At 44.4% G+C, this 70,559-nt stretch overlaps 3 protein-coding genes across 7 annotated transcripts in view; 2 read left to right on the forward strand and 1 right to left on the reverse strand.

The window, feature by feature from the left end:
* SASH3 (SAM and SH3 domain containing 3) overlaps positions 1–3,753 on the forward strand; it is a 29,150-nt gene extending 25,397 nt beyond the window's left edge. The window contains exons 7-8 of one of the 2 annotated variants that reach the window (XM_070759845.1): positions 476–626; positions 2,580–3,753. In XM_070759845.1, the coding sequence (XP_070615946.1) occupies positions 476–626; positions 2,580–2,764 (336 nt within the window). In that variant the 3' untranslated portion in view covers positions 2,765–3,753. The remainder of the gene's footprint in view (positions 1–475; positions 627–2,579) is intronic. The other variant, XM_070759844.1, reaches the window with a different exon arrangement.
* A 3,611-nt stretch (positions 3,754–7,364) lies between these two features.
* ZDHHC9 (zinc finger DHHC-type palmitoyltransferase 9) lies at positions 7,365–30,084 on the reverse strand. Of its 4 annotated transcripts, none has more exons than XM_070759840.1 (10): positions 29,513–30,084; positions 26,983–27,248; positions 17,586–17,746; positions 17,290–17,448; positions 16,270–16,407; positions 16,066–16,114; positions 15,630–15,732; positions 14,480–14,583; positions 10,855–11,017; positions 7,365–8,398 (listed from the first exon to the last, which is right to left on the reverse strand). In XM_070759840.1, the coding sequence occupies exons 2-10, from the start codon at positions 27,147–27,149 to the stop codon at positions 8,279–8,281; spliced, it is 1,164 nt and encodes a 387-aa protein (XP_070615941.1). In that variant the 5' UTR covers positions 27,150–27,248; positions 29,513–30,084; the 3' UTR covers positions 7,365–8,278. The 4 variants fall into 4 exon arrangements, with proteins under 4 accessions (XP_070615941.1, XP_070615943.1, XP_070615944.1 ...); XM_070759842.1 differs by having other exon boundaries at positions 29,241–29,965; XM_070759843.1 differs by having other exon boundaries at positions 29,474–29,594.
* On the forward strand, positions 29,939–54,366 carry UTP14A (UTP14A small subunit processome component). The gene is made up of 14 exons (XM_070759834.1): positions 29,939–30,783; positions 33,590–33,663; positions 33,768–33,832; positions 35,433–35,575; positions 37,540–37,695; positions 38,534–38,653; positions 38,776–38,870; positions 39,463–39,586; positions 40,215–40,292; positions 42,145–42,496; positions 44,801–45,138; positions 49,101–49,291; positions 50,254–50,353; positions 53,963–54,366. The coding sequence occupies exons 1-14, from the start codon at positions 30,712–30,714 to the stop codon at positions 54,191–54,193; spliced, it is 2,139 nt and encodes a 712-aa protein (XP_070615935.1). The 5' UTR covers positions 29,939–30,711; the 3' UTR covers positions 54,194–54,366.
* The last annotated feature ends 16,193 nt before the right edge of the window (positions 54,367–70,559 follow it).

Raw genomic sequence — 70,559 nt, forward strand, 5'->3', positions numbered from 1 at the left:
AGATTGAGTTCATTCAGTCTTTCCTGATACGTTTTATACTTAAGACCTTCCACCATTCTTGTAGTGAAAGTCTGAACTAAGATTGGCATAATAGAGTTTGATGTTGTTTATACTGATGTAACGTAGGGGGGGTTTTTTGGTGTAAGGTGGGAAAAATATTGGGTTTTTTTTTCTTTTTTTGAGGTTTTCTCATTTGATAATATTATATAAGTTCTATATAATGATTTAAGGGAAGAAAGATAAGCCTCCATTGAATGATTAATAGAAAAAGAAAAATTTTATATATGTTTTATTTTAAGCATGGTTTTAGTGTTTGTAAAAAAAAATTATCCTATGTTGGAGAAAAATAAAATTTGTCCCTGTTGCTATTACAGGGACAGAAATAAAAACAAATCCCTTCCTCCCACCACCACCGTCAGGTGATCTATCCCAAGTATTACAAAGGGATCATCTCTCTTCCCTCTTTCCCATTCAGGAGCACATCTCTACGCTGTTACTAAATGGTTACCAGACCGTGGAGGACTTCAAAGAGCTGCAAGAGAACCACCTGAATGAATTGAACATCACTGACCCACAGCATCGCACGAAGCTGCTTACAGCGGCCGATCTACTGCTAGATTATGACAGTAAGTTCCCTTCGCCCTCCGAAAGAGCTTCCTTCCTTCCTTCCTTCTTTATTTCCTTCCTTCCTCTCTTCCTTCTTTCTTTCCTTCCTTGCTTCCTTCCGTCCTTCTTTGCTTGCTTGCTTCCTTCCTTCTTTCCTTGCTTGTTTCCTTCCTTCCTTCTTTCCTTCCTTCCATCCTTCCTTCCTTCTTTCTTTCCTTCCTTCTTTCCTTCCTCCCTTCTTTCTTTCCTTCCTTCTTTCCTTCCTTCCTTCCATCCTTCCTTCCTTCCATCATTCCTTCCTCCCTTCTTTCCTTCCTTCCATCCTTCCTTCCTCCCTTCTTTCCTTCCTTCCTTCTTTCCTTCCTTCCATCCATCCTTCCTCCCTTCTTTCCTTCCTTCCTTCCTTCCATCCTTCCTTCCTTCCTTTTTTCCTTCCTTCCTTCCTTCCATCCTTCCTTCCTTCCATCCATCCTTCCAGGCTTCTTTATTAAAGGGAGGCCAGTTTTGGGTGCAGAAACCCCCACCTTGAAATCCTACTACATTTGGTATGAAAGACGGTCTGTGACCAGAAATCGAATTGACGAGACCATTACAAATCTTGAAATAGTCATTTCCCATGACATGTAAACATGGCTCTCTTTCAAACATGGCAACTTTTAAGACCAGTGGACTTCAACTCCCAGAATTCTCCAGATGGAGAATCATGGGAGTTGAAGTCCACGGGTCTTAAAAGTTGCCAAGTTTGAAGACCTCTGCTCTAGAGGGAAGCCACACAATAGAATTGTTTGGTGGTCCTAATATTTATCATGAGCTCCTGCTCATCACAAACCAGGTTGCAGAAACTTCTGTTTCACACCCAATTAATCAATCAATTAATCAGAATCGAGCTGGAAGGGACCTTTTGGGGGGGTCTTCTAGTCCAAAGGGTAGGACAAGAACCGATGGGTGGAAACCAATCAAGGAGAGAAGCAAGTTAAAACTAAGGAGAAATTTCCTGACAGTGAGAACAATTAACCAGTGGAACAACTTGCCTCCAGAAATTGTGAATGTTGCAACTCCTGACTATCAAATAATGTATATCTAAAGTTTCACATTTGTACCATTACAGTAAGGTGAGAAAAAAATATATGGTGCATTTCTTTGTGGGCGACCCTCATATTTTAACCCACTGCTCAAGCAGGAGATTCGATCCCACTTCAGAATTGACTGTCCAGTCTCTTCTTAAAGAGTTATGACCTATAAAGCCCTACATGGCATAGGACCAGACTATCTCCAAAACCGTCTTCTGCCGCACAAATCCCAGTGACTGGGGAGGTCCCACAGAGTTGGTCTCCTTAGGGTCCCGTCGACCAAACAATGTCGGCAGGCAGAACCTAGGGGAAGAGCCTTCTCTGTGGGGGGCCCGGCCCTCTGGACTCCGCTCCCCCTGGAGATTCGCACTGCCCCCACCCTCCTCACCTTCCGAAAGAGTTTAAAAACTCATCTTTGCCACCAGGCCTGGGGTCATTAGATCTTCCCCCTGGCCAACGAATGTTCTTATTATGATTTTATTGAATGAATGTTAATGAAAGTTTTTAAAGTTAGAATTTTTAAAGGTTATTTTTATGTATATTAATTGGATTCACTGTACTATTGTGTCTTTGTATATGCTGTGAGCCGCCCCGAGTCCTCGGAGAGGGGTGGCATACAAATCCAAATCAATCAATAAAATAAAATAAAGTAAGTAAAGTAAAGTAAAGTAAAATAAATAAAATAAAATAAATAAAATAATAAAATAATAAAATAATAAAATAATAAAATAAAATAAAATAAAATAAAATAAATAAAATAAAATAACCTCCAGTGATGAAGCACCCATGACGACCCAGGGAACAATTGAGGCCAAGTCATCCTGCTTCCCTTTCCAGGACCATTTTGGGCACCGTCCAAGTCTTCTTCTTTATTTAACAGCTGGCTTCTCTCTTCCCACACAGCGAGTAGCGAGGCGGAGGAGGAAGGAGGCGCTGTGGAGGGTCAGCTACTTCCCGGAGAGCTCAAGGAAGACATTCCCCGGGATTCCGGCTGTTTTGAAGGGTCGGAGACCTTGGACAGTGGGCGGGAAGACGACGGGAAGCTTCAGGAAGGGCTGCCATCCCATTCGCTGACCAGTTCCGGCTGAGATTAATTCTCATTCTCTCTCTCTGCATCCTGAGCCCATTGTTGACTGGCACGCAAGCACAAACTGTTCTTCCAAAGAACACACCCCTGTCAATCACCCACCCCAAAAGTCAACTCTTCAGGCCGAGTAGGAATACAGCTGGTAAATCCCAGCTGGTAACTAAGGAGAAGGTTCAGAACCAGAATCCTCACCGATTCCTGCACCAAAGACTCTGCCGCCAAACCGTTGCATGGTCCAAAACTCCAATTTCAGGGTTTTGCTTGTGGTGGGTCCGTGAGCTCAACCCCAACAAGGCTGAGTGGCTGTGAGTCCTTCCTCCCAAGGACCATTTCACCTGTCCATCTTTGGCATTGTGGGGCGGAGGAAGAAATTTCCCCCCAAGATTGGGTTCACCACTTGAGTGTCCTCCCAGATTCTCAGCTGAGATTAAAGCAGTGTTTCTCAAATAGTGGGGCACACACCCCTTGTGGGGGTCATGGATAGATGCCAGGGAGGGGCACATGACCCCAGGGAATGTGTTTTTGCCAAAGGGAGTAGGGGTTTTTTGCATCGAACAATAGCACATATAACAGACTAGGACAGACTAGGGTATCTGCTGCCATACATAAGAACATAAGAAGAGCCCTGCTGAATCAGGCCAAAGCCCATCGAGTCCATCATTCTGTGTCGCACAGTGGCCCACCAATTGTCCATGGGGATCTTGAGCAGAAAGAGAAGGCAAAACCCTCCCTTTCCCCTGACCCCCAACAAATGTTACTCAAGGGAATCCTGCCTGCCTCAAACAACATAGAGGCGGCACATGGACATCCGTTTCAATAACCACTGATACACTCGGCATCCATGAATCTGTCTAATCCTGCCTTGAAGCTATCCAGGCTGACAGCTGTCACCACCTCTTCTGGAAGTGAATCCCATAAACCAACGACCCTCTGGGTGAAGAAATATTTCCCTTGATTTGTCCTCGCTTTCTTACCTATGAGCTTTAGGGAGTGCCCTCTCATACTAGTATTGTGTGATAGAGAAAATAATTTTTCTCTATCCACCTTTTCTATCCCATGCATGATTTTATACACTCGATCAAGTCACCTTTTAAATGCCGTCTTTCAAGACTGAAGAGACTAAGGCAACACTGAGCTGTTGCCCTAGCTCAGCTCCAATGTGCATGTGTGTGCCGGCCAGCTGATTTTTGGCTTGCACAGAGGCTCTGGGAGGGCATTTTTGGCTTCCAGAAAGCCCCCAGGGGGAAGGGTTTTTTTTACCCTCCCCTGGCTCCAGGGAAGCCTTTGGAGCCTGGGGAGGGCGAAACATGAGCCTACTGGGCCCACCAGAATTTGGGAAACAGGCCATTTCTGGTCTCCAGAGAGCATCGGGGGGGGGGGAGTTGTTTTCGCCCTCCCCAGGCATTGCATTCTGGCCATGAGTACCTACGCGTGTGATAGTGCGCACGCATGCTTTTTCAACACCTGAGGGGGAAAAGGTTCGCCATCACTGGAGTAGGTGATATGAAATGCATATAACAAACCTTAAGAGACACCATGGAAAAATATTTAACAGGGATGAAAAGAAAGGAGAGAGACGGAGATATTGAGACAAATAAAGTCTCCCGTAAGCTAAGACGAAGACATATGACAAAGCGTATGTAGCGCTTGGCCTCACTGTGACTAAGGTGGGAGGCGAGGGAAGAACAGTATGTTTACTGGGTCTAAAAATGTTGGCAGCGGACAGCATGAAGCCAAATGAATTAAGGTGTCACTTAAACACATTACACCCCAATTACACGGATAAGCCGCTTGAGGGTTCAGCAAAAATGCACTGAGTATTGCAATCCATCATCCCGGCAGAGTTGGAGGGGTACAAATTATTTACTTCTTCCTGGAGGGGGCGCGTAACAGAAAATAATTGAGAAACACTGTGTTAAAGCAACATCTCTCAGCTGTGGCTAGGGGGGCTTTTGCCCAAGTTAATCTTGTGCACCAGTTGCAACCCTACCTAAGCCAGGAGGCTCTTCACACTGTCATTCATGCCTTGAATATTGCAACGTGCTCTACGTGGGGCTACCCTTGAAGTGTGTTCGGAGACTTCAGCTGGTGCAAACTTCAGATGCGCAAGCGATAGCGAGTGTACCAAAATGCACCCATATTACTCCAACTCTACGCAAGCTGCATTGATTGCCAGTTGGTCTCTGGATGCAATTCAAAGTCAGAGCCAGACGATTTATGGGATTGCCTCCTGCCTCATACCTCTCAACGACCAATAAGGGCCCACAGAGTTGGCCTTCTCCAGGTCCCGTCTGCCAGTGTCGGCTGGTGGGGCCACGGGGAAGGGCCTTCTCTGTGGCGGCCCCAACCCTTTGGAATCAACTGCCTCCAGAGATGTCTTCCAGAAAGCCATTAAGAGATTAGGGATGAAAGCCATTAAGGGATTAGGAATGATTGTATGCATGGTTTTTAGATTTTTTTTACGTATTTTGTATTACTTGTTTTTATTGTCATACTTTTATATTGTTTTTAGCTGCTGTGATTATTGTTAAGTAGCCCACAGTCCTTGCTGGAGTGGGGCAGCATATAAATATCACCAAATAAATAAATGTGGTGGTGAGGAGGCGCCATATTGAGACTTCCTAAGAAGCAACCGAATTCGCCTCTGCTTCCATGTGTCCGAGGCTTCTCTTGGGCGCAAAAGGTGTTTGCTTGCCCCCGACAACTCTGCGCAATCCAAATACTGCCACGAAGGTAGACAACAGACTTCTGAATGGGGCTGGGGCTTCTTCCACCCTCCTGTCCCTGAGAAGAGGGCCCCAACTCTTTTAGCTGTTAGTTGGGAAGGGGGCTCAGCTCTATTTCTTTTCCAATAGATCCACTTTATTGTAAACAGCTAGGTTTTTGCAGCTTTAGGACAAGATCCTAATGAAGAACCCAGGTAGGTGCAATTTCTAAACTGGCTTAAAACGCCATGAAATGGCAAGCGCTGTTCGCTGGTACTGATCTTTCAAATAAAGAACTTTTTTTCCCTCTGGGTTGTAGATTTCACCTGTATGTGTCCGTACTGTTTTTAGAAAAAACTAAAAGTTAAAATAGTCATCTGCTAAGGAAGGGAAGAAACAGAAAAAGGGAAACGAAAAGAAGGGAAAGAAGAAAATGAATGGGAAAGGAAGAGAGGAAGAAAGGAAGGTAAAGGAAGAAAAAAGGGAGGGAGGGGAGGAAGGAAGATAAAGAAAGGAAAAAAAGAAAGAAGGGAGGGAGGGAGGGGAAGAGAGGGAGGAAGAGAGAAAGGAAGGTAGGTAAAGAAAAAGGAAGGAAAGGAAAGAAGGGAAGAGAGGCAGGAAGGAGGGATGGGAAGGGAGGAAGTAAGGTAAAGAAAGGAAAAAAAGAAAGAAGGGAGGGGAAGAGAGGGAGGAAGAGAGAAGGGAAGGTAGGTAAAGAAAAAGGAAGAAGGAAGGAAAGGAAAGAAGGGAAGAGAAGGAGGAAGGAGGGATGAGAAGGGAGGAAGGAAGGTAAAGAAAGAAAAAAAGAAAGAAGGGAGAAGAGATGAAGAGAGAATTTCTTTTTTTCAGCAGCAAGGAGAAAAAACAACCAGCAGCCTTTTCTGCTAGAGACAGATGGACAGACACTGGGGGGAAAAAAGTTGTGTTTTTTCACCACAGGTTGCGAAGAAAAGAGGAAGCCACGCAAACTGTTTCAAGCGGATCGTGGTCAATCATGGCAGCCATAATGGAAACTGCTTTTTTTCTGGGATGCACTGAGCCGGGTGGGGAAGGCAGGTGGTACATTCCAAAATATGGCATCAGGTGGGGAAGGCAGGTGGTACATTCCAAAATATCCATCTCTATTCCTGACAGTCCTGGGGCATAAGATGTACAGGAATGCGAGAGATATCATCGTTGCCATCCTCTTCCCAACCATTTTGCGAGATTTGGGGTTTTTTTTCTCCAGGATTCTCTACAGATCTGAACCAAGTTACTTTCTGGGAAACTATCCCCAAAGGGATAGATTTTTCCAAAGGCAACCGGACTTTTGTTTTCCCTTGAAGATGTTTCGCTTCTCATCCACGAGGCTTCTTCAGTTCTTCTGAAGACGTTTAGCAAAAGCAATAGCATTTAGACTTATGTACCACTCCAAAGTGCTTTTACTGGCCTCTCAAAGCAGTTTAGAGAATCAGCCTCTTGCCCCCAACAATCAGGGTCCTCATTTTTACCCACCTCGGAAGGCTAAGTCAACCTTCAGCCTGGTGAGATTCGAACTGGTGAACTACAGCCAGCAGAAGCAGCTTGCAGTACTGCACTCTAACCACTGGGCCACCAAGGTTCTTGCCCACCCTCCACCACCTCGCCCCTCCCACTCCTTCTCGGGCTCATGCACGCAGAGCCAACATGAAGAGGAGGCAAGAAGCAGCCAGGCGGAAGGCTAGACAACTTGGCCAAACTTTTCTGTTGGTTCTGTGGGCGTAGTTTGGCAGGGTGGTGCCATGAGTGACGTCAAGCTGGCTACGCCCACTCGGTCATATGACCCTCCCCTCCAAGCCACGCCCACAGAACCGCTAGGGGGAAATTTTGAACGCCGCCCCTGGGAGAGGACTGAATAACCACACACGAGGCTCTGGATTCGAGTCATAATTTAGTCAGGGTATTTCCCAAAGCAGCTTCCAGCACTGGGTCAAAAGAGCTTCAGAGCACAGACCTCATGGGCCGTACACAAGTCACAGACCGAGAGCCCACCTCGTCTCTCTGTACAGCCACAAACTTTCCACCCCACACAAACACCGGCTCTTCTCCTTCCAGAGCATTTTACGCTGCCCTTCGTGAGCGAGCCCCATTTCCCCGGCAGCCCTTCGGTAACTGCTAGTGAGAAGGAAGGTTCTGCCCTTTCCAGGATACGGGAAACGACCGGAACCGCTTCTAATCAAAAAGGGAGGGAGGAAAGGAGAGGTTGATACTGCACCACAGATTCCAATACCTGAACAGACGTTGGGGGTGGGGGTGTGGGGGGAGACAAATAGGACCCCGAGGTCCTCTGGCGGGCTGCAATTTAGGACTATTTGGGACTTCGAGCTGCCAATTGGCACCGTTTTTGTCAGGAACGTTTCAAGGAAGCCTACGATTTCTGAACTTGGCAGGCGTGGACCCAGCCCGACCAGTCAAAACACACAATACTGCAGTCGCAAGGAGAAAGAATGGCACAGATCACAATCGCCAGGTTCCGTCGTCTTCTTCTCCTTCCCAGCACGTTCCATGTCCCAGGGCCGGGGGCCAGAGTGGCACTCCCTTTAATTGGGCTAGAGAGAGGCTGCCGACGGACGGAGTGTCCGTCCAGCAGTAGCAGCAGCGAGTGCCCGGCTTCTGTGAGGAAAGGGAGCGTTGGCAACTTTTATCAGTTTGTGGGCACTGTTCACGACCGCTGGCGAACAAACCGCCTGAAGGAACAACATGCTGTCCAGCCAGCTGCTCCCGTTCCTTGCTCACGCTGCAGCGTCACCAGAGGCAGCCAAGTGAAAGCACTCTCGGGTGCAGCTCGGAGGCTAAGGTGTCATCTGCGCAGGATCGAGCTTCTGAACGGAGGATTCTTCTCCTTCTGCAGTAGCAGTGGTGGCAGGTGGCTTTGTGGCTTCCTGGGGAGCCGTGTCTGTTGGCCCCGGGAGCTACAGAGGGGGGGGGGGGGAAGAAGGGAAGAGGACAATTCACAGAAGAGTCCCGCAAACGGCTCCTCGAAAGGAAAACTGTCAATCTTACAGACATTCATTCATTTATTGGATTTATATGCCACACCTCTCTGAAGACTCGGGGCAGCTTACAACATATAAAAACATCAGTATACAGTAGCTAAATCTAACTGTAAATCTAAATCTAATTTCCGGTCACAATTCAAAGTGTTGGTTATGACCTTTAAAGCCCTTCATGGCATTGGACCAGAATATCTCCGAGACCGCCTTCTGCCGCACGAATCCCAGCGACCGATTAGGTCCCACAGAGTGGACCTTCTCCGGGTCCCGTCAACTAAACAATGTCGGTTGGCAGGCCCCAGGGGAAGAGCCTTCTCTGTGGCGGCCCCGACTCTCTGGAATCAACTCCCCCCAGAGATTAGAACTGCCCCTACTCTCCCTGCCTTTCGTAAGCTCCTTAAAACCCACCTTTGTCGTCAGGCATGGGGGAACTGAATCACCTCCCCCGGGCATGTACAATTTATGCATGGTATGTTTGTGTGTATGTTTGTTTAGAAATATGGGGGTTTTAAAATACTTTAAATTATATTTAGATTTGTCATGAATTGTTGTATCCTGCTGTGAGCCGCCCCGAGTCTGCGGAGACGGGCGGCATAAAAATCTAAATAATAAATAAATAAATAAATAAATAAATGAATAAGTAAGTAAGTAAGTAAGTAAGTAAGTAAATAAATAAATAAATAAATAACTGGTTAAAAACCAAATAAGACAATCTAAAATCCCCAGGTTATACTGAAAATCAGTCATACCCATTCAAACAACAACCATACAAACAACCTTACAAACAACCAAACATTAGTCGGCCAGGGGGCTGAGATCTAATGGCCCCAAGCCTGGCGGCATAAATGAGTCTTAAGACTCTTGCGAAAGGCGAGAAAGGTGGGGGCAGTGCGAATCTCCAGGAGGGAGCTGATTCCAGAGGGCCGGCGCCCCCACAGAGAAGGCTCTTCCCCTAGGTCCCGCCCAATGACATTGTCTCTAGTTGACAGGCCTGGAGAAGGCAGATTCTATGGGACCTAATCGGTCACTGGGATTCATACGGCAGAAGGTGGTCCTGCAAGTCATCTGGCCCGATGCCATGTAGGACTTTATAGGTCATTACCAACACTTTGAATTGTGTCTGGAAATCAATTGGCAACCAATGCAGTCCGCGGAGTGTTGGAGTGACATGGGCGTGTCCAGTGAAGGGCTACCAAAATTTTTACTACCACACTGTGGGCGTGTCTTATGCGGGACACCCTGCATTTTCTTTCAACATCTTTCAGTTCAAATTGGGTGCTCTGGGGTGGAGCTCCATTTTCGCTACCCCACTGCGTGTCCCTCCCTCCCGTCCGGGCAGCAGCCCACCCCTGGGCATATCTAGGGAGGCCCATGACTGGTCGCACGGCTGCCTTTTGGACGATTTGTAGTTTCCGAACAGTCTTCAAATGTAGCCCCATGTAGAGAGGATTGCAGTAGTCGAATCTGGAGGTGATAAGGGCATGAGCGACTGTTGAATAGAGACTCCCTATCCCAGTGGTCCCCAAACTTTTTACACAGGGGGCCAGTTCACTGTCCCTTGGATTGTTGGAGGGCCGGACTATAAAAAAACCTGTGAACAGATTCCTATGCACACTGCACATACCTTATTTCCTTCTCTCTCACTCACTCTTTCTCTCTCTCTCTCTTTCTTTCTCACTCTCTCTTGCTCTCTTTCTCTCTTGCTCTGTCTTTCTCACTCTCTCTCTTGCTCCCTCCCTCCCTTTCTCTCTCTTTCTCCCCCTATCTTCCTTCCCTCCCTCCCTTCCCTCCCTCCTTCCTTCCTCTCCACTTCTTTCCCTTGCTCTTTTTCCCTTTTCTTTCTTTTTCTCCACTTCTCTCTCTCTCTTTTCCCTCTTTCACCCTCCCTCTTCTCTCCCCGTGGAGGACTCACCCGACAAGCCTCCACCCTCCAACCCCAGACTCCTCCCATTCAATCCCCATTCAGAAAACGGGAGCTAGCAACTCAAAGAGGAGGAGGAGGCGGGTGTGTGCGTGCATGTGTGTGTCTTGTGCCCAGCTCGGCTTTCGGCAAGCCTTACTTTACCTCGGGTGAGATAAGATTGAGGGGGACGTTCTCACTGCTTTTCCAGTGCGGCCTTGGAAAAGACCCGCGGGCCAGATAAATGGCCTCAGCGGGCCGCATGTGGCCCCTGGGCCGTAGTTTGGGGACCGCTGCCTATCCAAACAGGAGCATGTTAAGAGATGTGGCTTTGTGTCTTGCCCATTAGAGAAATCCCTTTCTGGACATCCACCTACCCAGCAACTTCCCTATGGGCTGCTAGGAAAGAGTGCTGGTGCCAAGCCTGGGAGGAGGCACTTTTCACCCTAAGCGCATCTCTGCTTTCCACACTTACCAGGCTTTGCTCTGGGAAGGCATTGCCGCCCTCGGGGGCACCACCGGCTTCCTGGGCGCTGCATTCCTTGGCGCTCCTCTCGTCTTGCGTTCTGGGCTCAGGCGCAGCTCCGCTCCCTGAGATGGCAACCTCTTGAAGCAAGATGCCCCGTCTATCCAGCACACTGCAAATCAGAAGTGGAGGATCCGGAAGAAAATACTTTTGAGAACGGTGGGGGGGATGTTTAGACAGGGAGAACAGCTAAATTATCAATAAAGGAGAATATTGGTAGCTCAGGGGTTGGAATGAGGGGTCTTTGGTGCTCTCCCAGCTTGGTGGTTTTCTTGCACGTTTCATGACCCAAGCTACTGTATTTTTCGAAGTACGAGACGCACCTTAGTTTTAGGGGAGGAAAATAGAGGGGAAAATCTACCTACCAGGTATTCATCTGGATAGCATCCTTACTTATTTACCTATTTACCTATTTACCTATTTACCTATTTATTTATTTACTTACTTACTTACTTACTTACTTACTTACTTACTTACTTACTTACTTACTTACTTACTTACTTACTTACTTACTTACTTACTTACTTACTTACTTACTTAATTTTTTATCCCCTGGTTAGGGCTTTTAAAAAAAACCTTATTTGGAGCGAGTAAGCAATGAAAAAAAGCCTGCAAAGATTTAGGGCTGGAAAAAACCTTCGGAGCAAGTAGCAATGAAAAGGCTGGGAAGATCGTTAGAGCTTCATTAGGGCTGGAAATAAAAGCTTTGAAAAAGCTACAGAGTATAAGTTGCACCAAGTTTTCAGCCTCTTTTAGGGAGGAAAAAGGTGGGCCTTACACTCTGAAATATATGGTAGGTGGCATCATTGGTGCTAATCTACTGGTTGCTTGCATTGATGAATGTTACCTAGTTTGGGTAATGAAACATCATAACTCAGGCCCACAGCTACTCCTTTGTTGAGAGCATGTTGGCCTGTGGCTCGTCTGCTTTGACGAGGCCCAATAATAGTTTGGACCCAGGGAAACTAGAGTCCCATTACGTCACAAAGTAATCTTTCATCAAGTTCCTTTATCAATGAAATGTGTTGCCAGGCTCCACCAGCCTTCCATTCAATGAAACCCATTCAGCATAAATCAGTTTCAGAAAACACAACGACACAGTACATAGCATACATGAATAATAAAATGTGCAGATTTGTGGAAGCACTGGAGTAAAAAGCTTGAATTCAAAAAATAAACTTAAATGAATTGTTTGCGCTTATTTGTCTATCCTTTTTCTTTTCATTTTTCTTTCTCTTTATATGTTTTGCCTGTTTAAATTGTTTTTATATGTAGAAAACTCAATAAATACAGTGATCCCCCGCTCGTTGTGAGGGTTCCGTTCCAGGACCCCCCGCAACGAGCGGGTTTTCGTGAAGTAGCGCTGCGGAAGTAAAAACACCATCTGCGCATGTGCAGATGGTGTTTTTACTCCCGCAGCGCTAGCGAGGAGCCGAAGATTGGGGGCGGCGCGGCTGTTTTAAAACGTCGCCGCCGGCATGGGGGGCTTCCTAGCAGCCCCCCAAACCCGGGTTGGAGGTCCGGGGGGTGCTGGCAAGCCCCCCATGCCGCCGGCGACGTTTTAAAACAGCCACGCCGCCCCCAATCTTCGGCTCCTCGCTAGCGGGCAGGCAGGCGGCGGACAAGCCGTTCGCTGGCGCTGGCTCTCGCCGCTTTCGAGCTGAGTCCTGAAGCGAATTCGCTTCAGGACTCAGCTCGAAAGCGGCGAGAGCCAGCGCCAGCGAACGGCTTGTCCGTGCTGGCTCTCGCCGCTTTTGAGCTGAGTCCTGGAGCGAATTCGCTTCAGGACTCAGCTCGAAAGCGGCGAGAGCCAGCGCCAGCGAACGGCTTGTCCGCGCTGGCTCTCGCCGCTTTCGAGCTGAGTCCTGGAGCGAATTCGCTTCAGGACTCAGCTCGAAAGCGGCAAGAGCCAGCGCCAGCGAACGGCTTGTCCGCGCTCGCTCTCGCCGCTTTCCAGCTGAGTCCTGGAGCGAATTCGCTTCAGGACTCAGCTCGAAAGCGGCGAGAATGAACGGCGTGGGCGGGCGAAGGGCGGGCGGCAACGAGGAGTTTGCGTGGGCGGTGGGGAAACTCCTTGATGCCCGCTGCTCGCCCTCCCGCCAGCAAGAGGGGGAAGACCCAGGGAAGCCGCCCAGCAGCTGATCTGCCGGGCGCTATCTACGCATGCGTGCCCATAGAAAAAAAGGGCACACATGCGCAGATGGTGTTTTGACTTCCGGGTTGAAAAATCGCAAATTAACCTGTTCGCAATGGTCGGGGACGCAATAACCGGGGTATTACTGTATTTATTTTTTTTAAAGTTTTAGTTCAAGAAACAATTCATCACAGAAGAATCAAGGACTAATCAAGTCGTAAGAAAAACCGCGGATGCACTTTGAAAACGGAACAAACTTGATCCTTTCGGCTATTCGTCCTGCCCCTATCCATTCAGGGATGGGGTTCTACTTACCTTCCCTACCGGTTTGCATTGCGATGGAAGTCACATCAAGGCAATGACCCTCTGCGCATGTGCAGAGAGTTCTTTGCCAGCAGCAGCAACTGGAGGACCGGTTCGGGGGCATGCAAATTTCCACTACTAGTACAGGCGAACCGATTTGAACCAACAGCAACCCACCACCCTCCTTCACCAGGGGAACATCTGGAGAATTCAGATCTAATGTTCCCTCTTTATTACTAGTGCTGCTTTCTTACATTGTTGATAAATTAAATGTTGTGGTTAGCTCTGGCCCAGCTCCTGCCCCAAGGACTGTGGATGTGGGGGAGACATCCACATGCTGCAGGCCTGTTTTGCCCCCGGTGGAATCTGCTGAAGGCTCCTCTGACCAAGAAGACATGAGTGACAGGGAGGAGGAGAGTGTGGCAGACAGCTCAGAAGGAGATCCATTATCTAGCTCCTCCTTGGATTCAGAACAAGAGTTAATGATACAGCCACGCATGCGGAGAGCGATGCATAGGCAACAACTGAGAATTATCAAAGAAAATGAGGCCACCTGTGGTTGGGTGGGGCTGTGGTAGTTAGTGAGGCTTCTATAAATAGCAGCCTGTGGGTTTGGCCATTGTGGAGGATTATCTGATCATTGTGTTTCATGACTGCCTTGCTGACTTTGACCTTTTGTGTGCTGATTTTTCCCCGCTTTGAAACTAAACCAGAGCAAAGTGTGTTTCACTTTGTGAAAGAAGAAGGACTGTGAATTACCTCACAGCTGCAAGCTAAGTATCTCAGAACTGATAAGGGACTTGTATAAATTACCAGTTTGTTTGGAGAGGAGTGCTCTTTGCTATACCAAAAGAGGGCTTAGTTTAAGTGAATTTTCATTATAAAGAACATTGTTTTGAATTTTCAAACGTGTGTGTCTGAAATTTGTACCTGTGAAATAAACCCTAGAATTAAAGCTAATTGAAGAAAATATTTTAAAAAAAGAAAGAAAGAACAGAGAGCACCCAGGACTCCCTCAACAACTAAATTCCATCTCAGATCTGCAGGAAGGGCCCCTCCATCAATTCCCTCTGCACCACGAGTGCAGCACCGTTTCACACGCAGGGGACCACATCGGGGTACAGAGTGAGCCCTCACCTGGGAGGCAAAGGACCACACAGGACTTCGCAGCAGTTCTTCACAAGGTTACCATGGCTGTAGGGATTCTGCACACGGTTCTTCCCTGTCCAGGAGCCTTTAATCTGAAAGAACAAGCAGAGCAGCCTCCAAAAATCCAGAACCAATGTTAGCATTGATCTACACGATGATGATGATGTTACACCCAGATCCCGAATGGAAAACGAATCTTTCAAGTTACTCTGGCTTCTTCCATCTGATCTCTCCTGGAACTCTTGGCACCTGCTGTTTTTCTAATTACTTTGCCCTAATAGAGATGCCTTCCACATCCACAGAAGAGTTTTGCTCCCCCAGAGTCTGATACGTCAGTCAAAGGCTCCTGAAAAGAAACAACTGCCCAGTTGGATAGGCAGACTCTCTTCCGCCTAAGCCCTAAGGATTCGAGAAAGCTCTCTTCCTGCTGGAATGAACGGTGGGAGGGCAGAAACACTGCAAATTGCAGCAAAGGGACAGAAGGTGGAAAGGCATTTAGTCTTCACTCTGATAAGCGAAGATTTCTTTTTTTAAAAAAAATTGACATGTTTTGAAGAAAGCTTAGTGTGTTCTTTGGAAGGAAATCCAGGGGCTCCAATCCGTTCAAGGGAGAATGGATAGTCTTTCAAGAAACTTAGTCACGCCTGTCCTGGAGTAAGGCCAGCCTTTTATGAGAATAGCACTAACCAATGTTTCCGAAAAAGAACATTCTCACATAGATTACAAATCTCTCTGTGTGTGTGTTTGTGAAAGAGAGAGAAGGGGGGAGAGGGAAAAAGGGGAGAGGGAGAAAAGGGGAGAGGGGGGGAAAGAGAGGAAGAGAGAGAAGGAAAGAGGAAAAAAGAGAAGGGGAGAAGGGGGAGAAAGAGAGAGAGAGAAGGGGAGAGGAAAAATGGGAGAGAAGGAAGAGGGGGGAGAGAGAGGAAAAAAGGGGAGGGGGGAAGGAGAGAAAGGGGAGAGAGACTTTACAGGAAGTGATGTGCCTTTGGAAGCAGCAGTGAGTTGCTGGCCCCGGTTCGGACCACTTCTTAGAACCGGTAGCAGCAGTGGGCCGCTCCACCCACCCACCCAGGCCACATGTGCGCATGCACAGAAGCACTGCACACGGTTGCGAGCGCAGGGGCGAACCAGTACTTACATCTTCATTCGTTGTCTGGTTCAAGGCTACCAGGAACGTGTGGAATCCGGTTAGGCCCACCACAGACCAAAGAGTGAAAAAGCAGATCAATACCTCCAGAGCCGTGGGAAGCTCAGTTAAGGAATACAAACCCCTTACAGCAGTGTTTCCCAACCTTGGCAATTTGAGGATATCTGGACTTCAACTCCCAGAATTCCCCAGCCAGCATTCGCTGGCTGGGGAATTCTGGGAGTTGAAGTCCAAATATCTTCAAGTTGCCAAGGTTGGGAAACACTGCTTTACAGAAGCATTAACTTCTCCCAATGCTATCCTACCCCATTTTTACACACGCACACACACACAAACACACACACGAGAACAGGGCAGAATGACTTCTCTCCTATTTCTGTCCAGCCAAGTTAAAAACAACGACCAATCAATCAGCAGAAAAAGATATGTCCCTGGAGTTTCTTTCAACGTACTCAAAAAGCCAATCTTCAGGGATTCTGCATGAAAGGAAAAGACAATGTATTTAATCTGCAATTATTAACTACACCAAGAGCGAAGGGGGTTTTTTTTCCCCCAGCCCCCCACCCCCCTTTCCTTCCTTCCTAAGATGCCCGTCCAAAGCTTTGGTCCAATGACTACAAACCCTACTCACTCAGGGCGACGTAGACAATGTTGAAAGAGAAGATGTAGATGGTGAGGAGTGACAAGGAAAGGATGAAGAGGTAGAAATAACGGTAGTTCCTCTTCCCCACACAGTTTCCTACCCAGGGACAATGATGATCGAAACGCTCTGTGGGGAGGGGGAAAAAACACCAGATAAGCTTGCTGTCTTGTTCTTCAATGCCGTCCCAGGAATTTCATCCGGCGTGTTGTAAAGTTTCGCTCTCATACCAAGCCTACGCTTGCAATCTTTCTGGCTAACTATGGAATGGATTCATGTCCTCGTTTCTGAGGTGGGAGGATTGACAAGTGGGCAACTTCTGCCTTCAAAACCCGCTTTGTTTTAAGAAGCGCACCTCGCAGGATAGTGTGAAATATCCAGCAACTTACAGGAAAGGGGCTTGCCATATTTTAAGGTGTATTTTGAAGGAAACCCACATTGGACTCTTTGGGGAATTCAGAGGGAACAAGGAGCAGTGTGGAGACAAGATCTATCTTATCTGAACCTGAAAACAGTAGCAAAACAGAAGCTCTGATGCTCTTGCTTTCGGGTATGCTTGTTTATTTGTTTATTTGTTTTGTTTCTTTCTTTCTTTCTTTCTTTCTTTCTTTCTTTGTTTATTTATTAGATTTGTATGCCGCCCCTTTCCATAGACTCATCCTCTTATTACAGGGAAGTTGCCAATCGTCGCAGATGTAGACTTGTGTGTGGTGGCTTGCGTGGCATCAAAATTACTAACCCCCAAACTCCTGCTTTCGTTTCACTGAAAGTCTAGAATTTACACTTAAAGAGAGGTTTGAAGACTGGCTGTAGACATCCTGCAACCGGAAGGTGGAGTTGCCAGGTCTTCAATTTCGTTTTCCCTTCAATCAGTAGCAAAGGAAACGCTTTACTGCCTCGGAATGTCGAAATATTGCAGAGCAGCTCATGAGCCATCTGGAGAAGGTAAGCTAGGTGCATTGTCTCAGCCCTGAATAGAGCCCTGAAGGGATTGGAGCCTCTGTCACTTACCTACACAGTTGTCGCAAATACTGCAATGTGAGGCCCGGGGTGGCCGGAAGATCTTGCAGGTGTAACAATACTTCAGCTTCACGATCTGGTTATTGATCTGGAAGTTCTTAATGCGCGGAGGTGGCCGCTGACCCGGAGGCACCGTTCCATTGGTTGCCTCTGAAATGAAAGCATACCGTTCACTGCCTGACCGTTGCCCATCTCACCCAGCGAAATGGGGGGGGGGGGGGGGGGGGGGGAGAGAAGTAGTCTACATCCTCTGGCTTGCTGGTTTCACTGATCGCCTCCCCACGTACCTATTTCCATTTCAATGAAAGCTGCCTCATCAGGTAGGGCCCGTGGAATGACCCCGGGGTCACTGAAGCTTGTCCGCAACAGGGTTGCCATTGAAAACAAAAAGAGAATGACGGCAAAGACGGGGATAGCTGGGGAGAGGTGGATAGCAAGATACCGGCACCTGGAATAGGAAAGAATTCAGGTCACTGAAATAACATGCAGAGATGGGTCAGTTCCTGTGGCTCCTAAGACTGTGAGTTTTTTAAGAAACAAGGTTCAAAAAGGGCTCCAGACAAGAGTTTAAAAACTGTGGATTTCTACCCTTTCACTAGAGGACATAGAAGGGACTTGGTTGAAACAGTTTGTATTTCAAGAACTTCTTCTCTAAAAACAATACTCATCAATCCAACAATCTGTAGAGTTTCTCAGCTGTCCAGATCATGGTTGTCCTAGAGGTGCTTTTTCAGGAGGTAACTGGACTTTGGTTTTTTCCTTTTGAAGATATTTTGCTTGTCATCTAAAAGGATGCAGATTATCAGCTATCTGCAAGGAATATAAATCCTTCCATCCCCCATTACCCTGTCAGAGCTGAAGAAGTTTCTTGGATGAGAAGCAAAATGTCTTCAAACAAAAAACAAGAAAGTACAGTCGCGGCCCGAAAAAGCACCTTTGGGGCAATCATGACCTAGATCTCTACAGACTTTAGCTATATAATTTGGGATGGGTGCCCTTCAAATGGTGTGGGAGGGTAGGGATGGATATAATAATAATAATAATAATAATAATAATAATAATAATAATAATAATAATAATAATAATTTATTACATTTGTATGCCGCCCCTCTCCGAAGACTCGGGGCAGAGGAAAAACACCTGCAGACTACAGGAACCAAGAGCAACAATCAGGTGACTCTGAGGACACAGCTAAACCTCCAAGTGCTTCAATGATGCTCTGAAATAGGGGTCTGCAACCTTAAACACTCAAAGAGCCATTTGGACCTGTTTCTCAAATGAAAAAAAGCACTGGGAGCCACAAAACCTGGGTGGACTCAACATCACTCACTTCCACCAGTCACAGGAGCCCTTAGCCATACCTACTCAGCCAATCATTGAGGCAGAACCATTGTTAAAAAGCACCGGAAACCATAGTTCCCTCTAAGCTGAGCAGTGAGCAATCGCTCACTTAAAAATCATCATCAACTCAGAGTTTTCCAAACCTGCCCAGAAGCCGAGAGGGAAGGAGAGAGAGGGAAAGAGAGAGAGAGGAAGAGAGGAAGAGAGAGAAACAGATAGAAAAAAGAGAGGAAGTAAAAGAGAAAGAAAAAGAATGGGAGTAAGGAAGAGAGAAAGAAAATCAAAATCTAGTTTGAAACTAGCTCAACTATTTAAGTGGCATTTTGATATTGATAGAGTTGCCCTATTATGAGCTCACTGTTATAGACACACAGGACAGTATTTTATTTTGAAATTCTCTGAGGCAAAACAGGGTGGGTTTTTTATTTGTTTGTTTGTTTGTTTGTTTGTTTGTTTATTATTTCTGTGCCGCCCAGTCCCAAATGGACTGCCGCTCAGACACTATACTTTTCCGCCCCCCCCCCCCCCAAAAAAAATTAGAGGGAACACTGCCGGGAACCACAAAACCCTTTTGATATCTGTCTCTTTTTGCCTCCCCCACTCTCTGATTCTCTCTCTGTCTCTTCCCGCTTCTCCATCCCCTGCCATCACCTTTACCTTTTCAGGCTAGGCAAGGAGTGATTGGGAGGGGGGACAAGGGGGGGGCAGTCAATGCCGGGATCACCCGGCAAAGAGCCACAGCAGAAGGCCCAAAGAGCTGCATGTGGCTCCAGAATCACAGATTGCAATCAGCTGCTCTAAAAGGATGCAAATGGCCAGCGGTCTGCAAGGAATATCAATCCTTCCATTTCCTCAACTATCCTAGCAGAGCGGAAGCAGCTTCTTGGATGAGAAGCGAAACGTCTTCAAAAGCAAAAATAAGAAAGTTCAGTTGCCTTCTGAAAAAAGCATCTTTGGGATGTCAATCCCACATTTGCTGAAAGCTTGTGGAAACATCTCAGCAGCTTCCAGTGCAAGCTTAGAACCAAATCACATTTGTAAGGACCAGCACTGGTTTCTGGCTTGCTCCTCCTGTGTCATTTATTGACACTCTTAGATTGGCACTTGTTTTTAGGAGTTGGTTTCAATCATGTGCCTCTTTTGCAAATAACTTTAAAAAAAAAAGATGATTGAGGAAAAGCTTTAACAGAAATTGTGCTCATCTAGGGAGTTGATCTCATATTTCAGCCAAAACAATCAGACATACATAATGAGTTAAAATGTCCGGCACTTTAAATATTGAGAGCGGAGAAGAAAAATGAGAGCCAGAATTGCTGGCTTGTGGGTTAGTTTATGTACTACTAAAACCTTCATGGCTCTAACCTTTAACTGGGTGAAACAATGCATGACGGGGCAAAAGATTTTCAACCATGTGTATCTCAAATGTATATTCACTGAAACAATGACAATGAGCAACAGCTTGTCTAGTTTTATATATTTTAACTGCACAATAGCCCAGTTTAGAGGGATCCCAAATAGATCATCCTTCTAATAATAATAATAATAATAATAATAATAATAATAATAATAATAATAATTATAATTTATTAGATTTGTATGCCGCCCCTTTCCGAAGACTCTATTTCTCCTATTTGGGGTATTCTGTCCTAAAGACATATATGACACAATAACAAATGCCTGCACTGCAAGGAACATATACATTTTTATATCAAACTGGCAGCCCTGCCCCTTGGAGAAAAAGCACACCGCCAAGAATAGTGTTTCATGCCAACATTTTTAATCTGATCTAAAAGGGCAGGCAGGAAGTACGGGTATATTGGAATGTAAACAGCATTTAAACATTCATGGAAATCAGTTCACATGACTTAGATAAACCTATTCACAACACAATCACTTTGATTTAACATTTTTTTAAAAAAACTGAACCAGCTCCAAAAGTCAAAAATATTGCTAGATTAAAAGATCCCACAGCTCAAATAATTGCCTAAATCAGGGGTAGGCAAAGTTGGCTCTTCTGTGACTTGTGGACTTCAACTCCCAGAATTCCTGAGGCAATCATGCTAGCTCAGGAATTCTGGGAGTTGAAGTCCACATGTCATAGAAGAGCCAACTTTGCCTACCCCTGGCCTAAATGAATCTCATGATTTCTTAAAACAATCCTCCTAGAGTTTGCAAGGTTCAAATGTGGAATTCTTTTTTTCTTTCAAAGTTCCATGTGAATCAGAAGCAAAGTGAGTGTTTTGTTTAGAAGTGACACCATCAGCCAATGAACCTTGCCTCACAGGCTAAACAGGCATAACAAAAATCAACATTAAGTTGCTATGTACTTTCACTCTGAACTTATACAATAGTCCTCCATCATACCCTTCACCATGTCCTTTCTCACCCCGTTCTCATTTCCGCTTGAAGAGGAGAATGCCAGGATCTTATTGAAACGTTAACAAAAACAAGCAAAACTATTTAAAAATTCAAAGTTCTCTTTATTTAGAAACACAACCCAAGCATCACAGGTGGTTAGAACATCATGGCCTTTATCTGACTAATTCCTTCTTGCAAACCTGATGATGAGAGAAGAGGTTGAAGTTTCACATTGATCTAATAATATGAAGTTTTTCAACTTTCATTTTCATATAAATTGATGTGATTGAGTCAACCTTTCTAAAAGTTGACATACAGTACAGGCATCTTCTCTGTTGTCTTTTAATGCTTAAGGCACGTCTTCCTAATTTTAAAACATAACCTTTCACATATCGGGTACATCTATTTATTTCTATTATTTTGCATCATCAATCAAGCAGCTACATATAAAGTGCTGGACTAGACCTCTGATTACTATACTTTCCCCTTTGTATTATTGCTGATTCGTGCCAAAGTGCAGACGGGGTAATATTTATCCTAGATTTCTCAGTGAACGATAATTAAATATTTATATTCCATAAATATAACTTATGGAACACTTCTACACACTCACTTTTTTGTCACATTCTATAACCTGTGAACAGCTTACTAGCCAATACTATGACAGTTTTGTTATTTGCATGCTTTACATGTGGTAGGAGAACAGTTTCTAAAGATATAACTCCACGAAAATACCAGTATGGTTTAGGGACTAATATCAGAAAAGTAGTAGACAGACTCAGGCTTTATGCATAATGCCACACTTCTCAAATCTGGTCATCTGAAGGTTGCTAGGCAGGAACAGCTCCTTTTGTCTAGTCCACTTTCTATGATTTTGCAAGAATAAAAGGAATGACAAGAATAGAAACATAGAAACATAGAAGTCTGACAGCAGAAAAAGACCTCATGGTCCATCTGGTCTGCCCTTATACTATTTTCTGTATTTTATCTTAGGATGGATCTATGTTTATCCCAGGCATGTTTAAATTCAGTTACTGTGGATTTATCTACCACGTCTGCTGGAAGTTTGTTCCAAGGATCTACTACTCTTTCAGTAAAATAATATTTTCTCATGTTGCTTTTGATCTTTCCCCCAACTGACTTCATATTGTGTCCCCTTGTTCTTGTGTTCACTTTCCTATTAAAAACACTTCCCCCCTGGACCTTATTTAACCCTTTAATATATTTAAATGTTTCGATCATGTCCCCCCTTTTCCTTCTGTCCTCCAGACTATACAGATTGAGTTCATTAAGTCTTTCCTGATACGTTTTATGCTTAAGACCATTCTTGTAGCCCGTCTTTGGACCCGTTCAATTTTGTCAATATCTTTTTGTAGGTGAGGTCTCCAGAACTGAACACAGTATTCCAAATGGGGTCTCACCAGCGCTCTATACAGCGGGATCACAATCTCCCTCTTCCTGCTTGTTATACCTCTAGCTATGCAGCCAAGCATCCTACTTGCTTTCCCTACCGCCTGACTGCACTGTTCACCCATTTTGAGGCTGTCAGAAATCACTACCCCTAAATCCTTTTCTTCTGAAGTATTTGCTAACACAGAATCATGTGTCATCTTGAGCTCCTTGGAGAAAAATCAGCATAGCTTATTCAGAGCGGACGAACGGTTTCTGAAATCTTCTACAAGGCAGAATTCTCTCTGCTTTCCAGTTAACTTTGTTTAATTAATACAACAGTATTTGTTTTATTAAGATATCCCTTCTCCTCCTAGGGCTCTTTGACAACTCAAAAGATAAAAGCATATCAACTTATCATAAAAGGCAAATAGTAAAATCAATAAATTTCAACTCATCAAATAGCACTTAAGCTACAGCACACTTCTTCCATAAGTTGAGTGTTGCTTCCCAACCCAAAAGGCCCATAGAAAGCAGTTTTGGCTGCTTTTCAAAATGGAAACAAGAACAGCATATCCTCCATTCTTCAGTACGAATTTCAAAGTGAAGGAGCTACAATGAGAAAGCCTGGTTCCCTCCGTCCTCCGTCCTCCCCCCATAACATTAATTTGCCCTCGTGATCCTCCCTTGCCCTTAACATCTTATCTTGGGAACTGGGTAGGCATACTCTACTTTGGATCAGATGCTACCCAAAATAGCAGCAAACTGAGCTATATGGGGCTTTGGTAAGTGATCATCAAGCACCCTGAGAGCTGTACCCAAGAGTCTTCTGATAACGCATGCACCTCCCACAAAATTGGTGTTGACAAGTTAGTAAGCATACAATTAAAAGGTTTCCAAATTGCCTTCAAGGACAGTTCCATAAAGAGTAAATTGCAATAATTCAAGCGCAAGATGACAAGGCCGTGAGTTACTAATCTCCTGATCCAAAGGAGGCCACAACTCATGCATCATCCGTTCCTGAATATGACCTTCCTGGCTGTAATTCCCAGCTTTGATCCAAGCAGGAGTCTTCAAAAGGACCCCCAGATCTTTTGCGACAAAGTCATTCCATCTCAGGGTTAAACAAGGAAGAAACTCTGAGCAAAGACCACACCTGGAATACTGTAACCAATTTTGGTCACCATATTACTTTAAATGATGTTGAGATTTTCCAAGAAGTTCAGAGAAGAGCAGCTAAGGTGATCAAAGGACTGGAGACTAAATCATATGAAGAACTACTGCAGGTTTTGGATCTGGCTAGTCTAAAGAAAAGAAGAATTAGGGGTAACATGATATTACAGTATTTGAGAGGCTGTCACAAAGAAGAGAGGGTCAAATTTATTTATTATTTATTTATTGGATTTGTATGCCGCGCCTCTCCGTGGACTCGGGGCGGCTAACAACAGTGATAAAAACAATATGTAGCAATCCAATAATAAAACAACTAAAAACCCTTATTATAAAAACCAGACATACATACTGACATACCATGCATAAACTGTAGAGGCCCAGGGGGAAAGAAAATCTCAGTTCCCCCATACCTGACGGCAGAGGTGGGTTTTAAGGAGCTTACGAATGGCGAGGAGGGTGGGGGCAATTCTGATCTCTGGAGGGAGTTGGTTCCAGAGGACCGGGGCCGCCACAGAGAAGGCTCTTCCCCTGGGTCCCGCCAAGCGACATTGTTTAGTTTATTCTCCAAAGCACTAGAGGACAGAACAGGAAATAATGCCTGGAAACTAACCAAAGAGAAAAGCAACCTGAAATTGAGGAAAAACTTCATAACAGTGAGGATAACTAACCAGCAGAATAGCTTGCCTTCAGAAATTGCTGGAGATGTTTAAGAAGAGAGTGGAAAGTCCTTGTCTCAGATGCTATAGGTCCTCCTGCTTAAGCAGGGGGTTGGACTAGAAGACCTCCAAGGTCCCTTCCAGCTCTGTTGTTGTTCATGAAGTCATGACCATGGACAATGTTCCTCCAGGTCTTTCTGTCCTTTACCATCCCCCAGAGTCCATTTAAGCTCACGCCAACTGCTTCAGTGAACCCATCCAGCCACCCCATTCTCTGCTGCCCCCAATCTTTCCTAGTATTAGGCTCTTCTCCAGTGAGTCCTTCCTTCTCATTAGGTGGCCAAGGTATTTGAGTTTCACCTTCAGGATCTGGCCTTCTAAAGAGTAGTCAGGGTTGATCTCCTCTAGGACTGACCAGTTTGATTGCCTTGCAGTCCGAGAGACTCGCAGGAGACTTCTCCAGCACCATAGTTCAAAGGCTTCAATTCTTTGGCGCTCAGCCTTTCTTATGGTCCAACTTTCACAGCTATACATCGCAACCAAGAAAACCATAACCTTGACTTCCAGCTCTATTCTATTCTAAATTCTAAGTTATTGAGAAAAATTAAAGTAAGGGGCCAAATGCCATTTAATTTTCAAGGATGTGAAGCAGACTCAAACCAGTCTCCCCCACCCCTCTCGCCGACAAATGCTTGAATGCTCATCAAAGTAAGTTGAAAGACAAGGGTGTCAACATATAATTGTTTGTGTGGCAAGGCTGATCCATCACTCTATTATCTTCATGAACGCAATGGTCATAAACCCTTAAGGAGCTCATTATAAATGGAGGTAGCCAAGATTGGTAAGAGTGATGTAGTGTCACTAGAGGAGATGAAGGCAGACAATGCCAGAATCGAGATATATAAGATTGGCCTTGGATATACACACAAAGCACCCAGAGGACCATAAAGATGCCATGCTTCCATAAGTCCTCTTCATGTTCAACAAGCTGTCTTAATACAGAATGCCAAGAGATCCGGCAGCAAAGTCTGTATCTACATCAGTGTCTAAAATGAACAAATCAAATATGATTGGTCCAAAGCAACAGGTGAAAATAGACATGGCCAGAATAAATACTAGAAGTAAATCATCCTTTAAAAGCACGTAGACTTAAAAACAAAATTCTTTTGGTAGAACTCTTAAACAACTGCACCAAAACGGAGTCTGTGGGAGAAGATACTATCGAAAAGACCTGTTTCTACTAACCACAACTGCAGCTGTGGATTTCAGATATGCTTTGACGGAAAATATGAGAAAAGGTAGTTTTTAGGCACTGTAGCTCCAAAGAGCGAAGATGCGGGGGATGGTGTCATACAAGCAGTTTTCTCTGATTTCCACATCATTCATAACATATTTAGTTCCAAAGAAGTAATCACGAGCCAATGAAGACAGCAGTTTACCAGTATAACAGAACTAGAATTCCCCTTAGCCTGCAAAAAAACATGCCTATTTTAGTGCATTTAGTTTAGTGCATAATATGCATTAAACCATATCTTTTTTCAGAAATGAGTCTGACCAACTGACCAAGTTATGAATCTAAGAAGTGAGGGAAGTGCATAAATTTCAGATATTCACATTAGCATAATGGCCTCACAACTAAGCCATTCCAAAAAGGTTCCCACAAATTATGCTACAAACATCATTGGTAGAAGACATCTTTTTATTATGCCATTTCCCTAAGTTCATACTGTTAGCTATTCCTATCAGAATATTCTCCCCCAAAGTGAACCATATTTTGGGAAAGGGGGCATTCTGGTCAGTAACAAATCCTCCCCAATCCACAATAGAAATCACATCTCTCTAGCAAGGCAAATGCATCCAATCTCCACTATTAAATAATCTTTGAAACCTGGCACAGTGTTCTATACTAGGAAAGGATCCATGAATTTTCTTCACTTTTTACAAGGGATTAATTACTGTATTAAATTACTTCATTTCTCTCTTTCAAATAAGAAACCACAAGAATGAAAGCACCTTTCAAAACAGAGGAAATTCTTGACATCATTTAGCAAAACCTTTCTTTTAATAAATAAATGAATGAATAATAGAGATTGTTAGTATATTCTGCTCGGGCCAACTTCTTTTTGAAGAATGTGCTGGTGTGGGAAGAAAAAAAAGAGAGACAACTTTGTCGCTTTTACCCAAAGCGATCAAGACTAAAAAAAAAAGCATATCCACCTTCACAAGAAGCCAAATGCGCTATAGCATGCTAGAGCAGGGGTGTCAAACATGATACGTCACGTGATACATCAAGTGATACATCATGTGACATATCAGGACCTTTTCCCTATAGCTGGCTGGAGAATTCTTGAAGTCCACAAGTCTTAAAGTTGACAAGTTGGAAGACCTCTGCTCTATGGGGGGGGAAATGTGATTGAATTTAGATGTTGTCCTTCGGATACCACAAAGCCTCCTCCAAGAAGGTAACAAGGAAAACGTGTTGTGAAGAGCATGCGCAGCATCCCAGACAATATTAGGGACCTTGCTCAAGCATCACTTAGATCAGTGTTTCCCAACCTTAGCAACTTGAAGGTATCTGGACTTCAACTCCCAGAATTCCCCAGCCAGCATTCGCTGGCTGGGGAATTCTGGGAGTTGAAGTCCAAATGTCTTCAAGTTGCCAAGGTTGGGAAACACTGACTTAGATCTATAAGAATGTGGGATGTTAATGAATTCCAGTCTTGTGAATAAAACATGCAACCAAGTAGGCCAATCATGATGAACTTACTCAAAAGCAAAGAAGAGAGCACAGGTCCCCACGATGAGGAAGAGTGTCAAATAGAAGATGCCTTTCTGACGGGCCATCATAATGCGCCCGTCGCAACAGAACGTATTCCTTCCTGGCAGCTTCTCCCATTTCCGCGTCACTTTCTTTCTTGCTATCAACACAGACATGGCTGCACCTTCACCGAAGGTGGGGTAACTCAATAATGGCCTGTCTCCACTCCGGCCACTTGGAAGCACACACCATCCTCAGCAATCGAGCCTCAGCCCCTGGAAAGGAAAAGCAATAAGGGAAGGTCAACACAATTCCTCAGGAGGCACTTAAGATTAAGAAATTGGTCCAAGCTGTTATTACTGGAAGCAAATCCTTTCTGGCACACCCACATCCTACACTTAAGCTTTAGTCACCATACAATATCATTAAGCAAGACAAGTGTCTGACAAAGAAGGAAAGAATAGGTGCCGTGATTTTTGGTATGCAAGAAACCTGCTTGATCCAGTATTGGGTAATCAATCATCACGTCCTCCTTGCAAATGGGACTAGTTTGAAACAATTGAAACTCACTTAGATCTCAATGCATTCCTGACAAACCTTTTTTCTGATTCAGAGGATGAACAGAGCACGTGAGCAGCACAGTAGCAGTTTTATGTGAGGTTTGTTCTCTTCCTGATATGTCAGTCTGTGCTACAGGGAGTAAAGCCTAATCTAGTCAAAATAATGTTTCATCACTCACATTCCAATTGTAACCACAAAATGCTGCATGGATTTCCGGGCACTCATCACAAAGTTAACACCCTGCATCACACAGAGCATTCCAGGTTAGCACAAAGCCTTTGGACTAAGCCCAGACATTCACATGCTGCCCTTAGTACTTCACTCCAAAGTTACCCAATGACGGAACCCACCTGCTTCCCTACTGAATCCAGCTCCATAATGGTTAGTAATCAACTCCCCTCCTCTGTCTCTTCTTTCTGCCCCGCCTTTTCGCCTACTTGCTTTAAGCCACACAGACAATGAGAATAAAGCACTTACAAAAAACCCAAACCCTTCTTTTTTTCCCCAGCTTTGGTTTTGCAAAATCTCCACAGCCTACACCTTTCCGGCTCCCCAACCAGGATCCTGAACAAATAAAGGCGGGGATGGGCTTGAGGAAGAAGCCGTCAACAGACCCACTCAAATTCAGAACCGAAGCTCAAAATAACTGGGCTCTGCTCAAAAACAAGCACAAGAGAGCCACCTTTTTTTTAAGGCTCCTCTCAGCAACCCTTCAAGGAAAGGAGTTTTATTAACCCATGATAAAGAACATGGTGGGAGAAAAACTCTACCGGTTAAAATGAAAAAAGAAAAATAAATACAGACTCGATTTGTGTGTGTGTGTGTGTGTATACAGACATGCACACACAAATATATATGTGTGTACGTGTATACACACACAGGCATATATTATACACACACACATATACTTCTTTTTATTGTATTTTTATATTGCTGTAAGCAGCCCTGGGTCCCATTAGGATTGAGCAGCATAGAAGTCAAATGAATGAATAAATAATACCTATGTATGTATTCTTTAATTTTACTTTTTCATCTTAACCAGTGGAGTGAGAGAGTGAGTACAAACACACATACAGTTTTTTGTCTAATCCACCTTCTATGATTTCACAAGAATAAAAGGAATGGGAAGAATCACGGATCATCCTGAGCTGCTTGGTGGAAAACCAGCATAGCTTCTTCAGAGCTGAAGAACAGTTTCTGAAATTTCCCCAAAGGCAGGATTCAAGGATCTCTCTGCTCTATATCTATCTTTATTTTCCAACATCAGGAAGAGCGAGGAGGGGTTCTTTTGTTCGCTTGCTTTGGGGAAGGAAGGAAGGGTCTTGAAGCCACGCGCGTCCATCCACGCTGGCTTCTTCTCCCCTCCTCCCCGCAAAAGCAATGCCAGGCGTGGCAGAAACACGAGGGCCCCGCGTTCAGCCTCTTTTTTTCCTCCCGCTTCGTTCTCCCCCATTGAGGACCGACGTCTCCCTCCCCTCCAAGGCTGCCTCTTTATGCAGGATGCCCCCCACCCACCCCACAGCAGCCACGCGAGTCCCGCCCGGCCTCCCGCCCACGTTGCCACAAGCGTCCCCGACAGACAAAGGCAGGGCCCGTTTCCCTCCCCTCCTCGCCCCACAATCCAGCCAAGCCCATCCACTCACTGCGCGCCGCCACGATCCCGACAATCTCAAGCGCCCCCCCCCGCAACCCGGTGACAACCCAACCTCGACACGCGTCTTTGCATTCCCACGTGCACGGTGGAAACAGCGGTCCCACGTCCCCCGGGGACGGGGGCGGGAGTTGTCTGGCAAAGGGAGGCCTGTCGGGCGCCTCGCCCCACGTGCGGCCGGGCAGCCACACCCCCGGGCGGCCGAGCTAGCGAGGGGGTCCGCGAAGGGTCTCTGCACCGCACGGCCCACTCACCCACCCTTTGCAAGGCAGGACAGGGGAGCGTCACCTCGTCTCGGCTTCCTACCCCGACCGCCGCGGCTCTCACCTGCCGCTCGGCGTTGCCGGGGCCGAGACCGAGGCCGGCTCCGGCCGAGGCCTTCTTTTGCTTTCTGTCGCGGCGCGGTTCTGAGGGGAGCGGGGAGGGGTGAGAGGGAGTCGCTGCTTATTGGCTCAGCCGCGCCTCCGCGCCGCCTCCTGCCTCAGACGGGCGCTGCGATGGGTCCATCCGCCTGTCACTCACGCTGAAGTAAAAAGCACCGGGCGGAGCGGGGAGAGGAAAAGAGGGCGAGGTTGTTTTTCTTCGGCTGGCTGCCGTGCCGCTCGGTCGGAGGGGGGGTGGGCACCGAAGGAAGAAAGAGCCACCGCCCGACTCGGAGGATCTAGGAGGAGGCTCGTTCTAGAAACCGGGAGCAGGATGGTTAAAAACATAATAATAAAAAAAAGGTGGACTTCGTCCCCTCAGGCAGCGCCTGATGTTGCCTGGACCCACGAACCTGCCTTGGTCCCGAAGGCAGCCTTTTTATTGGTCGGGTGGCCTGTCATTTCAGAAGAGCGGCGGGGCGAGCCGTCTAGTGGGCGGGGCTAGCGAGCAAAGAGCTGGAACGATTTTTTCCCCCCTTGCGTCAACTAATCGAAACGGGTGGGCGGGGCCGACGTTGAATTCCTACGCTTCATTGGATCGGGTTGGCCGCGCCCCCCACGGTAGCACAGATTCCAAAGGGGGCGCGGCTTGCGGTAGCCCCGCCCACCTGGTTATTAACTTACCATGGACCTCGCCCTGCAATCGGGACAAGGCTGGTGCAGGGGTTGGCTCTTCTATGACCTGTGGACTTCAACTCCCAGAATTTCTGAGCCAATCATGCTAGCTCAGGAATTCTGGGAGCTGAAGTCCACATGTCATAGAAGAGCCAACTTTGCCTTACCCCCGGGCTGGTGCGACAGGGTGTTTATCAGAGTCCTTTCCCAACGCCTGGGAATCGCCGATTTGCATACGATTTAAATAATTAGCATACGTAAACAACCGTGGGGCGTAGCCGCAGAGAGTAAGAGCGGCCCCTGTACTGTAATTCCAAAGGGGGGAAAGGGCGGAACTGCTGCAAAAGTCTGGCTTCAAAGGCGGAACTGCCGGGTGCGCTTTACGGCTGAGAGGGCTCTTAACACGTGTTCCGTAGCCTGTTCGGAAAGGGAAGGTGGTTCCCCTGTTCGGCTGGGAGTGGGGGGATTTTCGGTGGCTTTGTCCCCACCATGGAAGCTGTCGGAGAGGAAGATCCCTCCGAGAGGGAGCTGATCCCGAGCGAGGAGGACGAGGCGGAAGAGGTGAGCTCTCCAAGAAAGGATCCCTCGGGATCCCTTGCGGGTTCGGTAGTCGATTCTCCGACACTCTTCCGATTCTGGAAAGTTTGGTTTTATGTAAATCATTTTCTGCGCGGGATCGTATAAGTAGCAAAGGATGTATTTGGCAGTTTGCTGCCTTTTTCTGCATTGAATGCACTTAAGTGCATTGAGAAAGACGCTGCCCCTGTAGCTTTTATTTTTATTTATTTATTTTTGTCAATCAAGTATAGGATAGTAGCTTATATAAACATAACAGAAAGTAATGATTAAAAAAAAGACAGTAGGACAGGGACGCTAGGCACAATGGTGTGCTTATGCACACCCCTAGCAGACCTCTTAGAAAAGGAGAAAGGTTGAAGGGACAAGAGGAAACTGAATATTATAAAGTTTGCGATCAAGGGCCATGATTGGTTGAACAGACGGTTAAGGAATATTTAAATAACTAAACATATTATAAAGAAGTAAATAGCTATAAATTTGTAAATAGTAGGAAATATAAGTATATGTTTCTTTGTAGGACATGATTTGTAAATGTTTTTCTCCAGAAACTTCTGATAAGAGTGAAGCGGTAGTAGGTCCTATATTTGTTGTGTGTCTGTCATTTTATTATATGTATGTTGGTGTCCTGTTCTGTTTTAATAATAAAAAATAAAATTTAAAAGAAAAGAAAAGGAGAGAGGTCGACTGTAGACAATCTAAGATTGAAGATTTTGGGGTTGGGGGGAGAAATAGTCAGGTAGTGAATTCTGGGCGTTGATCACTCTGTTGCTGAAGTGTATTGCTGAAATACATTTGTTCTATTGAAATACACTGGCTCTATTGAAACTCTAATGCTGAAATGCATGTGAAATACAATTAGTGCGCTTGAGTTAATTGGGAAAGGCTGTAGAGATTCTCGGTCATCCAGATTTATTTATTTATTTATTTTACTTAGTTATTGGATTTGTATGCCGCCCCTCTCCGTAGACTGGGGCGGCTAACAACAATAATAAAAAACAGCATGTAAATCCAATACTAAAACAACTAAAAAACCCTTATTTTAAAACCAATCCTACATACAAACAAACATACCATGCATAAAGGCCTAGGGGGAAAAGAGTATCTCAGTTCCCCCATGCCTGACAGCAGAGGTGGGTTTTAAGGAGCTTACGAAAGGCGAGGAAGGTGGGGGCAATTCTAATCTCCGGGGGGGAGTTGGTTCCAAAGGGCCGGGGCCGCCACAGAGAAGGCTCTTCCCCTGGGCCCTGCCAAACGTGTCCCAAAGGTGCTTTTTTTTTTTCCAGAAGGCAACTGGACTTTCTTGTCTTTTATTTTTCTTTTGAAGACGTTTCCCTTCTCATCCAATAAGCATCTTTAGCTCTGACAAGTATGATGGGGAATGGAAGGGTTGATATTCCTTGCAGTCACTGGTCATCTGCATCCTTTTAGAGCCCTAGTTCCCACTCCCCACAGGGGGGAAATTTTATTTTTAATGGGGGCAAATGGGAACCTTATTTAAACCTAGTTAATGGCCTTTTAGGCTTACTCCACATGAGTAGTTCACTTTTTGAATAATAAGAATTATATGTCATGGGGGGAGACCTCAGGATTTTAGAGATGTTTAGGTGGGGCATGGCCAAAAAAAGGTTGGGAAACATTGTTTTAGAGGGTCCTTGAAGCACTTGCAGATTGATTGATTGATTGATTGATTGATTGATTGATTGATTGATTGATTGATTGATTGGATTTGTATGCCGCCCCTCTCCGTAGACTGGGGCGGCTAACAACAATAATAAAAACAGCATGTAAATCCAATACTATAGCAGCTAAAAAACCCTTATTTTAAAACCAATCATACCTACAAGCAAACATACCATGCATAAATTGTAAAGGCCTAGGGGGAAAAGAGTATCTCAGTTCCCCCATGCCTGACAGCAGAGGTGGGTTTTAAGGAGCTTACGAAAGGCGAGGAGGGTGGGGGCAATTCTAATCTCTGGGGGGAGTTGGTTCCAGAGGGCCAGGGCCGCCACAGAGAAGGCTCTTCCCCTGGGCCCCGCCAAACGACATTGTTTAGTTGACGGGACCCGGAGAAGGACCACTCTGTGGGACCTAACTGGTCGCTGGGATTCGTGCAGCATGGTCACCTGAGCAGTGCAAATGGTTCCCATAATCCGCAATTTCTTCCTCTGGAAATCCTTTCCTACTTGCACACCATTCAAAGGGCGCTCATCCCAAATTGTATAGCTAAAAGTCTGGTGTTGTCAAGGAATGTAAATTCAGGGATAATTTTCCACAAATTAGGTTTCTTCCATCTGGATTTACGAGTTCTCGCTTATTACATATATCGACTGCAGCAAGGCTATTGTATGCACAAGAATGGAAGGACACTTTGATACACCATGGAAGAATGGTTGCAGAAGTTGGCTGAAATGGCAAAATTGACTATTTTGATTAATGAAAAGAACATAAGTACTTTTGTTTCCACGTGGAGACTGCTTCTAAACTTAGTGCTTGAAGTGGAGAAGAATGAAACTCTGGCTTTGGGTTTTACCAAGTAAATTGATAGATCTTTACAGAAATGGCTTGTTCAGATTATTATGAAACAGCAAAAAGTTGTGATTTGATGTTAATGCTTTTATTTTACTGCAACAAAGTCAGTGTTTCTTTTTTCTCATCTTTCCTCACTTCTCTCTCTTCCATTCTCTGCTTTTCCATTCACTTTTTGTTTTTGTATTTTACAATATTTTATAATGCAATAAAATGTTAATCTGATGAGTTCTTGCTCATTTGGGAATCTTTCGTTCCCCAGGTGGACGAGGAAGGGGCAACCAAGAAGCACCGGCAACTGGTAGATGCCCTCACCGCCTTGGTTGGTGGGAAGCGGTAAGAGAGAAAGTCCTTGGTGAGGGAGACTGAGAACAAGCCAACCTCAAAGGTTGCCATGCAATCCTTTCCCACTAACATGTTGGTTACTGTCATTCCTGCAGACGGCGGAAGGTTGAACGTACCGAGGCCAGCGCACAGATTTCAGAATTTGATGTGGGTGGTGGAGGTGAGATATTGCGGTTTTTTGGCTTCTCGCTGTTAAGTCCATACAACACCTTTTGATTACATACCATCATGTTCCAGGAAACACACAGTAATTTTTTTACTGTACAATAGTCTATAGGTAGTCCTCAACTTACAACCACAATTGAGCCCCAAAATTGATCAAGGGAATGGAGCATCTCCCTTATGAAACCAGGTTGCAACGCCTTGGTCCCTTCAACCTTGAAAGACGGCGTTTAAGGGGTGACTTGATCGAAGTGTATAAAATCATGCATGGGATAGAAAAGGTGGATAGAGAAAAATTCTAGGACAAGGGGGCACTCCCTAAAGCTCATAGGTAAGAAAGTGAGGACAAATCAAGGGAAATATTTCTTCACCCAGAGGGTCGTTGGTTTATGGAATTCCTTTATTATTATTATTATTATTATTATTATTATTATTATTATTATTTATTAGATTTGTATGCCGTAGACTCGGGGGCAGCTCATTTCCAGAAGAGGTTGTGACAGCTGTCAGCCTTGATAGCTTCGAGGCAGGATTAGACAGATTCATGGATGCCAAGTGTATTGGTGGTTATTGAAATGGATGTCCATGTGCCTCTATGTTGGTTGAGGCAGGCAGGGTTCCCTTGGGTACCATTTGTTGAGGGTCAAGGGAAAGGGAGGGTCTTGCCTTCTCTTTCTGCTCAAGATCCCCATGTACAATTGGTGGGCCACTGTGTGACACAGAATGCTGGACTCGGTGGGCTTTGGCCTGATTCAGCATGGCTCTTCTCATGTTCTTATGTTCTGTTTCTAAGGGAGACATTTGTCAAGGGAGTTTTGCCCCATCTTACCACCTACCTTGTCACCATTGCTTAGCGAATCACTGCAGTTTAAATAGAATAAAATAGAATTCATTATTGTCCAGATATGATTGGACACACAAGGAATTTATCTTGGTACATATGCTCTCAGTGTACATAAAAGAAAAGATGCCTTTGTCAAGAATCATGCTTAACAATAGTCTGGGTACAAATAAGCAATCAAATCATTTTAGGAACCAGTCAATATAAATCGTAAGGATACAAGTAAAAAAGTTACAGTCATACAGTCATTAGTGGGAGGTGATGGGAACGATGAGAAGAGTAATAGTAGCGCAGACTTAGGAAATAGTTTGAAAGAGTTGATGGAATTATTTGTTTAGCAGAGTGATGGTGTTTGGGAAAAAACTGTCCTTGTGTCTAGTTGTCTTGGTGTGCAGTGCTCTATAGCGTGGTTTTGAGGATGTGAGGGATGTGTAGATGTTTTCACAGCCCTCTTTTTGACTCGTGCAGTATGCAGATCCTCAATGGAAGGCAGGTTGCCAGCAATTGTTCTTTCTGCAGTTCTGCGTTAGTAACCCAATTGTTGAGTGAATTTCCCCCATTGACTTGGCTTGTCAGAAGGTGGCAAAAAGTGATCCGACACAGCAACCGGTCATACATATGAGTCAGTTGCCAAGCGTCCGAATTTTGATCACACGATCCCAGGGATGCTTTCAAGGCCGTAACTGTGAAAATTGTGCATAGAATAACAATGTGAACTTCAACATTCCCACGTCAGAAATATCGTGTCCTTTTGCAGGTGCCAATGAGAAAGTCCAGCTCTCGGAGCTTCTCCAGCCGGTTTCTGCTGTGCCGGCTCTGCGCCCCGTTCAGAAACAGCTGAAAAAAGCCCAGCAGCAAAAACCGACTGAAATACCACTTAGTAAGGAAGAAACTCAACGGGTAAGTTCAGAAGGAAGTACAGTGGTATCTCATGATACGAACCCCTCGCCATACGAACAACCCGAGATACGAACCCGGGGTTCGGAAATTTTTTGCCTCTTCTTACGAACTTTTTCCATCTTACGAACCCGCCCCTGCCGCCAAGAAGCCCCGCCACCCGGCTGCGGGGCTTCTCAGCAGCCTCCCGAACCCGAACTTTTGCCGAACTTCTGGGTTCGGCGTTCGGGAGATCGCCGAGAAGCCCCCCCGGCTGTTTCAAAAGACGACAGCCGGGCGGCGGGGCTTCTCGGCGGCCTCCCAAACGCTGAACCCGGAAGTTCGGCAAAAGTTCGGGTTCGGGAGGCCAGTGAGAAGCCCCGCCGCCCGGCTGTCGCTTTTTGAAACAGTCGGGAGGCTTCTTGGCATCCTCCTGAACCCGAACGCCAAACCCGAACTTCTGGGTTCGGCGTTCGGGAGGCCGCCGAGAAGCCCCTCGGCTGTTTCAAAAGGTGACAGCCGGGCGGCGGGGCTTCTCGGCGGCCACCCGAAGCCGAACTTTTGCCGAACTTCCGGGTTCGGCATTGGGAGAACACTGAGAAGCGCCCGGCTGTTTTAAAAGGTGACAGCCGGGCGGCGGTGTTTTTTTGCGTTTTTTTTTTTTCGTTGCGCGCATTAATTCATTTTACATTGTTTCCTATGGGAAACAATGTTTCGTCTTATGAACTTTTCCGCCTTACGAACCTCCCCCCGGGAAACAATTAGGTTCGTAAGACGAGGTATTACTGTATTAATTGCAGAATCTCCTATTGGTAGGAATTTGCATTCTACATGATGGCTTCATTCTTACGTTTGTGTAAGGAACTTCTAAAGAGTCGTGTTTTCCATGCTGTAGAAATTGTTAGCACATTTAAACAGATTCTAGCCTCTCTTGCTGTTCTCTAAAAAGCCTTTCTTTTAGATTAGCACCTGCACTGAATTGTGGCTGTACTTTCCATTGCACCATTTATTAATTTATCTTGTTTTTTTTTAAGTATAAAATTTTTATTGTTTTTTCCTCCATAAACTTTAATACAATGCCAAGTATCTTCTAATTCCAGTACAATAAAATCCAGTATTTTGCTAGTAGAAAAATTATTATTTTTTCTATAAATTCTTTATCTCTTATTGTAAAAAAAAAATTATCTAATCTTGTCCTCCAGCAATCATGATCATCATGTATTACCTCTCTTCATTAATGTTCCCTAAAATATATACTGACAAATCAACAATATTTCTAACATTCTAATTAGCTGGTAGGCCATAGTGCCTCCTTTTTCTCTTTACACATTTTACTTAAATCTAAAAACCTCTATCAAATCACAAACATTGAAGATACTAAAACAGAAAAAATAGAAGAAAAGAAAAGAAAAAAAATACAACCAATTTCATACATTTTTTTTCAGTGCACCAAAAATCAACTATTGTTCACTAATTCCATTTTTATAAATCTTTCAAAACCATCTCTGTTCTTATATGCCAGTTTTACTTATCGAATTTGACTTTATCTCGTATTTCAAGACATTCGTCTCCCTCGAACACTCTGGGCAGTGTACACATAGATTTAAAAAAACCCATGAAAATTGTGAATAAATATTATAAAATTAAAACCATGTATCATAATAATAATAGTAATAATAAAACTTAAAACAAGAATCAAATAATGAAAATTCTGGATTTTTTTAAAAAGGCAGTAAAATGCCTTTGGTCTGTAAAGTGCTACCAGAAATGAGCTTCTATAATTGGCCTTTGTGATGTTTCCTTAATGCAGTGTTTCCCAACCTTGGCAACTTGAAGGTATCTGGACTTCAACTCCCAGAATTCCCCAGCCAGCATTTGCTGGCTGGGGAATTCTGGGAGTTGAAGTCCAAATATCGTCAAGTTGCCAAGGTTGGGAAACACTGCCTTAATGGAATACTGTGGCCTATGGTTATCCGATTTGTCTGCAGGTCGTAAGGGAAGCAGCCTACGCTCAAACAGCCGAAGCGCTGAACAAATGGGATCCCGTCGTGAAGCAGAATCGACGGGCAGAGCAGCTGATCTTCCCGCTTCAGCAGGAGAGCGTGAGCATTGTGCCCATCGAGGAAAAAATATCGGGTTGGCAGGTCAGTGTTATTTGGAACCTATGGTCATTTCAGTTGGTCTGTTCTAGCTGCAGCAATGTGGTAATCCCCTAGATCAGTGGTTCTCAACCATTCTAATGCCGCGACCCCTTAATACAGTTCCTCGTGTTGTGGTGACCCCCAACCATAAGTCTAGCGCCAATTCTCCCAACAGAGCTTTAAGCTGATTGGCAGGAAGGTCGGAGGGATGCCCCCCACTGTAAATGCCTGATTGGTCGGTTGCAAAAAATATGTTCCAAGCCGCCAGAAGAGAAGCTTTAGTTTCTTTTTCTTTCTTTCTTTATATAATTTTATTGATTTTTTTAAATTTTTACAAAAGACAAAACATAAAGCATAAAATGTGCCATCACCAAAAAGAAAAAGAAAAATTCCCTTCACCAGGGAAGATTCAATTTTGTATCCTTCATTTGCTTCATCTCTGGGTTACATTGTTCATTCTTTATAAAGTGGTTGAATTTTATTTCTTACATTTGCATCGCTTACTGATGTTAATATATAATTTTTGACCTTCTCCCACCGCCTCATTGTTGCTGCTAATTTCTCTTCATTATAATTATGTAATCTAATTTCCATGATTTCATAGTGAATGTGGTCCTTAGTTTCTAACATTCAAGGGAAATTTGTCTTTTGCCCACGGTCAGGCGACCCCTGTGAAACGGTCGTTCGACCCCCAAAGGGGTCCCGATCCCCAGGTTGAGAACCACTGCCCTAGATGGTCCCCACCGTTCTGCAATCTGCCTTCAACAATAGCAGCCACCTTGTTGGTTTCTCTCAACCTGCCTCAAACCTAGCCAGAACTTATTGTGGTTTATGTCTACAGGCACGGACCCCCTTAGAGCATGAGATCTTCAGCCTTCTCCACAAAGCCCAGCAGCCGGTGAAGGATCCACTTTTGACCCCCCAGGAAAAAGTCTCACTGAAAGCCATGAGCCTGGAAGAGGTAAACCTTGACTGGGCTGATCCCATCCCGTTCTTCCCTTGGCCATCCTTGTCATGCTTGACTCCGCTGTGACTTAGCAGTACTTCAAGCAAGCTCTCCTTGGCTTCTTCCATTTATTCCAGGCTAAGCTGCGCAGAATGGAGCTCCAGAGAGCCCGGGCCTTGCAGTCCTACTACGAAGCAAAAGCCCGACGGGAAGGGAAAATTAAGAGTAAAAAGTAAGCAGCGTTGGAATGCCACAGGTGGGAAGGTATTGTAATGTAATGAAACAGGTGCTTCCCTTGAATGGGGCAGGTAGGATAGGATAAAATGGAATGGAATAGAACGGAATGGAACAGGGAATTAGATTAGAATAGAATAAGGAAATAGAATAGAATAGAATAGAAGAGGGAAGTGGAATGGAATGGAATAGAATAGAATAGAGAAACAGAACAGAAGAGAAGAGAATTAGAGTAGAATAGAACTGGAATAGAATAGAATTAGAGTAGAATAGAATAAGGAAATAGAATAAAATAAGGGAATAGAATAGAAAAAAAGAATAGAATAGAATTAGAGTAGAATAGAATAGAAACAGAATATTGTCACTTTGAATGTACACTAATTGGCATACATTAAAGTGAAATTTCATTGCATATAGCTCTCCAAAGGTCACAACTTCCAATGTACACTACATAATATAACAGAATAAATGAGTACAGATAAATAGAGAATTGTGCATATATCCACATGTATGCCACAGAAATGGCGGCAACTCTCGCTTCACAACTTGATTGCTCACCTCCCTGTCGCTTCTCTCCTCCCCACCCCAAGGTTCCACAAAATTCTTAGGAAGGGGAAGAGCCGGAAGGTCCTGCAGGACTTTGAGACACTGCGGAAATGCAACCCGGAAGCTGCCCTGGAACAGCTGGAGCAGATTGAGAAAGCACGGATCGAGGTCAGGCTGGTTGTCTTCGGAGTGAAGCTAATACCTATATTCTGCATGAGTCAAAAAGAGGGCAGTGAAAATATGCTGCTCAAAAAAACAAAGGGAACACTCAAAAAACACATCCTAGATCTGAATGGATGAAATATTCTCATTGAATACTTTGTTCTGTACAAAGTTGAATGTGCACAACAGCATGTGAAATTGATTGCCAATCAGTGTTGCTTCCTAAGTGGACAGTTTGATTTCACAGAAGCTTGATTGACTTGGAGTTATGTTGTGTTGTTTAAGTATTCCAAATTATTCTTCTCATCCTTCCTTTTACCTACATAACTTGCTCATAACTTTAACCATGTCGCTACAATCTTTACAATTATATTGTTTTATTTAGTTTCCTATTATGATTTTGATTGCTTATTTAGTATCTTGTGACTAACACTATGTGTTGTATCTTGATTGTTGTATTTTGATGTACTTTGAGAGCTTGTGCACCAAAGACAAATTCCTTGTGTGTCCAATCACACTTGGCCAATAAAGAATAAAAATGAAGGCTCTCTGCTTCAAGATAAACATATAGCATTCTTCTTTTGGGGGACATCAATGCTCTGTTGCGTTGACCGTTCTGTCTTTCTTTCTACAGGAGAGGATGAGCCTCAAACACCAGAATAAGGGCAGGTGGGCCAAGTCAACGGTCCTTATGGCAAAGTATGACCTCCAGGTGAGACAGCATCGGAGAAGGTTCCATTTGAACATCGTAAGATGTTAAGTTGTGGTGGCGCAGTGGTTACAATGCAATACTACAGGCTAATTTGGCTGACTGCTGACTGTCTCCAGTTTTGCACTTAGATTCTCAAGGTTGACTCAGCCTTCCATTCCTTCTGAGGTTGGTAAAATGAGGAGCCAGATTGCTGCGGGCAATATGCTGACTCTGTAAACCTCTTAAGGAGGGCTGCGAAGCACTGTGTAGCTGTGTATAAGTCTAAATGCTATTGCTATTGGTATACAATGGTACCTCTACTTAAGAACTTAATTCGTTCCGTGACCAGGTTCTTTAGTAGAAAAGTTTGTAAGTAGAAGCAATTTTTCCCATAGGAATCAATGTAAAAGCAAATAATGCGTGCAAACCCATTAGGAAAAAAATAAAAGCTCGGAATTTGGGTGGGAGGAGGAGGAGGAAGAAGAGGAGAAGGACAGTTGCTGCCGAAGGAAGAAGGTGAGGGGAGGGGAATCAAAAAAATTCAAAACTTTAAGTCTTAAAAAAAAAAGGGGGACACTGAGGTAGCAAGGAGGAGTATGCGCCTACCATACACCTGGCGCGAAGCTGCCTCCCATGCACTGCGCCAGAGAGAGAAACCCAGGGGGAATGGCAGGAAACTGGCCAGGCCTTTGTGCCACTCTCAAATTTCCTGGAAAATTTTTCCAGGCTCAGGTTCTTAAGTAGAAAATGGTTCTTAAGAAGAGGCAAAAAAAATCTTGAACACCTGGTTCTTATCTAGAAAAGTTCTTAAGCAGAGGCGTTCTTAGGTAGAGGTACCACTGTATAAGAGCCGTAGTAGCACAATGCAGTATTGCAAACTAATTCTGATGACTGCCAGGTGTTCGATTCTGACCTGCTCATTGGGGGCAATACCCTGACTCTGTAAATTGTTTAGAGAGGGCTGTAAAGCTCTATGAAGCGGTCTATAAGTCTATTGCTATATAAGAGCTGTAGTGGTGGCGTGGTTGGAATGCAGTTTTACAGGCTAAATCTGCCGACTGCCAGGAGTTCAATCCTGACCGGCTCAAGGTTGACTCAGCCTTCCATCCTTCCAAGATCAGTAAAATAAGGACCCAGATTATTGTGGGCAAGATGCTGACACTCTAAGCTATTTATTTATTTATTGTAAGAAAATATAATCTTTACTGGAGATAAATAGGGTAAAGGGATACATAAAGCAAAAGGACTATATGAATATTGGTACAAATGTATATAAATTTGGAGTATACAGTTATAAATCAAAATACATGCTTACATATATTTTAAAAAAGGCTAAAGAGAGAAAGAGAAGGAAAGAGAAGAAAAAAAATTAAAAATAAAAGAAGGAAGCTGTTTAGAGAGGGTTTTAAAGCCCCACGAAGCGATATATAAATCTTAAGTGCTATTGCTATTAAAGGTAGTCCCAGTATTTCTACATTCATCTCAGGAAAGAGGTGAAAATTCATTCTAAAGGAGAAAATTGTCTAAGAAAAAGTACCTATGCATACTGGTTCATTCATTAATGCCTGCTTTTTGCAGGAATTTCTGACTTCAGAGGTAGGAATACCAGATGCCAAAAGTAGCTACTCCTTAAGTTTTACTGTTTAACACCTCATCCCTAATAGATACCAGGCCAGAAATAGACTTTATAAATTACAAGTTTGGCCCAGGGTATCAGCTAGGATACATTTTTGGAATCCTGCACAACTTGTGTTTTGCTTCTTGTTCCTGATTTGGATTGGTAATCTCTCTCATACTCCGGTGTGTCTTATAGTCTGAAAAATATGATGCTTTTTGGCTGCTCTATGGTGATTTCTACCTTTTTATTCCCCAGGCTAGGCAAGCTATGCAGGAGCAGCTGGCTCAGAACAAAGAACTAACCAAGAAGGTGCGTCCTGCTTCCGAAAGTGAAGAGGAAGACGTAGGGGACAATCCTGAACCAGAGAAGGATCTTGTTCCAGACGACGTCAATGAGAGGCATATCGCCATGGCTTCCAGCAACCCATGGATGTTAGGGAAAAGTCCTGCAGAACCCAAGGAGAAGCCAACTCTTCCAACAGAAGACAGCGAAGAGAGTGAGGGAGAAGGAGAAGAACCACTCCTGGCCAACGAGAAGGACATGTCTCAAGGTTCTGACGGACAGTGGCAGAGCTTGAAATGTCACCCAGGCAGGGCTGAGCTTCAAGGTAAGCTTCCAATGTATGCAGAAAAGCTTTAATCGAATCTTAGGGCAGTGGTGGTGAACCTTTTTTTCCTCGGGTTAGGCGAAGGAGAAGTTTCCCAACTTCTAGTGGGCCCAGTAGGCTTGTGTTTTGCCCTCCCCAGGCCCCAAAGGCTTCCCTAGAGCCAGTTAAATATTTTTCCATGGTGTGTCTTAAGGGTTTGTTATATATAGTTCATATCTCCTACTCTGTGCTGTGTGCTAGTGTTTGGTGCAAAAAAACCCTACTCCCTGAAGCAAAAAAGCATGTTCCCTGGAGTCACAGGGAAATCGGCGGTTCAGGAAATATCGGGGAATGGGTTTTTTAAAAATGGAATAAATCAGGGGGGGGGGGAAGCTGTATTAAAATGTGTGGTCGGGCAGTAGGAAAAGCAAGTAGGATGCTTGGCTGCATAGCTAGAGGTATAACAAGCAGGAAGAGGGAGATTGTGATCCCCTTATATAAAGCGCTGGTGAGACCACATTTGGAATACTGTGTTCAGTTCTGGAGACCTCACCTACAAAAAGATATTGACAAAATTGAACGGGTCCAAAGATGGGCTACAAGAATGGTGGAAGGTCTTAAGCATCAGGAAAGACTTAATGAACTCAATCTGTATAGTCTGGAGGACAGAAGGAAAAAGGGGGACATGATCGAAACATTTAAATATGTTAAAGGGTTAAATAAGGTTCAGTGTTTTTAATAGGAAAGTGAACACAAGAACAAGGGGACACAATCTGAAATTAGTTGGGGGAAAGATCAAAAGCAACGTGAGAAAATATTATTTCACTGAAAGAGTAGTAGATCTTTGGAACAAACTTACAGCAGACGTGGTTGGTAAATCCACAGTAACTGAATTTAAACATGCCTGGGATAAACATAGATCCATTGTAAGATAAAATACAGGAAATAGTAAAAGGGCAGACTAGATGGACCATGAGGTCTTTTTCTGCCGTCAGTCTTCTATGTTTCTATGTTTCTAAAATATTTAAAAGTCAGGGAAAAATCATGTCAAAAAAATGGATCACACCGCCTGGCAGAGTCAAGCAAAAATGAGCATAACTGTGGCCACAACTTGCTTCCTCAGCTACCGATATTTCTCCATGGCTTAACCGTTTAGTATGACATCATCTACCGCCGTGCCTTAACTAGATAGCAACTTACAGGGAAATATCAAGGAATTTCAAAATGCTTTCCCCCTGGACACCCCGTTGTGTCGTCTGCAGCTCTTCTCTTCTGTCTCCCAAAGTCATTCCTTTATACCAGGGGTAGGCAAAGTTGGCTCTTCTATGACTGGTGGACTTCGACTCCCAGAATTCCTGAGCCAATCATGCTAGCTCAGGAATTCTGGGAATTGAAGTTCACATGTCTTCAAGGGGCGAGTACAAGTGGACTAGAGTGCCTTCCGTCCTCTGTCCTATTGCTCTCCTATATCTCCTATACCATTCTTCTTTTCCTATATTTCTTCTATTCTTTCATTGATATATTTTATTCCTATATCTTCTCTTCTTTCTTAGATATATCTTTCTAGGAGTGTATCCTCTATAATCTTCATTATATATATACTATATGTATACCCACTATAACCCTCATTGTGTAATGGACAAAATCAATCAATATTTATTTATTATTTATTTTTTGATTTGATTTGATTTGTATGCCGCCCCTCTCTGTAGACTTGGGGCGGCTAGCAACAATAATGGACAGCATATAACAAATCTAATGTTTAAAATAATTTAAAATGCTTATTTAAAAAACCAAACATACACACAAACATATCGTGCATAAATTGTATAGGCCTGGGGGAAAAGAATAGTTCAGTTCCCCCATGCCTGACGACAGAGGTGGGTTTTAAGGAGTTTACGAAAGGCAAGGAGGATGGGGCCAATTCTGATCTCTGGGGAGGAGCTGGTTCCAGAGGGTTGGGGCCACCACAAAGAAGGCTCTTCCCCTGAGTCCCACCAGACGACATTGTTTAGTCGACTGGACCTGGAGAAGGCCAACTCTGTGGGACCTAACCGGTCGCTGGGATAATAATAATAATAATGTCATAGAAGAGCCAGCTTTGCCTATCCCTGCTTCATACCATTATGAATCATGCCAGATGAATTCAAGCTAGACTAAATGGGGCAATTTGGGCTCATCAGGGGTGTTTTGTCATGCAGGCATAAGCGATTCTCATATTATCCTAGCTAGCGCGTGTGAACCTATACGACACAGAGTTTTGCTTTAGTCCACCCTGGTCAGTCTTTTCCTGTTGTGCAAACTATCTTGATTCCTCTGGTCCAGAATATGGCAATGGAGAGGTGCCATTGGAGGCCCCGCCGAGCCCCCCATCCGGGGGAGAGCAGCCCTTCCTGAGTGAGAAGCTGAAACGGATCCGCAATCTGGAGGATCTTGAAGAGGGACTGGATCCGGAAGATGTTCCGCGAGAAGAAGAGGCGGGGCAACCCAAAGAGACCCAGCCCTCCCAAGCGGTAGGCGCAGAGTCCCTGCCGCAGCCCCAGATCAGCAAGCCCAAGAAGAAATCAGCCAAGCAACAGGCCCTGATTGATCTCAAGGCGGTCCTCGCGGGGGCACCCTGTGCCACCCAGTGCCTGCTGGTGCCGGCTGCGGTGGAGCCAGAGGTGAGCATCAGTGGGGAAGGAGGGCAGGCCTGTTCAGGCAGAGCAGCGGGCTCAATCTCGATTTCTTTTATTTTTCAAAAAATAATCTTTATTGGTTTCTTGCATTAAAAAACACGCAAAGAAAGTATATAATTAGCCGGGGTGGCACAGCAGGTAAGAGTGCTGTACTGCAGGCAACTGAAGCTGACTTGTAGATCTGAAGGTCAGCGGTTCAAATCTCATCACAGGCTCAAGGTTGACTCAGCCTTCCATCCTTCCGAGGTGGGTAAAATGAGGACCCGGGTTGTGGGGGTAATAGCCTAGCTCTGTTAAAAAAGTGCTATTGCTAACATGTTGTAAGCCGCCCTGAGTCTAAGGAGAAGGGCAGCATAAAAATTGAATGAATGAATAAATAAATAAATAAATAAATATAACATAAAAGAAGACAAAACAAGAAGAAAAACAAACAAAAAGGCTATTTCCATAGTGTAATATATGTGTGAATATGATAGAAAAGGTAGAACTACAACGATTTGAAATTATTTATTTATTTATTTATCTATTAGATTTGTAATCAACTATATATGCTAGTTTTAGGGCTCCTATGGGTATGGTCAGGTACACAGAACCAGTAGAAAAATTTTGCTCAGGTACGCAGAACAGGTAGAAAAATTTTGAATTTTTTTCTTCTTTTCCCTTCTGGACTCTGGATGTGTTTTTCCTATCACAGTAAATGAGGTTGAATGTGTATAGTTTTAGAAGAGCTGTGCGTGCGTGTGTGTACATACACATACAATTCGTATAATAGATAATGCATATTTTTGTGTGCCTGTGTGTAATATGTATATACACATATGGCATATAGACATAGAATTAAATAGTATATTTTGGATGTTCAGTAATAGTCAATAGATGGGGAAATTATATCTCTTTGAGGCACCCTAACCTTGACGTGAGTGATGTCAAGTTGGCCACCTTTAAGCCAGTCACATGACCTTTAACCCACCCCCACCCCCCAGTCACATGATCATCAAGCCACTCCCACCTGGTCACATGGCCGGCAAGCCACATCCATGAAATAAGACTCACCCACAGTGTGGTAGTAAAAAATTTTGCAGCCCTTCATTGGTTGTGGCCCCTCAGGAAATATGCACGGGAAGAGTTTTGTGGCTCCCGGTGTTCTCTTTTCTGTGGAAAACCGGTCCAAATGGCTCTCTGATTATTTAAGTTTGCCGACCTCCACACTAGTGGCAGGAAGCAACCATAAGCCCCCCTGATGAATGTTTGCTTGGAGTCTAGCAACTGATGCCAGTTGAAACTGGTCAGAGTGGGCTACAGCAGTTCCTGCATACGAGCTGCACCTTTCATTCATTTCATTGTCGACTCCAGATCGCATTAACCCAAATTAGAAAGACAAGACCGGTCATGGCCTGTTACCATAGTTCCCTCTAAGCTGAGCAGTGAGCAATCGCTCACTTAAAAATCATCATCAACTCAGAGTTTTCCAAACCTGCCCAGAAGCCGAGAGGGAAAGAGTGAGAGGGAAGGAGAGAGAGAGGAAGAGAGGAAGAGAGAGAAACAGATAGAAAAAAGAGAGGAAGGAAAAGAGAAAGAAAAAGAATGGGAGTAAGGAAGAGAGAAAGAAAATCAAAATCTAGTTTGAAACTAGCTCAACTATTTAAGTGGCATTTTGATATTGATAGAGTTGCCCTATTATGAGCTCACTGTTATAGACACACAGTACAATATTTTATTTTAAAATTCTCTGAGGCAAAACAGGGTGGGTTTTTTATTTATTTATTTATTTATTTGTTTATTTATTTATTTATTTATTTATTATTTCTGTGCTGCCCAGTCCTGAAGGGACTGCCGCTCAGACACTATACTTTTCCACCCACCCCAAAAAAAAATTAGAGGGAACACTGCCTGTTACAAGAATAAGACATCGGCTCCCGTTGGGCTGCTTTCATCCCTGCACGAGAGGAAGAAACTCAGATACAGTGATCCCTCGTTTTTCACGGGGGATGCGTTCCAAGGCCACCCATTAAAAACGAATAACATTAGAAGATAAAAGAATATTAAAATTAGAAGGACACGACCTTATGCTTGGCTGGCATGCCTTTTTATGGTATGATAAGGATAAAAATCATTCATATTTCAAAAGACATACAATAAGAAAATACTTGTTGGAAATCTGGAAAGATATAAAGAATCATTTTTTGACCATGCCGGAATGGATCTCCCCCTAGAAGCAATAACACATCCAAATTCTATAAGGGAAATAAAGATAATAAGATATACGGATTTATTGGATGAGCAAATGAAATTAAAATCTAGAACTCAATTACAAGAAGAAGGGACCACAATTGATTGGTGGCAATATGCGCAGATTCAGTCTAGATATCAGAGAGATAGTATGACATATATTTTTAATAAGAATAAAAATTTATTAGGAAATTTATTAGTTACCAGCCAGACTAAAATAATTGGGAAAGCATATAAATATTTGATTGCCCATAAAAACATAGATTTGACTTTAAAGGATAATATGATAAGTTGGTGCAAAAATATTGGTAAAGAAATAGATATAGATACATGGGGAGAAGTCTGGATCTCAAATTGGAAAATGACAAAATCGGTATCCTTAAAAGAAAATCAAATTAAAATGTTTTATAGGTGGCACCTTCCACCAAATAGGATAGCAAAAATGTTTCCAAAGACTTCCCCATTATGTTGGAAATGTAAGAAGGAAATAGGGTCTTACTATCATCAATGGTGGATGTGTAGTAAAGTTAAGCTTTACTGGAGAATGATAGAAAGAATAATAAAAGAAATAGTAAAACAGGAGATAGAGATAACTCCGGAATTTTATTTACTGGAAATAACCAATCAGAAATTCAAGAAAGAAATTTTGTACTTAGTTATTCACATTTTGACCGCGGCTAGGATAATATATGCGCAAAATTGGAAAGGGGAAAGTATTCCCAAAGAAGAAGAAGTTGTTAAAAAAAAAATTAGACTGCGCTGAAATGGATATGATGACAAGACGGTTAAAAGACCAAGAAGAAACAGAATTTTATGAGATATGGAACAAAGTGTATATATGGATAAATAAGAAGAAATGAATAAAAAGCTAAACAAATAAGAGAATTGTATTAGTAGAGATATGATCTAAGTGTTACATTAGAACTAGTAGGGATAAGATTTTAGAACTATGTTAGAATTAGTTTATGTATTAAGACCTATTATAAAAAGTTAAACAAATTTCTTCTTTTCATTGACATTAATAAGTTGATTTTAAGTATTTTTTAAGTATTCTTTTTTCTGTATTGAAATTTTTACTTTTTGAATAAGCGGGGAAGATACAACCCCATTTTATGTTTAATGTTATGTTTGTCAGTATTGTCTATTTTATGAAAACTAATAAAATTTATTGTAAAAAAGAAAAAAAAAGAAAAACGAATTTCCGTGAAGTAGAGGAAATATATTTGTTAATGTATTTAACAAGTACGGTAATACCTAGTCTTACGAACTTAATTGGTTCCAGAAGTAGGTTCGTAAGGCGAAAGGTTCGTAAGACGAAACATTGTTTCCCACAGGAAACAATGTAAAAGCGATTAATGCAAAAAGAAACAAAAATCGCAAAATGGCGCTCCGCTGGCCGCCGCCACCCGGCTGTCACCTTCTGAAACAGCCGGGGGGCTTCTCGGCATTCTCCCAAACGCCGAACCCGGAAGTTTGGGTTCGGGTTCCAGAGGCCGCCGAGAAGCGCACTGCTGTTTCAGAAGGTTACAGCCAGGTGGCGCCACTCGGCGGAGTGCCGTTTTTGCGATCGGCGGCGGCATTTTCAGCCAATCTGGAGGCTGGAAAGGAGGTGGGGAATCCCAATAGGGAATTCCATGGGCGGAGCTTTGACGTCACGAAGAAAAAAAAGAAAACCTAAGCACTTTCTTCATCATAGCCTGTTTTTATTTCTTGGGCAGCTGGAATCCAGCGCAAGCCAGAGGCAGATGATCCGAGAGGCCTTTGCGAGCGACAATGTCCTGGATGACTTCCTGAAAGAGAAGCGAGCAGCTGAAGAAGCCGGCAAACCGAAAGCCATCGATCTGGTGCTTCCCGGATGGGGCGAGTGGGGAGGCCTGGGGCTGCGTCCAAGCAAAAAGAAAAAGAAAAGGTACTCGGGGGGGGGGGGGGGTTGGATGCCTGCCCTGTTCTTTGCTCAATTTCTTTGCTTCTCTAACAATTAACCCATGGAACAGCTTGCCACCAGAAGTTGTGGGTGCTCCCTCAATTGTTTTTAAGAGACTGGGCATCTAGGAGCCACGGCGGTGCAGTGGTTAGAGGGTGGTATTGCAGGCTACTGCCAGCTGACTGCAATTTGGCAGTTCGAATCTCAGCAGGCTCAAAGTCGACTCAGCCTTCCATCTTTCCAAAGTTGGTAAAATGAGGACCTAGAGTGTTGGGGGAAATATGCTGATTTTGTAAACTGCTCAAAGAGGGCTGTAAAAGGACTGTATCTATCTATCTATCTATCTATCTATCTATCTATCTATCTATCTATCTATCTAATCTATCTAATCTATCTATAATCAATCTGTCTAGCATCTGTCTATCATCACTTTCTATCATCTATCTACCATCTATCATTTATCATCTCTATCATCTATCTATAATTAATCTATATCTATCAATCCATCATCTCTGTCTATAATCAATCTATATATATATATCTATCATCTACTATCATCTCTATCATCTATTTATCTACCTACCTACGTACCTAATCTACCTACCTACCTACCTATCCATCCATCCATCCATCTATCAATCAATCTCCGCTAGAGCTGTGGTGATACAGTGGTTAGAATGCAGTATTGCAGATTAATTCTGCCAACTGCCAGCAGTTTGATCCTGACCAGCTCAAGTTCAAGGACAGTAAAATAAGGACCCAAATTGTTGGGGCCAATATGCTGACTGTCAAAACAGCTTAGAGTGGGCTGCAAAGCATTATAAATCAGCATATAAGTCTAAGCTTTATTGCTATTTGTCTGGAATGGAATACAGTATCTTGCTTGAGCAGGGCGTTAGACTAGAAGACCTCCAAAGTCATTTTTCAACCCTGTTATATTAAATTAGGTTCCTCATCAAGCCAACGCCTGGACCCCCAAGGAAAGACCGGCACCTGCCCCACGTCCTGCTGAACGAACAGAGGAATGTTTTAGCCGCCGCTCATCGGGTGAGGACAGCATTCCTTTTTCAGGGTGGTTCTTCCCTTTAAAACTTTGTCCGTTTAATTGGATTTATTGATTTGATTGATGTCGCTGACCATCTCATGACAGCGGCTCCTGTTTAAAAGCAAGCCAGAGTTTGCAGGTCAACAACACAGAGCTAAGCCGACAGATTGACAAGCCATGCTGACTCCAGATCAGATAAACCACACACTCGCTGGTTTTACACAAGACACTTAATTTGGACTAACCTAGGTTTTCTGGGTTCAACCAATGCAATGAATTGTTAGAAGAATTAAACAGCCTGAGTTTAACCAACATTCGAAGCTACCAAAACTATATAAACCCATTTAGAACAAGAATGCCGCTACTTCATCTTCAACCTGGTTTAAATGAATTGTGCGTACCCACTGGTTAAGTGCAACAAACAGATATGGCACCTATAATAAAAACTTCTTCGGAGTCTTTGGAGAGGGGCGGCATACAAATCTAATAAATTATTATTTATTTATTTATTTATTTATTATTCAGAGGGAGTAGGAATGAAAAAATCCTGCAAGCTGGGAAGACAGCTAGCATCTTGTTAGGGCTAGGAGGGGAAGCTTCAAAAAAGCTACATTCGGAGTATAAGACACACCCAAATTTTCAGGGAGGAAAAATGCATCTTATGCTCCGAAATATACAGTAAATTTACAAATAATCACTACCCCAGAAAACAGATACACTTCTGTTGCATTATTATTATTATTATTATTATTATTATTATTATTATTATTTATTAGATCTGTATGCCGCCACTCTCCGAAGACTTGGGGTGGCTCACAACAGTAATAAGAAACAGTATAACAATGGGACAAATCTAATAATAAAAATTATATAAAAACCCCAACAATTAAAAACCATACAGCACATACATACCAAACATGAAATATAAAAAGCCTGGGGAGATGTCTTAGTTCCCCCATGCCTGGCGATACAGGTGGGTATTGAGTAACTTGCGAAAGACGAGGGTGGGGGCCGTTCTAATCTCCAAGGGGAGTTGGTTCCAGAGGGCTGGGGGCTGCCACAGAGAAGGCTCTTCCCCTGGGGCCCGCCAAATGACATTGTTTGGTCAACGGGACCCGGAGAAGGCCAACTCAGTGGGACCTTATCGGCCACTGGGATTCGTGCGGTAGAAGGCGGTTCCGGAGGTATTCTGAGATTGTGCAGGCTTGAGTGAACCATGGTGGCGCAGTGGCTAACGTGTAGTATTGCACGTTACCTCTGCCCACAGCCTGGCATTCGATCCTGACAGGGCTCAGTAGATAAGTATTTATTTATTCATTCATTCATTCAATTTTTATGCCACCCTTCTCCTTAGACTCAGGGTGGCTTACAACATGTTAGCAATAGCACTTTTTAACAGAGCCAGCCTATTGCCCCCACAATCCGGCTCCTCGTTTGACCCACCTCGGAAAGATGAAAGGCTGAGTCAACCTTGAGCCGGTGGTGAGATTTGAACCGCTGACCTATAGATCTACAGCCAGCTTCAGTGGTCTGCAGTACAACACTCTACCTGCTGCGCCACCCCGGCTCATAGTATTGCTATGGCTAGTTGTCGATTCAGACAATATCATGCTCTATAGTTTTCAATATTTCCTTTCAGGGCTGACAGTAATTCCAGCAGACTTCCCAGATTGAGCAACCAGGAAACATGACCTTTATAAAAATAATAATTCTGTTTTTATTGCAAATCTGCATTAAGAAAATCTCACAAGGCTGAAATTACACGGTCTCTTTTGCAGCCTGAGAACACTAGGGAGGGTGCCTCCCTTTGAGTCTCTTATCCTCCCCACTATCCAGTTGGGGAAAATGCTGTCTAACATTTCCCTAGACCAGTGGTGGCGAACCATTTTTTCCTCTGGTGCCGCAAGAGCATGCATGCCCACACCCATAATTGAATGCCTGGGAGGGCGAAAACAGCTTCCTACGTCTCCCCGGAGGTCCTCTGGAGGCCAGAAACAGCCTGCTTCCCAACTTCAGGTGGACCCAGTAAACTCGTGTTTCACCCTCCCCAGGCTGTAAAAGCTTCCCTGGAGCTGAGGGAGGGTGAAAACGCCCTCCCCCATCCCGCCGGAGTCTCTCTGCAAGCAGAAAACACCCTCCCAGAGCCTGTGTGAGCCAAAAATCAGTTGGCCAGCACATAGATGCATGTTGGAGCTGAGCTAGGGCAACAGCTCTCGGCTGTGGCGAGGAGGGCGTTTGCCCAGGTTCGCCTGGTGCACCAGTTGCGGCCCTACTTGCTCACAGTCACTCATGCCCTTATCACCTCGAGGTTCGATTACTGCAACGCTCTCTACATGGGGCAACCTTTGAAAAGTGTTCGGAAACTTCAGATCGTGCAGAATGCAGCCGCGAGAGCTGTTGTGGGGCTCTCTAGATTCGCCCACGTGTCTACAACACTCCGTGGCCTGCATTGGCTGCCAATCAGTTTCTGGTCACAATTCAAAGTGTTGGTAATGACCTTTAAAGCCCTACATGGCATTGGACCAGAATACCTCCGGAACCGCCTTCTACCGCACAAATCCCAGCGGCCAATAAAGTCCCACAGAATTGGCCTTCTCCGGGTCCCGTCGACCAAACAATGTCGTTTGGCGTGCCCCGGGGAAGAGCCTTCTCTGTGGCGGCCCCGGCCCTCTGGAATCAACTCCCCCCAGAGATTAGAACGGCCCCCACCTTCCTTGTCTTTCGCAAGTTACTCAAGACCCACCTATATCGCAAGGCATGGGGGAACTAAGACATCTCCCCCAGGCTTTTATATTTCATGTTTGGTGTGTATGTGCTGTATGGTTTTTAATTATTGGGGTTTTTATGTTTTTATTTATTAGATTTGTTCCAGTATTGTATTGTATTGTATTGTGTTTTATTTTATTTATTCGTTCGTTCGTTCGTTCCTTTATTTATTTATTTATTTATTTATTTATTTTTTGATTTGATTTGATTTGATTTGATTTGATTTGATTTGATTTGATTTGATTTGATTTGTATGCCGCCCCTCTCCAAAAACTCATTAGTGTTGTGAGCCACCCCGAGTCTTCGGAGATGGGCGGCATACAAATCTAATAAGTAATAATAATAATAATAATAATAATAACTCGCATGCCATCAGATATAGCTCCGCATGCCACCTGTGGCGCCTGTGCCATAGGTTCGCCATCACTGCCGTAGACCAATGGTGTCAAACCTCAAGGCCCAGGGGCAGGATCTGACCTGCGGAGGGCTTAGATCTGGCCCGTGGGACCACCCTGGAAACTGCGAAGGACCCTTGCCAGCAAAAATAGAGCTTGGGAGAGCTGTATGTGCAGTCTTTGTGAGCTCCGTTTTTGGTGGCAGAGGGTTGCAGGAGGCTGTTGCAGCCAAAAATGGAGGTTGGAAGCCCCTTTTCATTGGCAGAGCACTCGGGCCACCACCGGCGTCCCGATCTGAGTGATGTCAAGCTAGCCACACCTGCAGCAGGTCAAACACAGTAATGATGCGGCCCTCAATAAAGTTTGGCATCCCTGCCCTAGACGGCATCTGTGCCTCCCGTCTCCCAAGGTCTTTCTCGCATCCGGTGACGGGTCTCGTTCCTCCCACAGGTGAACCAGCTCCCCTTCCCCTTTGAGAACAGTCGGCAGTTTGAACGGAGCATCCAAGTGCCGGTGGGCTCCACGTGGAACACCCAACGGGCTTTCCAACAGCTGACGGCCCCCCGGATCATCACTCAGCCCGGCCAGATCATCCATCCCATCACTGCAGAAGATACCGACCTGATCCAAAAGAAGGACAAGCCAACAGCCGCCATTGGAGCTAAACCAGATTTGAGTTAACCCTCCCTCTCCACCTGCCTCACCCCCACCTGATCCCAAAGAAGAAAGGCCGATAGGAGTGGACGTGTGCTGATAGGACCAGTTTGGCATCTTTAAAAAAAAAATATCTTTATTAATTATTTACATTAAGGAAAAAAAACAAATACCATAAAATAAACAAAGACAGAACACAACTTATACAGACATAGATATCATCATTCATGATTACAGTTATATATTAAGCCTTAAACAATCAACAATTTACACTTTTGGCCAATCTTCCTGTTGACATTATTGTTACAGTGGTTTTTTTTATCAGTCTACTAGTTTTTACATTGCTATATTGGCATCTTATTGGCGTTGTCCAGAACGGATGTCCGGTCTCTGAACTTTTCCTTATTTTGATGCTGATCATATGCGATCTTATATACCAAGGGTTTGCCTGCCCAACTGGAAGATATACAGTGATCCCTCGATTTTCGTGGGGGTTGCGTTCCCAGACTGCCCACGAAAGTCGAATTTCCGCGAAGTAGAGATGCGGAAGTAAAAACACCATTTTCGGCTATGGACAGCCAAAAACTACCCCCGCGCACCCTTTTCCAAGGCCGCGCAAGGAGCCGTGCTTGAAGTTGGGGGCGGGGAGTGACGAAAGTGCGGAGGCCAGCAAAGATTGTTTTGAATGTCGGCCGCCCCCGCCTCCCCAGCGCCTCCGGCCCCCTCACCGCTACCCCCCACCCGTCCGATCCGCCCCTCTCACCGACTTTCTTGGGACACGGGTCCTCCTGCAGCAGTGCTGGCGGCTACGGCTTCTCGTCCTCCTCATTCGGCCGCTAGCTGCTCTGAGCGCTTTGAGAATGCCTGCCCCGCCCCTCTCGCAGTCCCTTAGCTGAGAGCGCTTTCGTCCCAGCTGCCAGCGAGGGGGCTGCAAGAGAGGCGGGGCAGGCGTTCTCACAGAGAGAGAGCAACAGACAGAGCGAGATAGAAAGAAGAGGGAGAGAGTGAGAAAGAGAGAGAGCAAGAGTGGGGGAGAGTTGAAGGGGGAGAGAGAGGGGAAAAAAAGAAAAAGGGAGAAAAAGAGAAATGAGAAAATGATTGAAGCAGAGAATGACAGGAAAGAGAGAAGTGACTCTTGGTGATGACGTATGACGTCATCGGGTGGGGGAAAAACGTGGTATAGAAAAAAACCGTGGAGTATTTTTTAATTTTTTTAAAAAAAAAAACCGTGGTATAGCCGTTTCGCGAAGTTTGAACCCGTGAAAATCGAGGGATCACTGTACTTGCTTTCTTTCAAGTGATTGGGTTTTTATTCTCTATCCCTCGCTCACCCACGCCCTCTTTTAAAATGCTAAAGAATCTAGTTAAAAGACTTTCAGCTAGTTCTGTCTTGTCGAATGAGCTAACTTGGAGAGAAGCAGTCCTATAACCAGGGGTGGGTTCTAAGTTACTTCGCTGATGCGTGGGGTGCATGCGTGCACATGCGTAGTGCCAAAAATATATTTTTAAAGTCAAAAACAAAATGACCACCGCATGCAGTGCCAGAAACTCAACTTTTGTGCATGCTCAGAAGAAAAATAAAAATTAATTTATTTTTTAAAAAAATTATTTATTTTTTAAAAAAAGATGGCGGCTCCCTTAGACCAGCACCGATGGAACTGGGTCTATGACATATTTATGACACCACCAGCCAGTTGCTACCGATTCAGGCGAATGGGGAGGAACCCACCCCTGCCTATAACCATGGGCCTGTTGCAGGCACCATGATAAATTATGAAACAGGTGCCTTAGAACTTGCAGAAGGTTAAGGCACCGTTTTCAGCAGTTAAAAAACTCAGCCCTTCTCCCAGAATAAGTTGGGTTGATTCTTCCTGTTTTGGGGAGGAGAGTTTAAGGTGCAAACACCTTTTTTTTATATATATAATTTTTTATTTACAAATATACAATAAATACATAAAAAACATATAATGACAGTTGACAGTTAAAACATGGCAAATTACATAAACAATAATTGTGTGTTTGGACGATAAGCCAAGATGTAAAGACAAAAAAAATCAATGAACATACAAACTTATAAAGAAAAGAGAGAAAAAAGGGAAGAAGAAAAAAAAAGAAAAGAAGAAAGGAATGGGCGGGTGTACGGTAGAACTGTGTTAAGAATATGAACTAGTTTTAATTTCAGCAGCTCGTTTCCTAACATCAAATTTTTGGTAATACAGTACAGTGATACCTTGTCTTACAAACTTAATTGGTTCCGGGATGAGGTTCTTAAGGTGAAAAGTTTGTAAGACGAAACAATGTTTCCCATAGGAATCAATGGGAAATTGATTAATGGGTGCAAGCCCAAAATTCACCCCTTTTGCCAGCCGAAGCGCCCGTTTTTGCGCTACTGCGATTCCCATGAGGCTCCCCTCCATGGGAAACCCTACCTCTGGACTTCTGTGTTTTTGCGATGCTGCAGGGGAATCCCAGCAGGGGAATCCCAGTAGCGCAAAAATGAGCGCTTCGCTGGCAACAGAAGTCCGGAGGTGGGGTTTCCCAGCGAAGGGAGCATCAGTGAAATTGCAACATCGCAAAAACACCGAAGTCCTCAAAACCCCACCTCCGGACCTCTGTATTTTTGCGATGCTGCGATTTCACTGAGGCTCCCCTGCTGGGATTCCCCTGCACCATCACAAAAACATGGAAGTCCAGAGGTGGGGTTTCCCATGGAGGTGAGCCTCAGGGAAATGCCAGCAGCACAAAAACGGGTGCTTCGCTGGCAATGGAAGTCCGGAGGTGGGACATCCCAGTGGCGGCGGTGGGTTTGTAAGGTGAAAATAGTTTGTAAGAAGAGGCAAAAAAATCTTAAACCCCGGGTTTGTATCTCGAAAAGTTTGTATGACGAGGTGTTTGTAAGATGAGGTATCACTGTATATATAAGTAAAAGCAAGCATTGAATAAATTCCGGTAAAGAGGTTTTGAAAACAAAAAGTTCATTCCATTTTTAAGATAAATATCGATATCTCTTACAACTATTGAAAAGAAAGGGAAAAGTTTTATACCAGATTTGTATCTGTTCAAATATATACAATACATATCATTTGTTAAGCGAGTTCTCTTTTTTTTTACCAATACAGTAGTAGAAAGAATCCCAGCAATTATTAAATGAAGACTCAGTTACGTTTCTAACTGCCATAGTTAACTTGGTCATCTCTGCACAGTATTTAATTAATTTTCCTTGTAGCACCCTAACCCTGCCAGAGAAAAAAGACAGAACATTTCACTCAGTTGTCTGTTTAAGATCTGTATAATTCATAATTCCTCTGTCCTTAAGCAGGACAGAAAAGGAAAAAAAATGTAATGCACAAACACTCAAAACAAAATTGCCTTTTGGATGGAGGAAAAGAAAGGAAAAATACAAGAGGTTTTCTTTGTATAAACCCAGGTATTTTAGCAGATATCCAACAGAATAGAAAAATGACCAGAACCAGCCAACTAATAAACAGATCTGTATGTTTTTGAAAAGTGTCTCATTGGGCTCTCTTTTTTTTTCCTAATGCCTGGCATGTGGTTTTTGTACAAAGGCCGAATTTGTGATTGTGTTTTCTTCCCTCCTAGTTTTCTCAACAAGATACAAAGAAAAGGATAATGAGTGCCATTCAAAAGGTACAGGCATGACTTTAAAAAAATGGGTTTTGCCACAGCTCGAACTTTGTAGACATCAAAAATAAATTAGGCTGCTTATTATGAGTTGTCTGAAATTGTTATAATTCCCATGCTTGGTTATTTTATTGATCCGCAATTCAACATGGTGAATGTTCTGTCGGGCTCTCTGGTAGACTCCTCCCAAAAATTCACAGGTACAAATTTCAGACACACACGCATTTGAAAATTCAAAACAATGTTCTTTATAATGAAAATTCACATAAACTAAGCCCTCTTTTGGTATAGCAAAGAGCACTGGTCTCCAAACAAACTGATAATTTGTACAAGTCCCTTATCAGTTCTGTGATACTTAGCTTGCAGCTGTGAGGCAATTCACAGTCCTTCTTTCACACTTTGCTCTGGTTTAGTTTCAAAGCAGGGGAAAAAGCAGCACACAAAAGGTCAAAGTCAGTAAAGCAGTCACGAAACACAATGATCAGATAATCCTCCACAATGGCCAAACCCACAGGTTGCTATTTATAGCAGCCTCACTAATTACCACAGCCCCACCCAACCACAGGTGGCCTCATTTTCTTTTATAATAATCTCTCAGTTGTTGTTGCCTATGCATCGTTCTCTGCATGCGTGGCTGTATCATTAACTCTTGTTCTGAATCCAAGGAGGAGCTAGATAATGGATCTCCTTCTGAGCTGTCTGCCACACTCTCCTCCTCCCTGTCACTCCTGTCTTCTTGGTCAGAGGAGCCTTCATCAGCAGATTCCACCGGGGGCAAAACAGGCCTGCAGCATGTGGATGTCTCCCCCACATCCACAGTCCTTGGGGCAGGAACTGGGCCAGAGCTAACCAGAACAGTGAGTACCGTTTGTTTTTCTAAGTTTCCAGTCCTTTGTGACTGAGAAGATGTTTTAGGTAAGGTTGATGATTCAGACGCCTAGGAAGCTGAGTGGGTCAGTCTGAACATCATTTTTTTAGGAATCTGCAGGTGATGTTTTCATATTTTCACATGCTTCCGCCTTCTTGGTGACAGGAAGAGAATAAATTTTGCAAACAAAACAGTTGCATGTCAATGGACTGTATTGCATCATTTTATATGTGTTGCTTCATCAAAATAGCAACTTTTTTTGGTTGAAGCCTATTATTTATTTATTTATTTATTTATTTATTATTTATTTATTATTTGGATTTGTATGCCGCCCCTCTCTGAAGACTCGGGGCGGCTCACAACAAGTGAAAAACAATCCAATACATAATCCAATTAATTAAAATATTTAAAAATTTAAAAAAACCCATATACTAACAGACACACACACAAGCATACCATGTATAAATTCAACGTGCCCAGGGGGAGATGTTTAGTTTCCCCATGCCTGACGGCAAAGGTGGGTTTTGAGGAGTTTACGGAAGGCAGGAAGAGTAGGGGCAGTTCTGATCTCCGGGGGGAGTTGGTTCCAGAGAGTCGGTGCCGCCACAGAGAAGGCTGTCCTCCTGGGGCCCGCCAAACGACATTGTTTAGTTGACGGGACCCGGAGGAGGCCCACTCTGTGGGACCTAATCGGTCGCTGGGATTCGTGCGGCAGAAGGCGGTCTCGGAGATATTCTGGTCCGATGCCATGAAGGGCTTTAAAGGTCATAACCAACACTTTGAATTGTGACCGGAAACTGATCGGCAGCCAGTGCAGACTGCGGAGTGATGGTGAAACATGGGCATACCTGGGTAAGCCCATGACTGCTCTCGCAGCTGCATTCTGCACGATCTGAAGTTTCCGAACACTTTTCAAAGGTAGCCCCATGTAGAGAGCATTACAGTAGTCGAACCTCGAGGTGATGAGGGCATGAGTGACTGTGAGCAATGAGTCCCAGTCCAGATAGGGCCGCAACTGGTGCACCAGGCGAACCTGGGCAAACGCCCCCCTCGCCACAGCTGAAAGATGGTTCTCTAATGTGAGCTGTGGATCGAGGAGGACGCCCAAGTTGCGGACCCTCTCTGAGGGGGTCAATAATTCCCCCCCCCCCAGGGTAATGGACAGACAGATGGGATTGTCCCTGGGAGGCAAAACCCACAGCCACTCCGTCGTATCCGGGTTGAGCTTGAGTCTGTTGACACCCATTCAGGCCCCAACAGCCTCCAGGCACCGGCACATCACTTCTACCGCTTCGTTGACTGGGCATGGGGTGGAGATGTAAAGCTGGGTATCATCGGCATATTGATGATACCTCACCCCATGTTCTTGGATGATCTCACCCAGCGGTTTCATGTAGATGTTAAACAGCATGGGGGAGAGGACCGACCCCTGAGGTACTCCACAAGGGAGAGACCTCAGAGTCGACCTCTGACCCCCCACTAACACCGACTGCGACCGGCCAGAGAGGTAGGAGGAGAACCACTGAAGCACAGTGCCTCCCACCCCCAACCCCTCCAACCGGTGCAGAAGGATACCATGGTCGATGGTATCGAAAGCCGCTGAGAGATCGAGGAGCACCAGGACAGAGGATAAACCCCTGTCCCGGGCCCACCAGAGATCATCCATCAACACGACCAAAGCGGTTTCCGTGCTGTAACCGGGCCTGAAGCCCGACTGCTGGGGACCTAGATAATCGGCTTCTTCCAAGGACCGCTGGAGCTGGAGTGCCACCACCTTCTCGACAACCTTCCCCATAAAGGGAAGGTTGGAGACTGGACGATAGTTGTTAGCTTCAATGATAGTTAAATAGACATGTGGTCCTATCTCCTAGGGTTTGGTTTTTTTTTGGGGGGGGGGGGGGGCGGAAAGTATTTATGCCCATTTCTCTCTTTTTTTATTATTATTAATTAGATATCTATGCCTATTCCTGAAACTCAGGCCAATTCACAACAACAACTTTTTGGAGAATATCAGTAACAGATATCAAGCCAATGCTAAGCATATCAAAAAATCCATCTTTGTGGACAAGGAGACTTAAAAGGTCATCCAAGGAAAACCAAATCAAATCAAATAATTAATAAATAAATAAATGAATGAATGAATAAATAAATAAATAAATAAATAGATGGAGATTAACGTGGAAAAATAGGGAGAGCAGAAGAAACATTCTTTCTTGTGTGTAAATTCCATTGTGTTCAATAAATAATTGTTGAAGGGGAAAAAATGTGATGCGTTACTTTCTGGGCAACCCTCGTAAGCCAAGGACTGGGTGTATTCATTTTCAGAGGCGGGATTATAGCTACACAGTTTTTTGCCGTCTTCTGCTTTGCCATTTCTCTTCCAAACAGAAGCTTTACATGGGGGATTTAAACCCACAGCCAGACAGATTGCAAGTGATCCTTGACTCAGACCTCCCCCACTTCTCCGCCCACCCCTCGAAATCTGTTCAGACCTACTGCAGCCGGCTACTCAAAAGCCCCCGTGACCAACGCCGCCTCTCCACCCCCACCCCACTTCCTTGTTCCTGTCTCATCCATCAGGAATTATCTCGACTGAAAAACCGACGTTGACCTAATTGTTTACATCTCACCCAGATCCATTTGGGGCAGGATCTCCTCTTCCCCTCTTGACCCCCAACCTTCAACTGGGGCGGGCAGATGCTATGCACTGCTCCTGTTGAATTGCAGGCCGAAAAGGCCGAATGGCAGCCGAAACAGCTGGAAAGGGGCGTACATAAGTGCACTAGAGCAGTGATTTTCAACCTTTTTTGAGCTGCGGCACATTTTTTACATTTACAAAAACCTGGAGTACATTGAGTGGGGCGGGGGGGACCCTAAAAAAAGTTTGGACAAAAAAATTCTCTTCCTCCCTTTCGCTCTATTTCTCTCTCCCTCTTTTTCTTCCTTCCTTTCTTTCTCTCCATCCTTCTTTATTTCTCTTCCTTCCTCTTTTTTGCTCTTTCTCTCTCCCTCTCTCCCTCCCTCTATGTCTTTCTCTCTCTCCTTCCCTCCCTCTTTCTCTCTCTCTCTTGCTTTCTTTCTCTCTTGCTTTCTTTCTCTTGTTCTTTCTCTCTCTTGCTTTCTCTCTCTCTCTTGTTCTCTCTCTCTCTCTTGCTCTTTCTCTCTCTTGCTTTCTTTCTCTCTCTCTCTTGCTTTCTTTCTCTATCTGAGCTTCGCGGCACACCTGACCATGTCCCACGGCACACTAGTGTGCCGCGGCACACTGGTTGAAAAACACTGCACTAGAGTGCCTTCCGTCCCCTGTCCTATAGTCTCTTCTATATCTCGTATTTCTTCTTTACTATATGCACTATAACCTTCATTGTGTATTATTGTGTATTGGACAAAATAAATAAATAAATAAAAATAAATAAATAAAGGCTTCATCTTATCCTTGGGTTACAGCTAGTTTCTTTGGCTTACAGCCACAATGGAGCCCACAAACTGGCTAAATGAGAGAATTGTGAATTGAGTTTTGCCCCGTTGTGTTGTGGTTAGCTCTGGCCCTCCTCCTGCCCCAAGGACTGTGGATGTGGGGGAGACATCCACATGCCGCAGGCCTGTTTTGCCTCCGGTGGAATCTGCTGATGTAGGCTCCTCTGACCAAGAAGACATGAGTGACAGGGACGAGGAGAGTGTGGCAGACAGCTCAGAAGGAGATCAATTATCTAGCTCCTCCTTCGATTCAGAACAAGAGTTAATGATACAGCCACGCATGCGGAGAGCGATGCATAGGCAACAACAACTGAGAGATTATTATCAAAGAAAACGAGGCCACCTGTGGTTGGGTGGGGCTGTGGTAATTAGTGAGGCTGCTATAAATAGCAGCCTGTGGGTTTGCCCATTGTGGAGGATTATCTGATCCTCGACCTTTTGTGTGCTGATTTTACTGACTTCGACCTTTTGTGTGCTGATTTTTCCCCGCTTTGAAACTAAACCAGAGCAAAGTGTGTTTCACTTTGTGAAAGAAGGACTGTGAATTGCCTCACAGCTGCAATCTAAGTATCACAGAACTGATAAGGGACTTGTACAAATTACCAGTTTGTTTGGAGACGAGTGCTCTTTGCTATACCAAAAGATGGCTTAGTTTAAGTGAATTTTCATTATAAAGAATATTGTTTTGAATTTTCAAACGTGTGTGTGTCTGAAATTTGTACCTGTGAATTTTTGGGAGGATTCTACCAGAGAGCCCGACAGCACACGTTGTATGAACTCTCTTGACACCGTTATTAAGTAAATCACTGCAGTTGTTAAGTTGCTAATTGTTTACATCTCACCCAGGTTTTTTTGGTGGTGATGGGAAACCATTCAACCTCTTCAATCTTCAATCTGAGTAATATATTGGAAGTTCTGTGCTAGCAAAAACTTCAGGAGAGAAGGATTTAGGGGTAGTGATTTTCTGACAGTCTCCAAATGGGTGAACAGGGCGGTCAGGCGGTAGGGAAAGCGAGTAGGATGCTTGGCTGCATAGCTAGAGGTATAACAAGCAGAAAGAGGGAGATTGTGAGCCCGCTGTATAGAGCGCTGGTGAGACCCCATTTGGAATCCTGTGTTCAGTTCTGGAGACCTCACCTACAAAAAGATATTGACAAAAATGGGTCCAAAGACGGGCTACAACAATTGTGGAAGGTCTTAAGCATAAAACGTATCAGGAAAGACTTAATGAACTCAATATGTATAGTCTGGAGCAGTGATTTTCAACCTTTTTTGAGCTGCGGCACATTTTTTACATTTACGAAAACCTGGAGTACATTGAGTGGGGCGGGGGGGGGACCCTAAAAAAAGTTTGGACAAAAAAAATTCTCTTCCTCCCTTTCGCTCTATTTCTCTCTCCCACTTTTTCTTCCTTCCTTTCTTTCTCTCCATCCTTTTTTCTTTCTCTTCCTTCCTCTTTTTTGCTCTTTCTCTCTCCCTCTCTCCCTCCCTCTATGTCCTCTCTCTCTCCCTCCCTCCCTCTTTCTCTCTCTTGCTTTCTTTCTCTCTCTTGCTTTCTTTCTCTCTCTTGCTTTCTTTCTCTTGTTCTTTCTCTCTTGCTTTCTCTCTCTCTCTTGTTCTCTCTCTCTCTCTTGCTCTTTCTCTCTCTTGCTTTCTTTCTCTCTCTCTTGCTTTCTTTCTCTCTCTGAGCTTCGCGGCACACCTGACCATGTGCCACGGCACACTGGTTGAAAAACACTGGTCTGGAGGACAGAAGAGAAAGGGGGGACATGATTGAAACATTTAAATGGAAACTGCAGTTTAATGTTTCCAAATGTAAAATAATGCGCTTGGGCAAAAGGAATCCTCAATTTGAGTATTGTATTGGAAGTTCTGTGTTAGCAAAAACTTCAGAAGAGAAGGATTTAAGGGTAGTGATTTCTGACAGTCTCCAAATGGGTGAACAGTGAAGTCAGGCGGTAGGGAAAGCAAGTAGAATGCTTGGCTGCATAGCTAGAGGTATAACAAGCAGGAAGAAGATGGTGAGCCCGCTGTATAGAGCGCGGGTGAGATCACATTTGGAATACTGTGTTCAGTTCTGGAGACCTCACCTACAAAAAGATATTGACAAAGTTGAACGGGTCCAAAGACGGGCTACAAGAATGGTGGAAGGTCTTAAGCATAAAACGTATCAGGAAAGACTTAATGAACTCAATCTTGTATAGTCTGGAGGACAGAAGGGAAAGGGGGGACATGATTGAAACATTTAAATATGTGAAAAGGTTAAATAAGGTTAGGGAGGGAAGTGTTTTTAATAGCACAAGAACAAGGGGGCACAATCTGGTTAGTTGGGGGATCAGAAGCAACGTGAGAAAATATTATTTGACTGAAAGTGTAGTAGATGCTTGGAACAAACTTCCAGCGGATATGGTTGGTAAATCCACAGTAACTGAATTTAAACATGCCTGGGATAAACATCTATCCATCCTAAGATAAAATACAGGAAATAGTATAAGGGCAGACAGGATGGACCATGAGGTCTTTTTGTGCCGTCAATCTATGTTTCTATGTTTTCCATGATCTTAGGCGACCCCTGTGAAAAGGTCATTCAACCCCCCAAAGGGGTCACGACCCACAAGTTGAACACCGCTGTTTTAGAGGGTCCTTGAAGCGCTCAGTCTGTGCCTTTAGGGTCACCTGAATAGCGCTACAGGAACCAGGAATGCCACTCAAGTGACCGTGAGGACGCAAATGGACCCCCCAAGTGCTTCAACGACCCTCTAAAACAGGGGGGGAGGCAAACTTGTCAATTTTTAAATCTTCATGGACTTCAACTCCCAGAATTCTCCAGCCAGCTATGCTGGGAGTTTATTTATTTATTTATTTATTTATTTGGATTTCAAAATACAAAATGTATGAAACCCCAGCATCAAACTTAGATCTTAAAAGCACAGACATTTAAAACCATTTCAACCAAGTTCACCTCAATCCCAATGATAGAATGCAAGGTTCTATTTTTCTTGATTGGTGGTGTTGGTGGGACTGGTTTCTTATGCCACGACAAGGAAAAATGTATATACAGTATAGATATGTATATAAATGTACATTTGTCAAAATAAAAAAGAAAGAAAGAAATAAAGGAAGGAAGGGTGGATGAAGGAAGGAAGGAAGGAAGGAAGGAAGTAGAAAGGAGGAATGGAAGGAAGGAAAGAAATGAAAGGAAGGAAGGAAAGAAGAAAGGAAGGAAGGAAGCAGAGAGGGGGGAAGGAAGGATGGAAGGAAGGAAAGAAATGAAAGGTAGGAAGGAAAGAAGAAGGAAGGAAGGAAGAATGGAAGGAAAGAAGAATGGAAGAAAGCAGAGAGGGGGGAAGGAAGGAAGGATGAATGGAAGGAAGGAAGGAGAGAGGAAGGAGGAATGGAAGGGAGGAAAGAAATGAAAGGAAGGAAGGAAAGAAGAAAGAAAGGAAGGAAGCAGAGAGGGGGGAAGGAAGGAAGAATGGAAGGAAGGAAAGAAATGAAAGGTAGGAAGGAAAGAAGAAGGAAGGAAGAAAGGAAGGAAAGAAGGAAGGAAGAATGGAAGGAAAGAAGAATGGAAGAAAGCAGAGAGGGGGGAAGGAAGGAAGGATGAATGGAAGGAAGGAAGGAGAGAGGAAGGAAGGAGGAATGGAAGGGAGGAAGGAGGGAGGAAAGAAAAAAGAAAGAAAGAATCCAACAGCGACTTCTTTACGGAATTGGCACCGATAACAAGGGGGCTTCTGAGACCGTATCCACTACCCCACCCGGCCCTTTCCTAAAATCCGGTGTTTCCCGGGGGGGGGGGAGCCCGATGACGTCGCTTCCAAGGTCCCCGCGCGCCCCTCTCCTTCGCCCCGCCGCGGCGCCACCGCCTCTTCCCCCGGCGGCTTTGCAAAGCGAAGGACGGCGCTGGTCCGAAGCGAGCCGAGCGGGCGGCGGCTTGCAGCGAAGGCGCTCGTCCCAGCAACCGAGTCCCGCCGAGGCTCGGCTGCAAGCGGCCAGCGAGGGCCGACCGGCTCCGAGGCGAGCGGCCGGAGCTGCGCCCTCCTTCGCCGGCCTCCTTTCCGGCAGGCAGGTGGGGCTGCCCAACTGCGCAGAGCGGCTCCTCCCGAGGAAAACGAAACCCGAGACTCGGGGGCCGAGCCAAAGAACCTACACGCATCGCCCAATCCCCCTCCAGACACACGCTTCCCCGACACGCGTCTGCGGCTCCACACGTGCACGCCGCTTGGAAAGGAAAGGATGGGAACAACCCGCTCCCCCGACACGCGCCTGCGGCTTCACACTTGCACGCACTTTGCAAAGAAAATGAAGGAACAAACCGCCTCCCCGAAACGCGCCTGCAGCGTCACACGTGCATTTCTGATTGCAAAGGAAAGGGAGGGAACAACCCGCTTTCCCGACACGCTGTCTGCGGCTTCACACGTGCATTCCTGCTTGCAAAGGGAAGGAGCAATCTGCTCCCCCGACTTGCACCTGCGGCTTCACTTGTACACGCCGCTTGGAAAGGAAAGGAAAGGAAAGGGAGGGAACAACTCGCTTCTTAGACATGCGTCTGTGGCTATCACACGTGCACGCCGCTTGCAAAGGAAAGGAACAACCCGCTTCCCCGACACGCGTCTGCAGCTTTATACGTACATTCCTGCTTGCAAAAGAAGGGAACAACCCGCGTTCTGGCCGTCGCATTTCTACGCGGGTTGCAAATCCGTGCGTGGGTTGCAACGCGCGGGGGGTGGCGGGTCTTGGTGGCATAATCCGTTCACAAGACCAATCTTCTACCTTTGCCCGTGGGGGGGAATATCTCTCCACCCACTGGGTGGGTCAGGCATCTGTGCGGATCAGTCCTCCGCCTCCCTTTCCCCGTTTCTTCCCGTCTTCGGGCCCGGCCTAGCCGCATATACACGTGTAATTTAAAAGGGGAGGGCTTCAGATGTGCACGGGAACACGCGTACGGGCGGGGCGGGGTGGGTAGGAGTGGGGATAAATGGAAGATTTACAACCGCCCGCTTGGCTTGCTGGGGCGGTTGGAGATTCTACGGAGCTTCCGAAGAGCGTTTTTTTCTGCGGCCTCTTCCGGGAAAGCGCACCCGAGCGGCCCTCGTGCGTCCCCGGGTGGGGAACCCGACACGTGTCGGCTTTCCTCCCCGGGCCAGCCCGGCTGCGGCCGTCTCCGACAAGGATCGAGCGATGTACCCGAGTTTGGAAGCCGCCCCCAATTCGTTTCTCTCTCTCTGCCCTGCGACCGGGTTTAGCAAGCAAGTCGAACGTGTGAACGCCACCCCGATCGCTAAAACAGGGTCTGGCAATAGGGGAAACAGAAACCAAGATTCGTTTGGCGGTGTCAACGTTGGACATTTGGATGGGACGAGGCTCCGGCTGTCCCAAATCGGGACGACCGAGGTGCACGCAAGATTTAGGTTTTGATGATCATGCGAGGCTGCCTTGCTTTGAATTTCTGGAGCAGGAGGGGGCCAAATATAAATATGCATGATGTAAATAAACCCACTAATAAATAAATGAAAACCGAGGAAAGCAGATGGAAGGGTTTGAGATTTTTTTTATTTTTGAGCTGCATCTAAGAGACTGACTGTCTCATAAAAAGTTCTTTTTTTAATAAGAAAATTTACAAATATATATTACATTCAAGAATACATAAACACACAACACAACATTAAAAACAAGAGATGACCTTGCTCTCTCTTTACTACCGTAAGATGTTTTTTACTTTTTAAAATGATTCTAATTTTTTTGCATTTTCATATTGTTAGCAAATGTACCTTTCCATTATAAGTCCATTCCATTATAGTAGTATGTTATTAGTTATGAATAATAAATTGTATTAGTATAAAATTTTTTTATTAATAGCTAATAAATTCATGCGTGGTCAAATTAGTATACCTCACCTTCCGTTGATCAGCAGTCATTTAGTCCTCATGGTCCATCTCGTCTGCCCTTATACTATTTCCTGTATTTTATCTTAGGATTGATATATGTTTATCCCAGGCATGTTTAAATTCAGTAAATTCAGTTAATGTGGATTTACCAACCACGTCTGCTGGAAGTTTGTTCCAAGCATCTACTACTCTTTCAATAAAACATTTTCTCACGTTGCTTCTGATCTTTCCCCCAACTAACCTCACATTGTGCCCCTTGATCTTGTGTTCACTTTCCTATTAAAAACACTTCCCTCCTGAACCTTATTTAACCCCTTAACATATTTAAATGTTTTGATCATGTCCCCCCCCCCCAGTTTCCCTTCTGTCCTCCAGACTATACAGATTGAGTTCATGAAGTCTTTCCTGATACGTTTTATGCTTAAGACCTTTCACCATTCTTGTAGCCCGTCTTTGGACCCGTTCAGTTTTATCAATATCTTTTTGTAGGTGAGGTCTCCAGAACTGGACACAGTATTATTCAAATGGGGTCTCACCAACGCTCTATACAGCGGGTTCACAATCTCCCTCTTCCTGCTTGTTATACCTCTAGCTATGCAACCAAGCATTCTACTCGCTTTCTCTACTGCCTGATCGCACTGTTCACCCATTTTGAGACTCTCAGAAATCTATGTTCTATCATAAAAAGTTCTCAATGGTATTTTGAACTGAAGAGCTTTGAACTTCAGTTCAAACAAGGGGGCACAATCTGAGGGGAGTTGGGGGAAAGATTAGAAGTAACGTGAGAAAATATTATTTTATTGAAAGAGGAGTAGATGCTTGGAACAAACTTCCAGCAGATGTGGTTGGTAAATCCACAGTAATTGAATTTAAACATGCCTGTGATAAACAGATCCATCCTAAGATAAAATACAGGAAATAATATAAGGGCAGACTAGATGGACCATGAGGTCTTTTTCTGCTGTCAATCTTCTATGTTTCTAACTTAGCTTGTGCGCTTGACAAGTTCTTTCCTTACCTTGCTTGGTGGATACAGGTTGTCTGGAAGGTAGAGAGAGGATGATAATAATAATAATAATAATTATTATTATTATTATGACCCATGAAAGCCAAAGCAAGGGCCAAGGACTTCTAACATTCCGGTATTGGGGTGGGTTTTTATAAGAATTTTTTTAAAAATTTCTCCACAAATTCCATTTTATATATCAATATACGCATACCTTGAAATATATGTAACGCTCTCTACATGGGGCTACCTTTGAAAAGTGTTTGGAAACTCCAGATCGTGCAGAATGCAGCTGCAAGAGCAATCATGGGCTTTCCCAAAAATGCCCATGTCACACCAACACTCCGCAGTCTGCATTGGTTGCCGATCAGTTTCCAGTCACAATTCAAAGTGTTGGTTATGACCTATAAAGCCCTTCATGGCACCGGACCAGATTATCTCCAGGACCACCTTCTGCCGCACGAATCCCAGCGACCGATTAGGTCCCACAGAGTGGGCCTTCTCCAAGTCCCATCCACTAAACAATGTCGTTTGGCGGGGCCCAGGGGAAGAGCCTTCTCTGTGACGGCCCCGGCCCTCTGGAACCAACTCCCCCCAGAGATCAGAATTGCCCTCACCCTCCTCGCCTTTCGTAAGCTCCTTAAAACCCACCTCTGCCGTCAGGTATGGGGGAACTGAGATATTCTTTTCCCCTGGGCCTCTACAGTTTATACATCGTATGTCAGTATGTATGTCTGGTTTTTATAATAAGGGTTTTTTAGTTGTTTTATTATTGGATTGCTACATATTGTTTTTATCACTGTTGTTAGCCGCCCCGAGTCCACGGAGAGGGGTGGCATACAAATCCAATAAATAAATAAACAAACAAACAAACAAATAAATAAATATCGATCACACACATGTACATACATTTTAAAACAATCAATCTTATGACTGTTGATTGTTTCCTGGTTGCTTCTTTGACCCCTATGATAATCATTAAACTGTTGTAATTCATGATTCTTGACAAATGTATCTTTTCTTTTATGTACACTGAGAGCACATGCACCAAAGTCCGCATAGAAATCTAATTAATTAAAATAAATAATAAATAAAGTTAAATAAATTCCTTGTGTGAATAATAATAACAATAACAATAATACTCATTTCATTACAAACCAAAGTTATCCTTGGCCAAAAACATCCAGGGTAGTTTATGTTAGTCTGTTGGTCCTTCAAAGTGTCGTGCAAACGTAAAAAATAGGGTCAGGCCTTTTAATAATTGTGCTCAAGCATGTGTGGACATAACCCACAAGTCATTACACGGTGTTGCCATATTTAACTTCCATAAAATTATATTTCAAGAGAAATCAGTAATTAAAATATGGTTTTTCATAGCTCCATCCAGTCTGCTTTCTGGGCACCAGATTAACTCCCAACACGCAGCAATGACTTTTGTTATTAAAGAAATACTCCAGTCAGAGCCCAGATTATTCTTTCTTAACTTTGCCATCAACACACAAGGTTCTACCAGAT

Source organism: Erythrolamprus reginae, chromosome 8, assembly GCF_031021105.1.
Source record: "Erythrolamprus reginae isolate rEryReg1 chromosome 8, rEryReg1.hap1, whole genome shotgun sequence".
NCBI lineage: Eukaryota > Metazoa > Chordata > Lepidosauria > Squamata > Dipsadidae > Erythrolamprus > Erythrolamprus reginae.

What these genes read in the sequence shown, in the direction of transcription:
- ZDHHC9 (XM_070759840.1), bottom strand. Translation starts at nt 27,149, where the DNA reads ATGTCTGTGTTGATAGCAAGAAAGAAAGTGACGCGGAAATGGGAGAAG. An exon ending in CATTGTCTACGTCGCCCTGA is followed by an intron (nt 16,115 to 16,269) that starts GTGAGTAGGGTT and finishes CCTTTCATGCAG; the next exon opens with AATCCCTGAAGATTGGCTTT. An exon ending in TTGAAAGAAACTCCAGGGAC is followed by an intron (nt 15,733 to 16,065) that starts ATATCTTTTTCT and finishes TGAGCTTCCCAC; the next exon opens with GGCTCTGGAGGTATTGATCT.
- UTP14A (XM_070759834.1), top strand. Translation starts at nt 30,712, where the DNA reads ATGGAAGCTGTCGGAGAGGAAGATCCCTCCGAGAGGGAGCTGATCCCG. An exon ending in AAAAAATATCGGGTTGGCAG is followed by an intron (nt 37,696 to 38,533) that starts GTCAGTGTTATT and finishes TTATGTCTACAG; the next exon opens with GCACGGACCCCCTTAGAGCA. An exon ending in TGGCAAAGTATGACCTCCAG is followed by an intron (nt 40,293 to 42,144) that starts GTGAGACAGCAT and finishes TTTATTCCCCAG; the next exon opens with GCTAGGCAAGCTATGCAGGA.